At 36.2% G+C, this 72,089-nt stretch overlaps 4 protein-coding genes across 4 annotated transcripts in view; 2 read left to right on the top strand and 2 right to left on the bottom strand.

Moving 5' to 3' along the window:
- Positions 1 to 3,360, bottom strand: part of LOC129741570 (transmembrane protein 145-like) — a 9,158-nt gene extending 5,798 nt beyond the window's left edge. Inside the window, exons 1-4 of the mRNA XM_055733307.1 lie at positions 3,090 to 3,360; positions 2,864 to 3,013; positions 2,255 to 2,799; positions 2,037 to 2,161 (exon numbers count right to left, since the gene is read on the bottom strand). Of these exons, the coding sequence (XP_055589282.1) occupies positions 2,037 to 2,161; positions 2,255 to 2,799; positions 2,864 to 3,013; positions 3,090 to 3,176 (907 nt within the window). The 5' untranslated portion in view covers positions 3,177 to 3,360. The remainder of the gene's footprint in view (positions 1 to 2,036; positions 2,162 to 2,254; positions 2,800 to 2,863; positions 3,014 to 3,089) is intronic.
- Positions 3,361 to 20,867: 17,507 nt separating this feature from the next.
- On the top strand, positions 20,868 to 51,321 carry LOC129741569 (roundabout homolog 2-like). Its single transcript, XM_055733306.1, has 6 exons — positions 20,868 to 22,583; positions 43,342 to 43,528; positions 43,593 to 45,279; positions 45,346 to 45,487; positions 45,851 to 45,902; positions 45,998 to 51,321. Exons 1-6 carry the CDS (start codon positions 22,502 to 22,504, stop codon positions 47,151 to 47,153), a joined length of 3,306 nt encoding a protein of 1,101 aa, XP_055589281.1. The 5' UTR covers positions 20,868 to 22,501; the 3' UTR covers positions 47,154 to 51,321.
- Positions 51,322 to 62,230: 10,909 nt separating this feature from the next.
- On the top strand, positions 62,231 to 64,319 carry LOC129741571 (mitochondrial import receptor subunit TOM20 homolog). The gene is made up of 4 exons (XM_055733308.1): positions 62,231 to 62,505; positions 62,688 to 62,772; positions 63,435 to 63,555; positions 63,624 to 64,319. Exons 1-4 carry the CDS (start codon positions 62,379 to 62,381, stop codon positions 63,747 to 63,749), a joined length of 459 nt encoding a protein of 152 aa, XP_055589283.1. The 5' UTR covers positions 62,231 to 62,378; the 3' UTR covers positions 63,750 to 64,319.
- A 3,386-nt stretch (positions 64,320 to 67,705) lies between these two features.
- Positions 67,706 to 70,491, bottom strand: LOC129745365 (maltase 2-like). Its single transcript, XM_055738391.1, has one exon. It carries the CDS (start codon positions 69,930 to 69,932, stop codon positions 67,992 to 67,994), a length of 1,941 nt encoding a protein of 646 aa, XP_055594366.1. The 5' UTR covers positions 69,933 to 70,491; the 3' UTR covers positions 67,706 to 67,991.
- Positions 70,492 to 72,089: the final 1,598 nt, after the last annotated feature.

Below are 72,089 nucleotides of genomic sequence, written 5' to 3'. Positions count from 1 at the left end.
AAAATTTTGAGCCATTTTGAAAGTCGAGCTTCAGGAAACAGCAAGCGTAATAAAAAATAGCCTTGATTGGAAAAATAGGTTGTTCATAGTATACATTATAGATGGCGCACGGGTTGCTCAAAAATTAAATTCAAGAATTTGTTTAATTATTTATTAACAACAACAGAAAAACGGCAATACGCGACCATTGGATCTCGCACGGTATACATTGATGTTAATCTATATGATGAAATACCTGACATTAATAGAGAACTTGATTTTTCAATAAAAGACTACTAATAGCCAGAACTAAAACCGAGTAACTAATATACCCCTATCAGTGTTTTAAACAACCCCCCTCCCCTTAAATATAAAAGTTTGAAATATTTTATGAAAATTTTGAAAAAATTATCAAATTGTGAAAGATGGGAGTTGTATCACCTTTTGAATTCTTGGTTTAATTGGTTTTCTATAAAAAAAATTACTTGATTTATATAGGTTTTGTGCAATGATATAGTACACAATTTTGTTGCGTATAAGCTTTCGTGCAATTTATTCCAATTTATTGGTTTTTTTCGTTATTTTTTATTATCCCCCCTCGCGATGTTCCAACTCTGAGTGACAAAAGAAGGATTTGAAATTTGTTCCGGCCTAATTTAGTGCATTTAAAATTCTTCGAACTTTTTAAATTTCTAATTCTCAACTTCGTTTTAAAGCAATTTCCGTAAAATTTTGGCGACCTATTTCAGTACGCATGATTTTTAACCATCGAAAAATATTTCAAAATGTTAATTTTATGACGCAAACCGATAGACGCATATCGGAACATTTCCCTCAAGCCATCATTTTGGGTTGTCAAGAGTTTTTTCCCACATGTTTCTGAGCACATTTGGTCTCGGAAATGTACAACTGCAGAGAAGATCATCCCCCTTACTGCAAGTGATTGAACTCGACTATTTTATGACCTTCCTACAATCCACAACCTTTTGCGTATAAGCTTATCTGGAAATTCTAATGAAATATGTAATAGAGATAAAATTTTACCCCTCATTACCAAATCAGAGTTATTTTAGGATCATTTCCAAAAAAAAAAAAAGAAAAACAAAATGTACACACACGCAGACAAATTCGAGAACGCTAAAATGAAATTTCAAAATAGTTTGCCATGTTGAAACTACGTGTTTTGAAACATTCGGAAAAACTTTTTAAGCTATGACACGAATCTGAGGTTGATGAAAACGTCATTACTAATTAAATAATTATCCGTAAATTGTATTTTGGCGCTCGTGTTATGTCCCTAAAAATTGTTGAAAGCAGAAAGGGCCTATTTCAATTCAAGTGGCGATGTTAAGACGTATAACGAAATCATTTGTACAAAGTTTTTCACAAACTGAAGCGAGTCGGGAGGAATTAAACCAGATTCAATCTTGTTTTTGATTTTTTTTAACTTTATCAGATTCAACTATCGATTGCTTTTTATCATTCATTTATGAGTCTATCCAACTGTTTTGTTTATAACTGAAGAAAATCATTCACCAGTTACAAATTTCTGACAAATGAAGGTTCTGTCATTATTTGTTTAAATTGTAGAGAAACTGAATTTTGAGCTGGTATCAGGGAGGAAAAAATTGGAAATGTTTCGGAAATAGAAAACTTTTTTAACTACATTTTTTTATAAAAAATTGGAAATCGATGGAGTACCTAGAAAATTTTGTTAGCATTGCCCTTTGACGAACTTTTTACGTCTTGAGCTTGGTTTGTGATTGCAAGAGCAAATTCTAATTTATTTTATTCAAACAAAAGTTGTTATCAGCTTTCGAAAAAAATGCTCAAAAATCAAACTTTTCATTCAAAATCCCTACCTGTTGCATAATTATTTCTCAAAAAAGATATTTTTAAAATTAAAATTTAATACCTAAAGACCCGAAAAAAACACGTGTCATGTGAGCTGGTAAGGCACCGTTACTTCGTCATTCATAAAAAATCTAACCCAAAGCAGTCGGAAAAACTAATCATAAAGACTCTTTCCAAATAATTCTCAATGGTAACAAACTTACACATTTCATCAGCGGAAAAATGCTCGGACCAAAAGTCCGCCGGCTCACCGTTGGTCATCTTGAAACGATAGAACACATCCAAACCTTTGCTACTGCCACAGTTAGAAATGGCGATGTACCACCACCTGCAAACGAAACAGGACAACAAAACAAACCAAACCAAATTGAATGATTTAATATTCACACGCTACCAGTCAGTCATAAACATCTGGTCGTACCTTTGTCTCGAACTAGTAAATCTACCGAAATTAGAGCAGCTCACAATCAATTTGCTATCATACTTGGCTGATCGTCGAACTCTGGTCGCGTTGTCACTTTCCGGGAAAAGTTCTTCCACAAACACCCGATAGTCGGTGGTGTTTTCCAAATTGTTGTAAGGCACATTGAGCGCTACCAACATCGCGCCATCTGATTGGCCGCCACCATTTGATTCCGACCCATTGCTGGTCTCCATGGTGGAAAAATCGATTTCTGTCATGTTGAAATCAACATCATCGATGGAGACGCTCGAATCGGTTGTGCTTGTTTTGAGGAAATGATCGTACGAAAGTGGATCGTCTTCTCCGGGTGGACTCTGTCCAAGTGGCACATCCGATGATGGCGATGATGATGATGATGATGATGAAGAAGGTCGCCTGGAAAAACCACCAGTGTCCTTGCTATTTTGGGTTACCAATTTGCATCCGGAGTAATGGCTTCGCGGAACTAGAGGCACAATTTGATTATCGAGCACGTTCAGGACGGACAGTTTTTCCGTACAAGTCTGGAAAATATGCGGTTGTTTACCAGGGTTTTTGTTTCGATTCAATTTGGCTACCTACACTTACCTTATCGGTTTTGTATACAGCAGGCCATTGCTTCTTGTCATCGTAGTAGAGCAATAGTTTCAACTCTCCAAAGCGCTTTTCGTACTCTATTTCGTACTGATACTTTCCATGATTTGATAAAAAGCAAAATCTGGCAAGAAATGCCCAGTCCTAATTTTGGAACAAAAAATTTGCGTAATGCGTCAATCTTTTCTCGGTAAAACTCAAGGCTACATTGATTACTTACAGCTGAGGTTTTCAGGTGTCCTTCTACATATTTCGCTTTGATTTCGGTTATTAGTAACAGTAGGCTAAACACGAACACGTTTTTCATGGTATTTTTAATGTACTAAACCCGAATTGTCCATAAAAGTTACGAGTTCAGGGAAAAAAACTCAACTTTGTTAACTTTCTCAACCACCTTAAACGAACTTAGAACTGAAATTTGCTGGCTACCTGGCGTGTGGAGCTAGTTTTGATTTGTTTGTCTCCGTTTCGGCGTAACCGTTGTTAGGGGCACGTTGCATTATTTATCCTTCATCATGTTCACTTCCCTGATTCTATTTCTACTGCATTGGTGGGTGAGCGAGGAACCCCAAATCGAACAAAAACAATGCAAAAGGATACCACCAAACAACACCTGATCGGGGTGGCGGGTGATAGTACTGAATGTTGGACATTGACGGATTCCTAGTTATGTTCTGGATGTTATTTTTAAATGTTATAGGTATATATTATATAAATCATTGAAATGTATTTCAAATATAAATATGAATATAATTTGCCTATTCATCTTTTACTTAGAATGACTACACCCCGGGGAGATGATCGCGTTGTCTCACCCCTTCTTAGAAAAAATTATACTAAGTTCTTGAATTTAAGAAACTCGAAAGTAAGAATTAACACGCAAAATCTAACAGCTTAGGGAGCCCTCTAAAATAAAATCTCGAAGAGTTAAAACTGTTATAAGTTAAGAACCTCTGAGTAACAGTACCTACAATCAGAAACAAGGCAAGGCAGATCATGTCGATTTTTAAACTCCAAAAAAAAACTAAATATTCAGATAAACTTGCTCAAAACTGAGCCAAATTTGAATCTCTCTTGTCCACTTTACAAAGAAAACCTGGGCATATCCGGAAAAATCAGGAAAATCTGGAATGCGTTTTCTCTTAACTATTGAATAAATAATTTAATTTAGGAGCTTTTCTTAGCGACAAACATTTGGTTTTGATTATGCGTTATTTTCTGCACATTAAACAAAATAATTGTTTCTTATCGTTGTAAAAATTTGAAGAAATTACAGTAATTATAAGTTTTTAAACTGATTTTGTAATACAGAAAAGGTAGAATAAAGGGGGAAAAACCATTTTCAATAAGTACGTCTTGCACAATTACAAGGTACCGTAAACTGGGGGAACTTTGATCTGCGGGGTAACTTTGATCAACATAAAATTTTTGCAGATAATCATCATTCACTAAGTATAAAGTTAAAGTATCTGAAAACTGTGTACTACGTTTGAAAGCCTGTAGATTGAGTTACAAATGAGCTTAATTTGGTTTTTATTAGAAGGTTTTTTGTATTACTTAAAATATAGTTTTAAAATCCTAAAATATCTGGTTTTTTTAAGGTTCACAAACAAACATCGCTCCTGATCAAATTTAAGCATGTAGGAGCAAATGGGCTGTTTAATATGAAAGTTCAACTCTTTTCTTGGTTTAGGTTAAGTTTAAGAGTTATTTTTATGGTCATTTGATGATAAGTTTTTGATATTAAAAAATTGGTCATTTTCCATGAAAAAGCCTGTATAGTAAAAATAGCTACAAACCCTATAAAATTGTTGAATTTGAAGAAAAAAATAACATGGGAACAGTACGAGGACTTAGGGAATTGCATGAAGGTAAAATTTTATTTGTTTTTGAGACCAAAAAAAAATTGTGAAATGTTTATAATTTTTGCCCCTAAATGTATGCAGCAACATTGTTCATCTTTCGAGTATATTTGTTTTTGAAAGAAAACGTTGAAAAATTCAATTCAGTCCAAACAAAAAATTATTGTTATCAATGTTTTGAGCATTCTGTGCTGAAAGGCATCAAAACAATAAATTTGAAGATGTTGAGATACGTAAAAACCATAGTGATCAAAGTTACCCCGAAACTTGAAATCTGGTTTTGGAACAAACATTTTATTATAACCACCAATGACGTTTGAATTTACTGCAATCAATGATCATGTTCAATACTCTTCACCTCAGTAAGGGTTTTAAAGCTTTTAGGTATTACGGAAAAGCAACCCCTTCCAAAATATTCAAAAATGAATGAAAAAAGTGATCAAAGTTCCCCCAGTTTACGGTATATATCAGGGGTAAGCAAGCTTTTGACCATTTTTAATTTGAAAAAATAAAATTTAGGTAGTTTGCAGAGCAGAGTTTTTTCAATAATTTATTGTTTTAGTTGGTTTGAAATGTTTAGAAAATAATCTTTTATACAAAAAGGAAACATCATTAGTGTAGAGAACACTAGTAAATGACATAAAATGCAGAGGAAATTTATGTAGGTTAAAAAAGTATTTAGAAAAATCAACAAATATAAGATGAAAGAAATAAATCGAGGAATTAAAAACAGTGAGCCAAGTTTGAATTAAGATGCATGAAAAGTATGGATAACAGAACAGGTACAGTTCGAACGTAACTCACATGTACCGTTAGGAATGAGTATGAGAAAGTGGAAATGAGTGTGGAAAAGAGATGGCAAGAAATAATAACGGCGCTTACTGAAACCGATAGCGAATGGAAAAAATAGTAAAAATGAGATAGAAAATAGATAGCATGAGAGCAAGTTCACTGGTGTTGGGAAAAAGTGGTAGAAATTTGGACACTTACGGCACATTTTGAAAATTTTGCCATGTAAAAACATTTTCAAGATCTGTGGGCCTTCTAGTTTTTTTACAAAACGTGTTGAATTTTCGCATGCTGTGATGCAAAAATTGCAATATTTCTATGACATACAGCTGAAATAGAAACAGTGTTGTAAAAAAATAAAACGCCCCAAGATCTTAAAAACATTTTTGTATAGTAAAATTTTCAAAATGTCAAAATTTCTACCACTTTTTCCCAACACGAGTGAACTTGCTCTGAGGAAAATGTTGTTGATAGTCATAGGAGGCTTTGGAAATAAAAGAGCAGATTTAAGACGTTTTTTTTTTTCACAGAAAGATTTGTTTTTTATAATCGCAAAGAAAATTCTCGATTGAAATAAGTTAAAAAGAATATTCACTACATTGGCGCAATCGGTAATAGGGAACGGTCAATAAGAGTGAATTGTGCATAGCATAAATTTAATTTTAGGGACAGTGAAGTATTGAACTTAGAATAAATTTGTAAAATTGGTTCACATATTATTAATCATATTTGTCAATGTTACAGTTTACATTTTTCATGGTAGAAAATTTTTATGGCTCTAAGGCTGAATCTGTGAATCATGAAAATCTTATGACTATGGTAATGTGGTTGCTAATGTTGGAGTAAAATGACTCATTTTAATCAATGTTTGGCATGATTTGCCTATGAAATTACTGAAAATACCATGGCACATAACACACGACAACAAAATTCACATTTTTCCGAGGTGCAAGGAATCTCAGAAGTGATTCTGACTTATTCGGGGATCTTGAATCCTAATATTCGATTAGTTTTTTTTGTCAGCTCTAGTTGTCGAAATAACTTTCAAAAATAGATAAAAAAAGACATACAATTTGAGAACTTTTTTGACAAAACTATCAAAATACTTATTTGACTCAATGATCAACTTTCCCAAAAAGCGCGAGTAATTTTGAATTCTGAGAAAAAAGTCATGGAAGTTTTTTTAGTTATTTTTTTCTAAACCTACAAAAACAAGAATTTCGACGAAATTTTAAAGTAAAATTAAATTAAACTGAATCATTGATATTTTTAAACCCGTAATTCAAATCGTTGAGCAGTTTTCAACAAAGTTGTTGAATGAATTAAAATCTTTAATATTCAATGACTTTCTTTAATGATAGCAAACAAAGTTGTAATCTTATTTTTTTTAATTACAATTAATTGTAGAATTCAATTTTTTGAAAGCGCTGTATCTCTGATACAAGAATATCTTGGCAATATCTGAGTGCATTATTGAATGAAGGGTAGCAAATTAACTGAAAGTCAGCTTTTGGTATTTATTTATGCAGATTTAACGGTTTATCAGTTATTAAAGATCGATTTTACCTAAAACTGATCAATTTAAAAATTTCCATACGTCATATCACCGAAACTAGAAGCTGATCGCACTGACTTCACTCTTAGAACAAAAATCCCATCATTTTCTGTCTAGTTTTTGTCTAGACGATAGGTGGCAATCGTCGGTATTGCGAACCTTGCAAAATTTGACAAAAAATTTTCTGTAGAAAAAATGGGATAACATTTTATCAAAAGCGATCGATGCGTACTCTAGAATCGATATTGCGTAATGCTGAAAAAATAATCCAACATACGAAATCGAGTATCCAGTCAGTATGGTCAGTGCTAGAAGTGATAGACAAAATCTGTGAAATGTTTTGAATTCAAGACGAGAAAATCTTTCAAAATCAGTTATTGAAACATAGGCACTAGACATGCTGTTCCCTTATGTAATCGTTACAAACTTTTTGGGTTGAACCATATAATTAGAGATATTGTTTTTGTCGAGAAATCAGAATTTTGCTGAATGATGTCGATAAGTAATCTATAATCGTTCACCCAGTCTTTACTATAAAACTTTCCTTATTACCGTCAATAATCAGAACAAAAATATTCCACATCATCATACAATTTTTTAACTTTGCTTGAAACGAAAAATAATGACTAAACTAAACTATACTATATATAAATAATGACTCCTATATTATGTTTTTCTAAGTGACATATCATTTTTCTGTTAAGGAGTCCTACTAAGGACTGCTATTTTATGATAATTAGCAATCTATCATAGAAAAAAAAAAATCGTGAAATAAATTCAATTTGAGATAAGCTTCGCGGGCCGCGGGTTGCTTATCCTTGGTATAGAGCATTAACTTGAAATTTTTACATTAAATATGCAATAACCAAAAACTTACTTAATAATCCACATTCCTGAATTTTTTTTTCTGGGCAATATACGGGTACACTGACTGTATAACCATAAATATTGGTTTGAATAATGCAAAATCAATGTTAGATTTTCGAATAATGTTATTAAAATTTGCGTTAATTTATACACACTACACCCTTTTCCTGAAAACCAATTAAAAAAAAAAAAGAAATAAAGAAAAACTTCGGTGGTTGTTGTAGTTGAAGTTTAGATAAATCTGTAATACTACTTTACTCTACAAACTACACCTCGAAACTTTTCCAACTGATTCAACCGAAGTTTTGTGAGAAACTTCTTTTTTGAAATTATCCTCTACTGAATTATGTTTACTGAATTCAGCCTATCATTTTCCGATCGACCCGTTTCATATTATGTTTATCTGAGTTTTGAGAACTCGAGACCTTTATTTGATGTACCGTCGTGGGGGTAACAATGGGCTAAAAACGAAGTTTTAGAATTATTTTCCCAATAACTCCCGTTATTCAACTCACTAATATGTATTATAAATCGATTCATAGGGGCCCACCGAAAAAAAATGCTCCGGGCCCTTCGATTGCTTATCTTTCCCTGGTCTGGTATGAAGCATTTAAATAATTGTAGAGTAGGGTGAAGTAAAAGTACGACCCTAGTGACTTTAACCGCACTTCTTAAAAATTACAAAGATAGGCGAATGACGGATTGGATAGCTGTAGTGAAAATGCCAATCCGGTATTGAAACGTACTTTTAACCCACCTCTGGGACAAAAGTTCAAAACAGGACAGGGGTGGATATGGGGGGGAGGGGCAAAAGTGAAGCCAAAAACCATGTAAAAAAAAACAAACGTATAGAGAAAATAAACTTACCAAGTCATTTTTTAAAACGGAAGAATAAAACCTGAAAAAAAGTAATAATTAAAAATTTAGTTATATTGTTACAACTTCAATTAAGGGAGGATGAGAAACAGAACACTAAATGTAAAAAATATGGGAATTTACTTTATACTAGCATAATGAATATTAAATATAGTGAAAACTATATTCAAGCTCAAAATACATAATGGGTTACAATAAAACGCACGAGGGTTTATAACATGCAAGTAAAGTATCGAAAGTGATTTAGAAAAACGGATTCAAAAGCCTTGAAGTCGGTTTATAAGTATAAAAATGTCAATTTTTGTTTTAAGAGAATACAATTTATTTTAAACTATAAGGAAACCCAAAAATTCACCCAATGTTGCCCATTTACATTGTATTTCTTTTCTTCTGCAACTCCAGCAAAGCCATGCTGCGCTCGATGTCCTTAACCTTAACTTCAATCGATTTATCGCACATCTGAACCATCTTCCGGCACTTTCTGGCAGCGGCCGTCGAGCTCCTCGTGGTTGGTGGTTTCCGTTGCGGCGTCAGGACCTTCTCCAGCGACTGGAATGTGTGATCGAAATGAGCATCCGATGTACAGTTGTCGCACACCGATTTCTGACAGTGACAGCAGAAGAATTCGGCAATCTCGTTGTGAAAATCGCAACACACTGTATCCTCCGGCAGCGGACTAATCTTGGGTTGATTGCGTGTCAGTTTACCCATTTTGATTCTTGTGTTTTGTATCGTTGTAACAGGATAGTTCGTAGCTGAAGAATGATAATTTGCTAGATCTTACACTCGGCCTTTAAGGATAACCCAGGTATGATGAATCACCCTGAACCAAATCTGTTCGAAATATTCTCAGTACCTGGCAGGTCTTAGCAATGGATTTATTATTTTAGGTTGACCTGATTTAGGTATTTTAAATTCTTATTTTTAAAGACAGCGATAAAATATGTATTCAAAAATGATCTACGTTTATTAACTCTCAAGTTAAAACAATTTTAAAATTCTAATTCAGGTCAAGATATATTGATCCATTAAAAATTTATAAAATTTTCGCAGACTACGACTCATTTGACAATCTCATGCAATGTGACACATCAAAATGAAACCTCAAAATATTTCTAATCAATTTATTTAATTAGTTATTATTTTTTTCTATCAAATAATACGAATTAATTCTATTTTAATCGCTTATTAAATTAACAACTTCACGGAAATTATGAAAAAGTGAATATGAGGTATTGTCTCACATAATTTGCCAAAATACCTCCTAACATTGGCTTGATAACCTCATGTAACGTTACGAGTTTTGCGTCCGTTACATTTTATTGAAAGAGCCAGTACAACACGACATAGAAAAACCATAGCTTTGGGCTGATGTCGACATTGACCCCACTGGCTGTCAAATGAGGACGATCATCAGATTTTCCAGTCACCAACACCACATAACAAACAAATACTAAACGTAACATTCAGACAAGCAGACTAGCTATGAATTTATGCTTTCGTCGTTCATGTTTTTTTATAACGACAGCAGCATGACTTTCGTTGCTTTTAGAGCGTGTCGATTTTCCACTTTTTGTATTCAGTAAAAAGCTGATAGCGTTTTAATTATTGTTGTATTTTGAAATTCTATAGTTGAAAATCTTTCATTTGTTTTTATTTCTTAGCCATTTTCAACATCCTGAATATACTTAAATCTACAAATCCAGGGTTGCTAGCGATTTTTCGTTTTGAAATTCCAAAGTTTTTCCCGGTTTTTCCCAGGTTTTTTCCCGGTTATAAATGATGATTTTCCTATTTATTATACTCGTTTTTTAATATAAAATCATGTTGAATGAAAAAAATCTATGTTAAGGGCCTCAAACTTCTAACTGTAAGATTTGTTGTTTGTTTGTAAAAATGTAAGATTTTATTTTGTATCAGGGTAGAGACCTTAGATTTCGACAGGAGCTTATTTTCGATACAATATTTACATCAGACATATATTTCAGCGTAGGAAACATTAAGCAAAAGTTTTACGTAGGAAGAATTAAAAACTAAACACTTGCGACATAATGCTTCGTTCCTCAGGCCAATTCAAATGAAATATACAATACAATTACTTTTTCTGGTGAAAAAGGGGTGTAACGGTGTAACTCTGCCTAAAAACGTCTCAAACTGCTAAATTATTTGCTATTTGCATAAAATAATTTTATGAAATATGTATATCGAACACTGAATCATTCCGAACTAAAACTAAAACTGGTACAGTAGAACCTGTATAAGCGAGAAACCTCTAAAAGTGAGAGAAAACACCAAGTCTCAAGCTTTTAAAGCACAAAACCTCTTTAAGTGAGAGTGTAAAACATCTATAAGTTAGAGTCGTTTCCCTGACTAGATCAAGGAAATTGAAACTTTATCTATATATATAAAAAGCAATTTCTGTGGGTTTGTTTGTTTGTTTGTTTGTTTGTTGTCCTCTATAGACTCAGCCGTCTTAAGAGCTAGAGAGCTGAAATTTGGCATGTATGTTCATTAGGACCAGGAATGATGAAAAATGTTTTCGGATTTTCGGATGACCCCTTCTGAAGGGGGTCGTCCATACAAGACAAATATTGTTTTCGCGATATTTACGTTATTTTTTGTCGGATTGTGATGAAAATTTGCACATGAGGGTTTTGAGAGATGGCCAATCGATTCCAGGCATTGCATTTTGGGTCAGGGGTCGGCAAAAGGGGTCGTCCATATCGACTGTTTATTGTTTTTGCGATATTAGCGTTATTATACATAAGATTGAGATGAAACTTTGCACATAGTAGTTTTGAATGACGAGCAATCAATTCGAGATGCTAAATGCGGAGTCAGGGGTCGTCCAAAGGGGTCGTCCATATTAACTTCCAATATCTTAGTGATATTGACGTTTTCATACATCGGATTGGGGTGAAAATTTGCACATAGGAGTTATTAGGGACAAACAATAGATTTCACTTATCCAAATTATAGTCAGGGGTCGGCTAAAGGGGTCGTCCATATTAACAATTCACTGTTAATGCGATATTGTAGTTATTATACAACGAATTCAAATGAAAATTGGCACACGAGAGTTTTGAGGGACGGGTAATCGATTACAGGTATTCAATTCAGTGTAAGGGGTCGGCAAAGGGAGTCGTCCTTATTAACCTTTCCATATTTTTGCAATATCGTCGTTATTATACATAAGATTGGGATGAAAATTTGCACACGGCAGTTTTCAGGGACGGGCAATCGATTTCAGATTTTAAATGTTTTGCCACGGGTCGACGAAAGTGATCGCCCACATTAATTAAATTTCCATTGTTTGTGACAATATTGGTGTTATTATGCAATGGATTGCTTAGAAAATTTGCACACTGGAGTTTTGAGGGAAAGGTAATCGATTTCAGAAATCAAAGATTATATAAGAGGTCACCTCAAAGGGTTTATTTTTTGGCAATTATTGCGTTGCTATGCATCGATCGAGTCGAAATTTATACACGGGGAATTTCGCCACGGTCAATTGATTCATGATTTCAAATAAAGTAGCAGACGTCAGAAAAGTGATTATCTAATATTTTTGCGATTATTACTTAACAATGTATTCGGAAGTGCAACTGGAAAATGCTTGGCAATTGAACTACATACAAACTGTTTATAACATATTCCAAGTTTAAAGCGAAACGGAGTTCGTATGGGATCAGCTAGTTGTTTACTAATAATCGAAAATAAGCGTTTATGAGATAAATCTATATCGTGATTGTCAAAAACTACTCATAAATTTAGAAATAATTTTAAAAGTATTTTTGAAATTTCGTTAAAAATTTCAAACATGACAATTTTCCCGGTGAGGTGCCGAAATTCCCGGTTTTTCCCGGTTTCCCGGTGGCACGATGAAATTTCAAAGTTTTTCCCGGTTTTCCCGGTTCGCTAGCAACCCTGCAAATCAAACCTGTTTTTTTTAGCTAATGAAGTAAGTTTGACAGAACTATGACGAAATTTGCTTTGAATTTATGCACATTCAGGCACTTCAATTATTTTATTTTTGTCATTTAAGTCATTAAGATAATTTTCATCATTTACATCATTTTATTAATTTAAATTTAAGAATTTCTGTAATTTGAAGCTTTTGTCATTTTTGTAATTTTTGCAATTTATGCCATTTTTATGATTTTTGTCATTCCCATCATACAGACTCCGTTCGATATTGGCAACACGGTTTACCGTGGTTGAATTAGAAGGAATCTTTCGATTGCTTTGATTAAGATGAAAAAATCCAAAAAATTAAAAACAAATACAAACAAAAGGCTAGAAATGACAAAAACAACTGAAAAATTATGAATAATGACAAAAACAGCGGATAAGACAAAAACAAAAAGATTATAAATAAAACAAGAATAATGCAAAATGCATCAAAAACATGAGAAAAAATATTTAAAAAAAAAATACTAAAAATGATCGGAAATTGACTAAAAACAACGTTTATGATAAAAAAATTGTTATTTTGTAAAAATTGTCAATTTTCGTACTTTTCTGGATATTTTATGTCAGTTTCGTTATTTTTGTCGTTAAAGTCAGTTTCGTAATTATATTAGTTATTTTCGTCATTTGTGTCGTTTTTATCATTTTAAGTCATTTTCATCATCACTTGTCGTTTTCGCCATTTTCTTATTTTTGTCATTCTTGGCGTTTTTGGTTTTGTCGGTTTTATCATATTTTCATATGTGATGAAAGAAATTAGAGAAACATGAACTATCAAAGAACGAAAGAACATAAGCCGTAAATATCATGAAAATTTCGAAAAAGATACAACGGCTCACCGACAGGACTTGAACCTGCAATCTCCGCTTCGGTACAACGGCGCGTTAGCCAATTCCACCACGGTGAACGTGATGGAACCGGCGAACACGAGCAATCGAGCTCTGCCGATCAACTGCTGGACCATCTATCGAAACACCATGTATATCCCGCATGTGATCTTTCCCTCTATTGATCTCTCTTGTTTCTCTAACCCCACCCATCGACTCGGGATTTTAGCCGAGCGAGCACATGGTCGATTGCTTCGGGTTTGCCGCAACTTACGGTCAGATGAAGAAGCAATCAGTGCCGCTCAAGGTTCCGAGCAGACCAGTTACACAGGGAGGTGTTGCTCTGTTGAAATCAATACTGATGTTATGAAATCGCTTGGTACATCTTTGTACCTGAAAATGATCACATTTTCATATGTGATGAAAGAAATTAGAGAAACATGAACTATCAAAGAACGAAAGAACATAAGCCGTAAATATCATGAAAATTTCGAAAAAGATACAACGGCTCACCGACAGGACTTGAACCTGCAATCTCCGCTTCGGTACAACGGCGCGTTAGCCAATTCCACCACGGTGAACGTGATGTTGTCGCTACCAAACGCTGATAAAAATTTAAAACAGAGTTGACAAGAAAGATTTCAAAGATATGAACCCAAAAATAAAATAAAAAATTTATGGTAAAATTTTCCAATAATAACTTAAATGACAAACGAGAGAAACATGCAAAAAAAAAGGGTTAAAATAACAAAATTTATTAACTAAGAGTCATTTTTAACGATTTAGTCATATTTCTCAGTTGAGTCTTTTTGGTTTTTTTAAATTGTTGTTCCTTACCATTTCAATAATTTTTTACCACTTTTGTCATGCCGAAGATGACAATAATTTCAATAAAGGATGTAACGGGTACATCGGAGTAAAGATATTTATTTTATTTAATATACAACGAAAAACATTAAATCTTTTTACATTTAATCTGAAACTGTAAATAACTAGAGCTAACTTAAAAATATTCCCTTATAGTAATATAAACGTGACATCAAAACTTCCAAATTACAAATTCATAGAGCCACCCTTAGCGAACAATCATTAAAAGCAATGACTTTCCTTCTTAACGACACGAGTCTTGGCGAAAGCGTGGCTTAAGCTGCTTACTTTCGAAGATCATCACCACATTCTTGCTTGGCGTCAGTTGAATGACCTCATTCGGGATATTTTCGTACACCTTAGGTTGACGAGAGAAAAAGTTAGGCCCCTGAAAGGAATCTCCGAAGGGGAAGACAAGGCTTATCCGAGCATTCGCGAAAATGGAGTTGATCGTTTAACTTCGTGATTAGATTCCATCGTATCGGGTAGTTCCGGTGCGAAGTTGAGCCAGATCTGGTCCATCGAAAGGCTTTAGAGACTCTCCATTTCATTTACCTTTGGTAATAAGAACAGGCAAGATCGTCTAATTTAGCTCGCGGGTCGATTAGTGTTCTTGGTAATTAAATTTGCAAACCCCCAACTTAGTATTCTTATCGTTAATCAGCTCTCTTTACGTAGCCCATACGGTCTCGAAACGGCATAGGAAAGTTTAGGCTTAGTGCTTGTGGTGCCAAGATTTGCTACATAAAAGGTACGTAGGGTGAAGATAAGGCGAAGCAGAAGGTGAATCGAAATGTGTTTGTTCCGTCGTACAGGGATCCGCAACACCTGCTACACCGTTGCTGGAAACTCGCTTGGTAGCCAACGCAGCACACGGGTTGACACCAACCATCAACCAGCCGAGTTCGCCGACATTCATCAGAACGCGCTCACATTAGTCAGTCCCCGGAGCCAGTGAATCGCAACAACGCAGCGAGGATTTCACTAGCCACGCGACCACCTGCCGGCATCAAAAAGTTCCACACCGCCGGCCGATACCTACTTCCACCGCCCGTCAACCGACATTCATTAGACGGGAAGGCAGTACACAGCACCAGCGACGGTGGAATCATCGAGGCAGAGGTTCCACAAAACCCCGCCAATGCTATAGCGAAACGTGAGTACTCATATATTGCGCAACACTGTACACTATCGATCGATTGTATTTACGGCCCGCAACTTTGATCAATTTATGTTGCGCGTGCCGGAAGATTAATCCGCGACGTTTATTCTGCCGGATTGTCGAATTGGGTCGGACTGGCGAGCCGTTAAAGTAGCCACTTTCCGCCCACGAATGGAAATTCCACAGTAATCGGAAAACTGTAAATGTAAACACTACAAACGAATAGTCACTAAATACCACGCACCTCCATACACGTACCAACAGAAAGCCGAAAGCTCCACTAGGGTAAACGGACACAGTTTGGTCCAAGCACAGACATGTAAACAAACACTACAATTACGACGAATAAAAGGAGTTTTGTATGCACAGCACGTAAAATAATCTCGAGTTCTAAATGATTTTCTAATTGGATATTGGGGAGGGGGAATGCACCTTGTTCGCGGTTTCCTGTTTTTGCTTCCGATCGCTTTCACTGCGGAGATTGGCCGCGAATCCAATCACGATCTTTCTCGTTCTTACCGTACAATGGTGGGAGCTCGCCCGACGATTTGGATCCCTGACTCATTTTGCATCGAACAACGGTCAACCCCCCTTTCACAAATCGCTCTGGGTATTTCTCGTTCTCGGGGCGGCTCGCAAGAGTCGAAGTACGAGATCCTTTACAGATACCTCTCCGCTTCTTTCCCAAATAGGGAACCGAAAAGGAACTCACGACTGAGTCTCATCAGCTGGGCAAAACAAGAAAGGGTGGATGGTCTTCCTTCAGGAAGTGGCGCTTAAGCCATCCGCTAGAAACAGGAAGCGGGTCGAGGCCTCACGTTACAAGGAAATAAAAAAAAAAAAAAACAAAAATTAAAAAAAAAAACCAAACAGACTCCACCTCAATATATGACTAAATCGTTAGAAATTACCCTTGTTGCCAATTTTGTCATTTTTATCATTTCAGTTTAATTTAAAATTTTGTAATTCGGGTTCATTTCGAAATTCTTTTCATTGTTGTGATTTTACATATACAGACCCTGTTCGTTTTTGGCAACATTCGATTTTGGCAACATTCGATTTTGGCAACATCCGATTTTGGCACATGTGCCAAAATCGAACGGTTTTTAGAAACAACATTACAATTTAGTTTTCGTTATAACAGAACCAATTTAAATCAGACAAATACCACTATTACGTTTTTGTGTTCTGAAATGGTGATAAAATGCAACAATAAAAACAAAACTTTTTAAAAAAATTTATTAAGTACTAAAAAATGACAAAAAGATGAAAAATTCAAAAAGTTAAAAAACAAATTCAAACAAAATACTGAAAATGACTAAAAACAACTAAAAAATGATGAAGAACGATAAAAACAGCGAATATGACAAATGAAAACAAACATTATAAACAAAACAAGATAAGTGAAATATGCATCAAAAACATGTTGAAAAAAAATCAAAAATTACTAGAAATGGTCGGAAATTGACTTAAAATAACGTTTTTGATAATAATGTTAGTTATTTTGTAAAAATAACTGATAAAAAAGTGGAGAAAAAAAACCGTTCGATTTTGGCAACATTCGATTTTGGCAACACAAAATGTACGAGCGTGTTGCCAAAATCGAACGGGGTCTGTATTTGATTTTTTGTCAAGGTTTGTCAAAAACGAACTATAAGAATGATTCCAGGTTGGCCAGCGAGTTTCCATTTTTGAATTCCTCGTTTTTTCCGATTGAGATTTTAAGATTTTCCCTATTTAAAAATGCGCTTATAAATACATTTTTATCAGGTTTTTGACCAAAAATGAAGACATTTTTATGAAAATTGAACGTTACGTGTGAGAGGGCTTTAAAATGTTCAGTAATTTAATCTTGAAACTCAAAGTCATGGTAATATGCGAAGTAAATGATTCTAGATGTCCTAATATTACTCAAAAAATTGTACCTTCTTTTTAGTCTACCATCTGTGCTTATTATAAGGGTAAATGCTTTATTTTTTTTATTTGCATGACATCAATATTTTGGATATGAATCCATGATAATACGAAAAAAATCGCTGGTGAGGATACTAAATTTTACTAATGAACTCTTGCCTCTGAATTCTGAAGTTTGAAACATAACTTAAGTAAGTCAACGAAGTGAAGGTGTAAAAAGATAGACAGTTTTTGTGGGCTTCTTGTTTACATTATTCGCTCAAACCGCATCCTTTATTAAATAATAAATGTTAATTTTTAAAGAAAATTTCAAAATTTGGATAGGATTTCCAATTGAAGAATCCGGCGTTCATCAATTAACCAAATAAAATGATGGCATCCTAATATAATTTTGTCCTGCATTTTTTCCTCACATGGATCAACTCCCGATTCTCAAAAGATAAAATTGAGCTGAATTATACAAAAATATAAGATAAGTACCTTGAAGTTATGCCGTTTGTCAGAAATTTGATGTTTGTTTTCTGAATTAATGTGTTGATGTTTTAGACAATTTTAAGTGTTTTAGTACATACAAGCTGACCCGGTGTGCTTTGCTACACCTTCTAAAAATCAATAAATCGTGTCTTTACAATGAGAGCTTTCTTTTCGTTTCTCCTCTGAAAGAAGGAGAAGTCTTGATTAAAAAACCTCTCTTGTAAAAAATGGGTTCTATTGCTTGGAATGTGTTTTTTTATAACCGTAGAATCATTTTTCGTACTTTTTTACTCTCCCTTGTGAAATTAGGTTAAATTTATTTTATGAGCTTTTCAATTTATCAAAACAAACGTATTCCACCTCTCGTATCTTTCTTATCCCGTAAGGGGAACCAAATCATCTTAGAAATGTTTCTTGTATTTAAATACTCTTCCCAATTGGTTACCAACTGCTAGATAAGCACCCGAGTTATAAAAAAATTGTATGGGAGCTTCCCTCCCCCCCGTCCCCCCCCTCCCCCAATCGAATCAGTGAAAGGACAAAGACAAGGACAAGGATAATCAAAGAAAATTTGAAAAATAAGTTCTCAAGTGAAAAAAAATTGTATGAAAATCTTCCTCCTCCTTCCCCTCTTCCCGTTGGAGAGGGGGAGAGGACTCGAAGCATAAAAAAATATTACTCGTACTTAAATATACTTCCATGAAAAATTTGTTTTTTTTTGTTCGATCAGTTCTCGAGTAATGCATAAAACTGTATGGGAGACCTCCTCCCTCCTTCTTATAATACCAGTGGAAGAACAGATGGGTCTTAAACATCGTAGAAACTTGTCTCAAATTTGGTTCTATTTGCTTGATTAGTTCTCGAAATTAGCAAAAAAAAAAATGTATGGGAGCCCCTCCCCATTTTCTATCTCCACATTGGAAGAAGGGAACAGTCTCAAACCATCTTTAAATATTCTTCCTACCCATATACCCTCGCATGCCAAATTTGGCTCCGTTTGCTTGATTAGTTCTCGAATTGTCTGAAAATTTGAATGGAATTTGAATCCCCGCTTCCTATTTCCTCATTGAAAGGAGGGAGGGGTACCAAACCATTTTAGGAACATTTTTCGCATCCAAATACACTCCCATACAACATTTGGTTCCATTTGCATTAGCGGTTCTCGAGTTATACAAACATGTTTATTTTGTTTAAGAGGCCCTCTCTCCCCTTCCAGTGAGAGGGAGGGGTTCCAAACTATTATAAGAACCTCTCCCGGCCTCAGAAGCTTTCGCCTGTCAAGTTCCACGTAAATCGGTTCAGTAGTTTTCGAGTCTATAGGGAACAGACAGACAGAAAGACAGAAATTCGAAGATTTTCGTCATTTATATCATTTCCATCATTTTCATCATTTTTGTCATGGCCATTTGTTTATTTTTTCATTCTTGGCGTTTTTAGTTAAAAAAGATTTCAAAAATATGAGCTCAAAAAAATAATGGTTAATATTTTAATGAAAAAAAAAATGAGAAATTGAGGATTAAAATAAAAAAAGATTATAAAACAAGGGTTATTTCTAACGATTTTGTCATATTTTTTAGATGAGTCATTTTTGTTACTTTTATTTATTAGTTATTTTTTATCTAAGTGTATTTTTGCCATTTTTGTGATTTTCGCAATATTTTGCCATTTTTGTCATGTTTATCATTTTTGTCATTTGAGTTTAATTTAAAATTTTGTGGTTCGAGTTCATTTAAAAATTTTATAATTGTAGTCACTGTTGTGATTTTATGTTTAATGTTTTGTCACGGTTTGTCGAAATACGAACTATGAGAATGTTAAATTTCAATCAAAAACAATTTTCTAACAGAAACAGATCTTGACGTTTCATAAGTATTTGACTTCCAAAGATGCTTTCCGATTTCCCCACTTTCATGAAAAAAGCCTTTTTAAGTAACATTTGTTTTATTTAGTAATCAGCCAATTTTCAACTTTGTCAGGCTTTCTGAGGTCTTTAGAAAATTAAGAAAAACTCAATGAACAGACAAATAGCAATGCGCCGTTTATGACATGTTACGGAACAGAGCAAAAGTTAATCTGGTTATCGTTTATGATCGTTGCCTTTGCATGATCTTTTTGTTTGGATTCGTCAATTCTGAAACCTGACTGCCTGGTGCTGGAAAACCCCTTAGGAAGGGATCCATCCTCGTGCCTTCCCAAAATGTCCAGCATAGGGTGTTAATATTGTGTTGAATCAGCATGATTGTTTGCTATTATTTAGGTAGGTATTTTTGAGTTTTGAATGTTTTGTTACAAATTGGTATAAAAACCGTTTAAACGCCTTATTGGGGTTTAGCATCCAGTTTAAGTATTTGTAAATAAGCACAGTGAATTGTTTTCTGAGAAATATAACAATCTTTAATGAAAACACATTGTTTTAAGTCTAAACAAACTAGATCCAACGTGAACCTATTTTACTTTACTTTAAATTTTCGGTCAACGCCTATACACGCCGCAATTTTATGCTGCGAACCATGTTGACAGTTCCGTTTGTATTGGTCGGCTCTTTGCGCGAATGTTGTGTCTCTGTGCTGCTTTTTCTACACAGTGCCAGTCTGATCCACTGAAATATGGAAACGAAATGTATTATGACACCAACACAGTGACGACAACTTCATAAGGCATGAGGCGGTAGGCACCCTTTTTGACTTTCTGTGATGTCGTTTTCCGATAGGACTGATCCCTACTGAAATATGTAGGTAATACAATACACACGCTTTTCGGTCGGAGTTTTATTGAACGGGGCGGCGCGTCTATGTGTATGTTTTATGCTTCGACGACGACCAAAAACGACGTCGACATCTCTCGGTCGAACTGTAAGCTGCTGCTGCTGCTAGAATAATTTTGACTGCGAAAAAGAAGGGTACCCTCTATGTTGTGGTTTTGGGAGTGTTTTATTGGAAGAATGATTTTTCACATTTTTACACCGGATTTTGGGCCCTCAAAAGTGGACCCCGTTGTTGTGACCCCAAGGATTGATTGATTGCGAATTGTTTCGGGTGGAAAAGCGGGTACTGAAGTGCATTAAAGGGCGAGTGAAAATTCGGTGGAAAAACAATTTTTTTTTCGGTAACACACAATCGAGAGGGCCAACCAATCGGTCGTCGGTTCGGTTTGGTTTGGTGGAAAAACGACGAAATAAGCGAAGGTTTTTCCTCCTTGTTGAAGAGGCTGGCACAAAAGATATAAATTTGATGGGGAGTGCCAGTGTGGAGCAGCGAGGCCTGAAAGGGTCTGTTGACGGGGGGACGAAAAGGGCGAATGTTGTTCGCTGCTGCTGCTGCTAGTTGAGAGTGCCAGATGAAAAGCAGCATATTGTGTTATTGGAGGGTGTCCATTGCCAAGTGATAGTTTTTTGTACGTATGTATCATTTCTCTAATCCGGTTTTCCCTTCAATAATACGGTTGATCAAGGCGCTAGGATGAAAATAGAAGGGAGGAAAAATAAAATAACCATGCCGCTGCCTCTGGTGGAAAACTGAAAGGCTGTATATGGAAAATCGTTTCTAATTTATACACGGGTACATGTGCGACAATAAGTGGAAGTAGAAGGAAGGAAGGAGGAAAGTAGAAGAAGAATCGGAAACAGCATAAGTATAGTGACAGTGGAGTGCAGCCATCCCCAACATACCCCCTTCGTTCGATGAAAACCCCAAAAGTGGCCACCCGTCGTCGTTGTTCGTTGTTGTTCTTGTTGTTGCTGCTGCCGCTGTTGGATTTTCCCGTGTGTTTTTGCTGCACTACTGCTGCTGCTGCTGCTAAATCCCCACCCCTCCCGAGAGACTTAAAGGGGGAGCCCGAGCCCCACGTCCTCGTCCTTCGCCGTTCATTGTGCTCCTTCGTCATTGTGCCATTCGCCGTTTGTGCTGTGCTGTGACTATTTTCCGGGCGTTTCAATCGATCAACTTTTCAACTACCCCACTACCGATACTATTTTTCCGCCTCGTCTAAAGATGACAAATCGGTCGAGGCTGAAAAAACGCCACCAGGATTAGTCTGCAAATGTGCTGTCAGGGGATAGGGAAAAAAATTGTGCCAGTGATTGAAAAGTTTAAGCCGCAAGTCCGGCTGTTCCGTGTGGATGAGGAGGATTATCATTTCCTTTATTCCATTCACACACGCCCACGCATTTGTTTCTAATTCCTGGAAAATGGAGAAGTGAGAAAAAAAGGAAGCATACGGATAAATATTGTCCCTTCACACAAATCTCGTGCTTAGCCACATCACACCGGTCGATCTAAAACGGCACCGAGAGAAGAAAGAATAAAGTGAAAAAAGATAAAGGAAACGTGTTCATTCAAGAAGAAAAAAAAACAACAACCAACATCTTGTGATAGAGGAATAAAACAAAAATTAACACAAGGATTTCAGTGAGGAATACCATCGTCGTCAGCAGAAGGAAAAAAAGAAAACGGAAACCCACAAGAACCAAACATGGATCAATGCTCGAGACTTATGATGTTCACATTAGGCAGTGCGCTAATCCTGAGCTGCTGTTTATATAATCCAGTGGAAGGTAATCATATGCACACAAAAACAGCTAATAAACCGAAAGCAATAGATACTCGAACGTTCAGATTCCAATCTCTAAAGCCTCTTCTAAGCTAAGAAGACGACGACGAGTTTCCGACTCTTCATTAAACTTTAACTAAGCCAATCTTCCGGTAGCAGCTCTCTTCCTTACTCGCTTTCCTGCTTTCGAGGGTATCACTCATGAAAATTCTCCAGCTTTAGACTAACGGCTAAGCTTCGCCCATCTATTTAAAATTGGGAAACTCTCGATCGAAACTGTCGAAAAGCCAGCAATATTTGGAAAGAGCGGGGGGAGCCAACCATCATGAATAAAAAGGGGACCGTCGAGAGGATTAAAACCGAAGAACACGCTCGCACACATTTCATACACACCGCAGCATCCCTCCACGCCCCCTCCCTTACTTTCAATCCACAAGAAATTCCAAATCTCCAAGCATATAGGGCACGAGCCGATACTCGCCAAGCTGCTCTGATGTGTGTCGTCGTCGTCGTCGTCATCCTCGACGTTGTCATCGTCGTTAGTTGTCCAAAGAAAGTTGACGACAAAAATCGATATTTTATCTTGCGTTGTTTTTTTTCTGCTACTGTGATCCAACAACTTCTTTTAGGGAGCTTGCTAGCTGTACACGCCGTTATTGTGCTAGAACATTTAGTCGGAAGAAGATGAATGAGGTGCATTCTTGAATTGCGATTCGGAGGAAGCGATACGCGATTAGACAAATGCCGCCTCAGCTTTTCGGAGAGGGTGAGGGAGTTTCCAGGATAGAAATAAACATTTGATACGTGGAACAAATTATAATAAATTAACGGGACTCTCGAAGTTTTTCTATAATTTTTATGTTGCAGGAATAAACTTCCATTCAAATTTTTCCATTGTTGGCTGATACTTGCCATAATTACAAAACGAATTTTAAACCTTATGTTGGTATCACGTTGGTACACGTGGTCTCAATAGATTCGATTTTTGGTTTCCGATTAACGGCCCATTCAAAGATCTCGTAAAAATTATTGTAAAAAAAATCTTATTTTGCAAAAAGCTAAAAAACGTGACACAATTAGCATGTATAACATGATTGTGGAATCGATAGGGAATAATTGAAAGATTATATTTCAGCCGGACTCGTTCTCTAAAACCCTCTAGAACTGTTTTCATTTCAATTGCCCCGGTTTTCACCAAGATAATTTCATCATGGCGGGAAAATCGGAATAAAAATAGTTGTGGGGAGTTTTAAACAAAGACCAGTTGAATTTTCACCTTTAAACCATTCCCCATAAATTCCACCATGCTAAAAAATGTAGTTTCGTCGCATTTAGCCATGACGAAATAATATTTTTCACGTTCATTTTCACAAGAGCTGTAAATGGGCCTTAATTGGATAAGGTTCCACGAATAAGCTCACTTCCAGTTATTTTAAGGTGCGATCTTCACATGACGAATAATTTTTCTACTGATTACATTTGATATTCCAAAACCGTCAGATTCCAAAAAATCTATAAAACACTTCATGCTAAAGAAAAATGTGAGAACCTTGCAATGGCCAAATCGGAATATTTTTCCAATAAGTGACACTGGAGAGACCCGAAAAATCGGGAATCTTTAAGGCTTTATTAGAACACGGGCTGTTATATGGTTGCTTTGAATCTTCCAAAAATCTTCCGGAAATTGTGGAACGAAATGAACCTCGTTCGATCAATTGACTGACCTCTAAAAAGTGTCGAAAACCAGGAAGGTCTAGAACTCTATTCTACAGGTAGGGATGAATTATAACGAATAATAATTCGTTTGGAAAAGTTTTTTTTTTATATCTAAAACTCATGTACGGTAACCACTCAATTTCAATTCTTCCGAATTCCCGAATTTTCCTGACTTTTTATCGAATATCTCGAGTCTCAGAAACTCGAAATTTAGCTTAATTGTGAAAATTGATTTTTCAAACTATGTTAGGCTTGTAACTTATTCAAGAAGATTTCGGGGTTCAAAATCTAAAAAAAAAACACATTTTTAAAATGATTTTTTAATAGCTTTTGCCATCTTTCAAAGTATAGTTTAATTGTTTTGATCTCTTTTAGCGGTTTTTTATTTTGTTTATAGAGTTTGTAATTATTGTCCAATTTTTTATCCTGTCATTTTATAGTTTTGAGTGTTTTTTGTCAATTTTAGTATTTTATTTGTTTTTAAATTTTATGATTTTGCTAGCGATTTTTTATTATGAAATTCCAATTTTTTTCCCGGTTTATTCCCGGATAATTTAAGATTTTCCCAGTATTGATCTACTTGTTTTTTATTGTGAAATTTGAGATTTGAACAAATTTATGTGTATTTCAGTTAATTTTTCGGTTTAAGAAACTCGGTGTGAAATCATGATGTCTTTCATCAAATTGACAGATATTCATACATTTTTGGAACAAATCCAACGAAATTAGCAAATCGTTGTGGTAAGCAGCCGAATGTGGTAAAATTGTGCTGCTTTACAAAAAAAAAAAAAAAAAAACTCCACAATTTAGCAAGACAAAGTTTGGTTCACTTGATCTTGTTATATTTCAGACCCGAATGACCTCCGAAGGTTAAAAGGCCTTTAATAAATATTATTATTATTGATCTTGATATTTTATTGGTTTTGTGGTTTTTTGAGCTTCTGTGAAAATTTCAGTTTTTCTAGAATTTATACTGAGTTGTAGCAAAAAAACTGTAAAGTTTGTATAGAAACATGTAGAAAATACATCGAAATATAATATCAAATCAGCTTTTTAACTTGAATGGGGATTTGTCTTACAAAACTCAAAATTAGCGATTGCAGGAAAGTATCATTAGCTTTTTCATAAGTTCAGTTATACACTCAGGTTTTTTTTTACGCGGTATTTGGTCCCGCGTAAAAAAAACCCGCGTAAAAAAAAACCGCGTTAATTCGAAAATCCGCGTAAAAAAAACCGCGTTAATTCGAAAATCCGCGTAAAAAAAAACCGCGTTAATTCGAAAATCCGCGTAAAAAAAAACCTCGTTAATTCGAACATCCGCGTAAAAAAACCACGAATTTCGATAATCCACGGAAAAAAACCATTTTAATTAAAAAATTCGAGCAAAAAAGCACGTTACTAAAAAAATGCGAAAGAACCATGATTATTTAAAAATTTGCGTACAATGATAGTTTATTTTTAAGATAAAAAACAAAATCAATTAGATCGTCTGATGTCTCATGTCTCAGGTCTCATGTTCCATGTCTCATGTCTCAGGTCTCATATCTTAGGTCTCATGTCTCATGTCTCAGGTCTCATGTCTCAGGTCTCATGTTTCATGTCTCTGGTCTCACGTCTCATGTCTCAGGTCTCATATCTTAGGTCTCATGTCTCATGTCTCAGGTCTCATATCTCAGGTCTCATGTCTCATGTCTTTTGTCTCAGGTCTCATGTCTTAGGTCTCATGTCTCATGTCTCATGTCTCATGTCTCAGGTCTCATATCTCAGGTCTCATGTCTCATGTCTCAGGTCCCATGTCTCAGGTTTTATGTCTCATGTCTCAGGTCTCAGGTCTCAGGTCTCATGTCTCATATATCAGGTCTCATGTCTCATGTCTCATGTCTCAAGTCTCAGGTCTCATGTCTCAGGTCTCATGTCTCAGGTCTCATGTCTCATGTCTCAGGTCTCATGTCTCAGGTCTCATATCTCAGGTCTCATGTCTCAGGTCTCATGTCTCATGTCTCATGTCTCATGTCTCATGTCTCAGGTCTCAGGTCTCAGGTCTCAGGTCTCAGGTCTCAAGTCTCAGGTCTCAGGACTCAGATATCATGTATCACGTTCTTAGTCTCAGAGCTAAGATTTTCCCAACTACAAAAAGATTCTAAGTGTTTTCCTTTGAAAAAGTCTTAGAATATTTTCTCTCAAAAACCGCGTTAATTCGAAAATCCGCGTAAAAAAAACCGCGTTAATTGGAAAATCCGCGTAAAAAAAGCCGCGTAAAAAAAAAACCGTGTAAAAAAAAACCGCGTAAAAAAAAACCTCAGTGTATTTTGTTGTACAAATTCAAAGACATCTCTTAGAAAAAAATGTTTTTTTTTATACAAAACAATGAATAACTTTAGCAGTGCCCTAGTCATTTGATCTGAAGATTCGTGAAAATATAGAAAATCTTGAAGAAGACAAGGCGGAATTTTAATAGTTTGAATGTGAGATATTATTTTGTATCAGGGACGAGAACTTAGATTTCGATTGGAGCTTGTTTTCGACACAATATTTACATAAGGCTTACATAAATTGAAGCTCAGAAAACTTTAAGCAAAGGTTTAAGGTAGGAAGAATAAAAAACAAAACACTTGCTAAAAGCCTTCGTTCCACAGGCCAATTTAAACGAAAAACACAATATTGGAAAACAATAAAATTTTCTGGCAAAAAAGAGATTCCTTTCGTCAGAAAAATGAAACTCTGCTTATAAACGTCGTCTCATGTAATTTTGTTTGTTTATCTGGCTTTTCCTCCTTGGTTTGTGTTTATTTAAAAAAGGGCCGCGAAGAAATTTACGCCGAGAAACACAGAATTTCGATACTCTATATATTATTAAAAACCTCAGGACCAAATTGTACAAACATATTATCATTGAGTTACTAATCGTTTTGTCGATTATAGTTTAAATTTCTAACATTTGATTTATGCTCGTAAGTGTAGCACACTTGCGGAGAACGAAAAACGAAATATCTCATATTTTGTCCGCAATGGGTTAAAAAGCGACTAAAACTTCGTTTGTTGAAGTCTGTTTCACATAGAATCTGTTCGGATAAAATAGATCATTTCTCCGCATAGAAATAACGTACAACAAAAGTAAAAATGTCATTTTGTAGGGTTTTTATTGCAATTTAAGGGAAAAAAAATGAATAAAAACCAATACTGATGTTATGAAATCGCTTTGGTACATCTTTGTACCTGAAAATAATCACATTTTCGTAGGTGATGGGAAGAATTAAGAAACATAAGCTATCAAAGAACGAAAGAACACAAGCCGTAAATATCATGAATTTTTCGAAAAAGATACAACGGCTCACCGGCAGGACTTGAACCTGCAATCTCCGCTTAAGTACAACGGCGCGTTAGCCAATTTCACCACGGTGAACGTGATGAAACCGGCGAACACGAGCAATCGAGCTCTGCCGATCAACTAAAAAATCTAAAAATCATTCGTCAGCTTTTCGGATGAATTTTTGAACTTTTTTGTGATACCACCCATCTTTTTCTGCACAGTACTGCTGGTAACCTCATTCGCCATCTTGTTCCACCACTTTTCATTTGAGCGGGTTTTTTCATGGTTTTGCCACATTTCTTCAGGTTGCCCTTAACTATTACCCAATATATCTCGATGGGACAAAAATCCGGACAGTTTGATGGATTGATACTTTTTTCAACAAAATCGATCTTGTTCTCCTTATACCACGTAACGACATCCCGGCTGTAGTGGCAGTTTGTCAGGTTCGGCCAGAACTTCACGGGACCTTTTTGGGACCGAATGAAAGGCAAAACCCTCTTCTGGAGACATTCATCTTTGTAAACATTTACATTCATTGTGTCCCCAGTGATGAAAATCTTAGTCTTCTTCCCACAACTACAGATCCCTTGCCAAATCATCAACTTACGAGCAAATTTATCTGCGAAAACAAACTTGAATCTATCCGCAACATTCCCTTTACGCTTCGCAAGGTAAAATTTGTTAACGGGTATTTGTCCAAAAGCTATTTTGACGTAAGTTTCGTCGTCCATCAAAATGCATACGTTGTACTTGGTCAACACTTTCTCGTACAACTTCCTTGCCCTGGTTGTGGCAACCAGGTTTTGTTTCAGCGTCCTGTTGGGGTGTTTGCTTGCATGATACGACGTCAAGCCTTCTCGCAAACAAATTCGTTGAGCTGTACCGTGGCTCGTCTTGAACTTTTTCGCCAAATCACGCAAGGAGATTCCAGGATTATTGTTAATTACCTTTGCTCGCAGCTTCCGGTCTTATGTTCCACTTTTATGCCTGGTTTGTTTTGCTCGATCCACCGTAAGAGTCTCCCGGTAATGTTGCAGCACTGAATTTACAGTGGATTTTGGATATTTCAGGAATTTCGCGATCTTTACCCCTGACCACGTTGGTTTCTCTACGTGAGTGTGCAGAATTTTCTCTCGCCTTTCGCGTTCCATCGTCGATAACTTTTGACTGACTGCTTCAATCTTGATGAAATTTTCACCACTAAGTAAACAAACCATCCGGATCAAAACACTGTCAATAGACTCGCGATGTGACAACTAGAGGCGCTGCAGTAAATGAAAAGATACGACCAGATTCTTTGTGAAACAGACTTTAACTAATGAACGAAAATATGTATTTATGAGGAAAATCTATATCGAGACTGCGGAAAACTTGAAATATACTCGATTTTTATTTTTATTTGAAATTCTGTAATAAACATGAAAATTGTTCCGGTGATGTGTCGAAATTCCAGGTTTTTCCGGTTTCCCGGTGATGTGATGAAGTTCCAAAGTTTTTCCCGGTAATCCCGGTTCCCTAGAAACCCTGTTCATGCCATTTTCATTATTTTTTATTATTGTTGTTATATTCGAACAACATTAAAGGCCGAATATATACGAGAATATTAGAAAGTTTTATTTCAGCAAACTATTAGTTTTTGGCACACGTGGAGTTAGAGGGCCCTGTAATATATAGAAATTTTACTTTCTCCAAAACACAATTAGACATTTTTCGAAGTTTGACGGCTTGTAACGGTTTCAAGGAAGATTCTCAGGAAGATTATTTCTTCTGGAAAAGTTGATGAACTCAGAAAATATGTAATGCGTAGGTATTTTCTTAGAAGCAATCAGAAAGGCTAGACAAAAAATTCCTCATTAAGTTTATACTAATGATTAAAATCTCACCTGATTGTGAGTTAAGAACTAATTTGGACAACATAGGTACCTGGTGGTATAATTCCTGTATGAGCTTTCTCAAAGCGCTTAAAGAGGTTTTCATAATCGGCCCTTGAAAATCTTCCAACGCGAAAGCGAATTGCGAAAACGCCAAGATCTGGTGTTATTTTGCAAACAAAATTTGTCTAGAAAACTATTTCTGGAACCATAATGTAGAAAATTAATTTTAGTTATTTCTGTTATTCGCATTGTTGTCATTCTGGAAATTTGTGTAATTTCAATATATATTTTTCTTCAACCGGTCTGCACAACACTTGTATTATTTTTTTTTCTAATATAAATAAAATATGATTTAACATTCTGTGAGGTTTCTGGTAATTTTGCTGTGACCAATGTTTCTTTGTCATTTGCTGTCAAAAAAAAAAAAAAAAAAACAAAACATACTCATGGCAAACAGCTGTAGTAAAATTTGCATATTTAATTGAAAGTAGATGACTTTAAACATCTACTAAAATATATCAATGAAAAAAGTATACATATATAATCACAAAGTTTAATTTGAGAAGTTAATAAAAATTTAAAAAGTTCACGTTTTGTGTTAAGAGCAGATTGTGAGTCATTTCAAAAGCCAAATCTTGTTTAATATCAAACAGTCGGTTATTCAAAAACTCCCAAATAGCCGACCTTCGGTAACAAATAACAAAATAAAAATTCAATAACACCAGATTTCGACTTTTTATTTGAATTTGACTTTGGATTTGAATAATTTGACATCGAAATATTTCATATTGAGGTATTTTTACATAAAACAATCGTTCATCAAAGTTCTAATTATAAATTGAAGAACAAATTAATAAAGAGAAAAAAAAGTCTAGAAATTTAAAGTTTTCATTGAATCACAGCAGCAGTGTTAAAATTGTATCTGAAGATTAAGCAAAAATTTATATTCATTGAAAAAAAATTAAAATTGTTTTCGAACACTAAATCTAAAAGAAATTTATTTTTTTTATTTTATTTAGAAAATAGTCTGATTAACCCCGGGCAAATCCGGGAAGTTTTAAACAATGTTTAGTCATCCTAACCAGATTTTACTTATATCGAATTCCTTATTGGATTAAAGCGATACTTGGCAGCACTCTCCTGTACGATCTACAGTGAAGGATACATGGATACATCTAAGATGTTTTACTGAAACCATAAGATTTTGATGATTGTGTAGCCTTTTAAACATTTCTTTTAGATATTTTATAAAATATCAAAAATCATTCGAAAATTTTGACAAATCTGTTTTTTTTATAATTTTTTATATTGAATTTTCAACCTATTCGACTTAATGCTTAGCTCAACTATTTGGTGAGCCGAATATTCGGCTTAACGGTTTTTGGGCGGTATTCGGTACACTTCCAGTTTTTATGTTATTCATATGATGAGAGGATTTGAAAAAAAAACTTCGGACAAGGATGCTTTCCTAAGTTTATTATCCGATTTAGAATTCATAAGTGAAGCAATTTAAAAAGAGTGAAAAAAATCTCAAAAGTTATGCCTATAGTAACACAAGTCCCATGATACCGAGAATCTAGAGCAGAACCTCATCTCGTAAATCGTGTGGATAATCGTTCCCTATCCGTAAAGTGTCCCACTTGAAAAGTGTTTTCGGAGACACTGCACTCTGTTTACCCCCGAAGCACCGAGCCATCATCACCGACCAAAAAACCAAAGAAAGACCACAACAGAGACGCCTACTCGGTGTGATACGGAACCATCAGGGGGTTCCGAATATTTAGACACACTGGAAACCAAAAAAAAAACCTACTTTCGAAGGCCATATATATGTAGCACGTACGTTGATGGAGAGATCCATCCAGACTCTCCATATTTAGTATCCAACTGAAACTATTAACCAGTCAGCCGGCCAGCCACCCAAGGGATGGCCTCGTCGTGGGGGCATGGCCACTTGCTTGCTGGCCCAAGGCACCCGGGTTTTTGGTCACTGCCAGCCAAAGGACTCCCTTTGTCGTCGTCTTTGATGCCATATTAGAAAAAGTCTTGGCAGAGTAACAAATTTTGAAACAGACCAAATGAAAAAAAAATATACAGAAGAGTGATAGCCAAAAACAGAACACACTTGGCGTAGGTGGTAGGAAATCCTCCCGAGGCAGTGGTTCTTAGAGTATGTTTTATTATATTTTAAACTGAAAAAAATTTGGTAGGTGTATATTACTTAGCTTAAACCCAGTGTCATACACTTCTTGATTTATTGTTTTTACTTTTGATATAGAAAAACACATTTAAATCATTTTGGAACAATTTGGCGTCCTTAATTTGATTTTTTTTTTGTAGACCTGTGTTATTGTAGATGAGGATAGCAAGTGATTATTCATTTTGAAATTTCAATATCATATATGGTTAAAATTAACATTATTATCACTTTGAATTAACTGATAACTGATTATAAGAAGGATAATAAAATTTGGAAATTTTTAATTTTTAACATTTCTATCCTACGAAGTTTAAACTTTATAATAAATTTGCGCCAAACATTCAATGCAAAACGAATAGTAATCGTATTTATTCTTAGTTCAGAAATCTCAAGAACTTGGGATATTTTGTATGTTTGGCAACCTTTTGTCAGAGAAATATCATGTAATGTCTAGATACTTTCATCACTTGGATTTAAAATCGATGCATATGCTTAATCACTAATTTCCGTAAAGATGGTTGGAAGAATCTAAACCATAGGAGGCCAACATTTTCAACAGGCGGACCAAATTTCGGTAATGAGAATTGCTAGTGGGCCACCGAACAAATTTTTCTTTACTATTAAAAGCAATCTAACGTTCCTGGGCTACCTATAGTATGAACTTTTTAAAGAAGTTTTTTTTTTGACTTGTTTCGAATACAAATCACGTTTGTTTAGCAGACAAATTTTCGAGATTAAATAAAGATTTTCAATAAATCTTCCTCACTTGTTCCAAAAATTTGAAAAAAAAATTAAACGCATTTTTTACATAACGATTAAAGCATGAATCATCTTAAATCTGGACGCATTAAATCTTGGAGCTCTGTGAACGAAATAAAAATGTTTTGTAGTCAAAATGTAGGTTTTTTATTGCAACTTAAAGGAAAAATAATAAAAAAAATATTCCGATGTGGTTGTGATGAAATTTCGAACTTTTCTTCGAATACCACTCATCATAGTTTGGACACCCTGTTCGCTGACCTCAGCGGCGGTTTTGTTCCACCATCTCTTCATCTCTGTTGCATCCCGAGTCGTTCTACCATTTTTCAATTGGCAGTTGGGCAGTTGGGTGAGTAGATGTCTTTTTCGTCCTTTTCCACTTCGTTGTCCCGCCCGATACCACTGTAGTACCTCTTTGCTATAGTGGCAGCTTGCCAAATCTCGCCAAAACTAAACTGGTCTTTTGTGAGATCTAATGTACGGAAGAATACGATTTCTCAGGCACTCCTCCTTGTACATATTGGAGTTCAAGGTCTTGTTTGTCACAAAAACCGGGGTTTTTCGTCCGCAGCTGCAAATACCTTGCCAGATCAAACACTTTCTGGCAAACTTATCGGCAAAAACGAATTTTAACTTGCCAGGGACATCACCCCGCTCTACAAAATTTTTGGCCAGGAAGCAATCCATCTTCACGTTTGTTTCATCATCCATGAGGATGCATCCGTTGTTCTTCGTAAGAACCTTGTTGTGTTCATGCATGCTGTCAAACTCGAAGTCGTGTTTTTCGATTCAACGAAAATGGAGGTGAATTAACGAAGTCGAAAAAACAAATTCTTTCCACACACCTGGAATTTTCTGACCTGTCGCACTGGCAGTTGGGAAAAATATTGAACATTCACCATTCAACCGTCTCCAGATTGTTGAAGCGGTTCCAGGAGCGGTTGACGTTGGACCACGGCAAAGGAGCTGGAAGAAAACCGGGACCGGAGAATAAAAAGACGGAGGGAAATGTGAAGCGGACGATTAAAGCAAATCCCAACGTCTCAAGCCGTGATTTGGCTAAAAAGATCGGCATGTCGCAGAGCTACGTCCAGAATGCAAAGAAGAAAGCTGGACTACATACATACAAGGTACAGAACTTCCCAAATCGCGATGAGTGGCAACAATCGAAGGCTAACACTCGGGCACGGAAGCTCTACGAGAAGATGCTGACAAAATATGGCTGCTGTGTGATGGACGACGAAACGTGTATAAAAGCCGATTTTAAGCAAATTTCGGGGTTGGAGTTTTTCACCGGCAAGAGCAAGTTCGATGTGGACGACAAATTTAAGAAGAAGAAAATGCCGAAGTTCGCCTCCAAATATCTCGTTTGGCAGGCCATTTGTCTTGCGGACTGAGGAGTGAGCCTTTCGTGACAAAGGGCACAGTAAATGGCGAGATCTACAAATCTGAGTGCCTCGAGAAGCGCCTTTTGCCGTTCTAACAGCAGCACGACGAAGCTCCGCTATTTTGGCCAGATTTGGCATCATGCCACTATTCTTAAAGTGTCCAGGAGTGGTATGAGGCCAATTCTGTCCATTTTGTTCCAGAGGACATGAACCAAGTTTTCCGGAATCACAGAAAAATCTGTATTTTCACAGAATTTTGAGCAAATTTTCAACACAGAATCTGTGTCACAGAACACAGAATTTTGAAATTTTCACAGATTTCAGAGAATTTTTGAATTTTCAATGGATTTCAATGGATAATAATTTTTTTTTGGACAATATCAAGTTTAGATTTATTACTTGAAATTAGAAACGTATGATAAGAAATTTCAACTATTGATTGGTCTTTCTGCAATCCTAATTGCCTTCTTACCCAGTTTTCAGCTACCAGAATTTCTTACTAAATCGAGCTAACCAAGTACTTACAGCAATAATTAACCAACGTATTCCACCGATACATCGCCTCACTTCTGAAATAAACAAATACTGGAACGTAAATCCGCCAAAAATCGATTGGACAATCAAACAACATTTTGAAACAGGTGGCAATAAAAGATCTGCAGTTGCTATGTTTGCCAATCTAAAAGCCACGAAATACCAATTCAGAAGAGAAGTTTACACACGGTTCACTAACAAGAGGAAAAGTAGGTTTTGGTATTTACAACCCAACGGAAGAAAGCGTGTTCAAAAACCTACCGGAAAAATTATCAATCTTTTCGGCGGAAGCTGTAGCTATTAATATAGCAATCGAACGAGCTAATTCTTCCACGGTTATATACACGGATTCCGCCAGTGTGTTATCTGCCTTGGAATCTGGAACAAAACATCCGACCATCCTAAACATACCGCACAACAAAAATCTTCAGAACATCACATTGGTCTGGATTCCAAGTCACGTGGGTATTTCTGGTAATGAAGAAGCTGATCGACTTGCAAACCTAGGTAGAGATGGAGCGGACGCGCTGAAATGGATGAAGATGGAACTGAAAATGCAACACGAACGGAACTGGCGAAACCAGCAGAATATTAAACTTAAAGAGGTAAAACTAACAACGGAGAAATGGAATGATGTGCAAAACAAGAGAGAGAGCAGAAGGTCCTTACCCGATTAAGGAACGGCCACACATGGATAACGCATAAACATCTGATAGAGGAAACTGAAACACCAGTATGTGAAACCTGTGATACCGAGCTGACAGTGAAACATATTATATTAGAATGCCGAAAATTCGATAAACAGAGCCGAGATCTACTACCAGAAGATAAACTGGAGAACAACCGAGAAAAGGAAAAACAAGTGATTCGTTTTTTAAAACAGTGTGATCTATTTAATGTAATTTAAATTACCACTTTTCTTGAGGGTGAAAACGGCAGGTTAATCCCTCGTTAAATAAAGCGTACAAAAAAAAAGAAACGTATGATAAAATTGGTAAAATCAATTACCATTTTGCCCAACTAAAATGTGAAAAAGACCCAATTTATAATAAATTTTTTATGAAATTCAATAAAATAGCATCACAGAATTTTTGAGTAAAATCACAGAAAGTCAGAATTTTTTTTTTCTCAAAAACACAGAATTTTTTTTTCGGCAACCTTGATTTGAACCTGTCAAACCGTCCGGAACTGTGCCCGGAGGAGCAGTACTGGGCAATAATATAGCGGGAACTTTGGAAGAGCAAGAAGACATTCAAAGACGAGAAGAACATGTTAGGAAAATAGAAAAAAAAAACACTGAAAAACAGGTACCGGATGACACTGTTAACACTTTGATGGAGGACATCGAGCGAAAATGCGTTCAATTTTGCACTCAAGGCTCCATCGACTATTTTTTCTTTTGATTTTTGAAGTAAATGTATGTGTAAAACTACCCTGAAATTTTGGTTTGATTCTAAACATTATAAGAAAATTGGCATGACATTTTCGGTGTCGCAATAATTTCGTGTTCGCCCTTTACATTCTGCTTCAATGTCCGGTTTGGTTGCTTTACTGGACCGATAAAATCGTATTCCTTCGCACAGACGAATCCCTCTGACGCGTCATGACGGTGCACCGGTCGGCATTGAATTTCTTGGCGATGTCATAGTCTGACTGCCCTGGGTTTGCCTTGATCGTTCTCAACACCTTCAAATGCAGTTTCCGATCTTCAGTTCCACTATGACGCTTGGTATGAACCTGCTGATCGATAGTATGCATCTCACGGAAACGTTTGAGAACGCTGGGCACGGTCGATTTGACCCTTTTCAACGATTTCGCGATTTTTGACCACGTCAGGTTTTTGACGTGAGTGTCCAAAATTAATTTTCGTTTCGCAGCTTCCATCACGTTTAACTTTTTTTAAACAAAACGAATTGTAATAAAATTTACAGCACTGATAGAGGAAACATTCCAAAACAAAGAACTATCAAAACATTCCAGATCCGACTACTAGGAGCGCTATGGTATAATGTACTGTGCGTCCAGATTTAAGATGAATGCTTTAATAACTTTTTTCTCCCAGGGTAGATTTTTATTGTCCCATGTTCACTTTATCTTGTCTTGTAAAAACCTTTCGAACCGTATATTGCCCATCTGTGTATACCGGGAAACCAAGTTTCACATTTTCCCAATTTCATTTGAAATTATTTTGGAAATATTTCAGAAATTTCACGATATATTTCTAACCCAATGATTTTTTTTCCGATCAAGTGATGAAATTTCATTTTTTTCTTAATTTTTTGGGATGATGCAAAATTCAATTTTTCCGTGTTCTAGGTTTTTTTCTCAGTTTGCAAGCAACCCTGATTTTTTTCCTAAACTTTTTTTTTCTTTTTCTAAGTGTGTTTAAAACCAGGGTCATTCTTCCCTACATAACTTTTTCCCTGGGCACCACTGATCGAGAGCATATATCATAAATTTCGGCACCATTTTCGGCTGTGCATTGGCCACTTTCACGGATCCTCATGTGCCACACCATACACAAACCCTTGGCTGGCCTGGCACCCACCATAGACGGTTAGTTGGTCCTCTTGAATGCATCCATCTGCGCTCTGCTGTTGGTCCATCTCATACGAGTGGGATGCATGCAATCTCTCGCTGGCTGTTTGAACAAATGGCAGCTGATGCTGGCTGGATGCTCCCATAGAGTGTGTTCTAGTAGGGACTGGTTCTGATGTTGATGATGATGCTGATGGTGATGCAGATGGCTGGCTGGCTGACTGACTGACACTATATTCGTTCATTCGCTCGCCTAAAATGTGTGGGACTCTGCTCTTGAACCGCCGCCGAGGAATGGTGACGTAGTTTGTTGAACCAGGCGAGGATACTCTCGAAGCTGTCCAAAACCGAACGAATGGTTCATGTTTCTGACGAATGATCGTTTGCTCTATGCTTGCTTACGTACACAACAAATTGCTCTTGATGTAGGTATGCTTTCTCTCTGTCTCATTGCATTGCATTGGAGTGTCCCGTCCTTGGGCTGGTTTCGATGGAACGTTCTATGTTTATGATATGATGAGGAAATTTCAATATTTTGAGTGCTTGAAACCGGTCTATTATTGCCAAGTGCTTGCGGTGGATGGCGGTATGGATCTGACAATAAATAGTTACACATACTCGCACACACAGGCGGCATTCTCAGGCACGGCAGTACAAAACAATTTGTGGTTTTGGGAATATTTATGACATGTGAATTTGTTTTTATATTCATACAACACCAGTTCGAGTAAACACATTCATTACACCGGATATTTACATAAGGTTCATTGACAACATTTTCAAACTGTACTGTTTTCCCATTTGAGGTTATCTTGTTGCTTGGCGAATGATAACTTCTAATAAAACTGGTTTCGTTAGGCGGTACCACTTTTACCAACATTGAATAAAACGAACTGAACAAACAAGATTAAATATAAAAGAAAGGGCCGGAACCGTGCAGTCGTATTTTCCTTAATAAACATGTTTAAGCAATATTTTAAGACTTCAAAATGATGAGCAAAAGCCTTTTTAGGAAAAACAAACATAATACTCGTAACTTTACACGTTATACCTTATTTTCACGGTCGCCATGAAATCCCATTTTTATCACTTTTTTCCAGACACAGTCAAAAAATGGAACATCAATGTATTAAAATTTTAGGCACGTGATTCAAGCCTGCATAAATAGCAATCATTAAAGAAAAAATCACTCAAATTTGAATCATGTGGAGTAGCCCGGTCGGATTCAATAAACACAGATTGCCGGAAGTTCTCCCTTACGGGCCGAAAAAATCTGGGCTTTTTAATTTGAAATTCGGGCATTCTATTTTCAACTTTTTAAACTAAAATTCGGGCAATATCCTGGAAAATTTGACAATTATTCAAAAAAAAACAAAAGCATTTAAATCATTATATTTACGTCGAAAAACATAACCGGATTTTTAATCGTATTTCAGGCTCCCCATCGCTTATGTTAATTTTAATAAATCTAGCTTGGAAAATTTCATTTTTTGGCGAAAAAATTTAAAATAATTATTATACAATTTTAATTTTTTGTTTGATTTTACAAAAAAAAATGTGAATGAATTCGGACAAATCAGGATTCCTTCCAACAAAATTTGGCAACCACACCGGGCCGAAGCTTTCCCAATTCTTTTTTTATTAAATTCCCGGCAAGTCCGGATGAAACCGGGTAACCTGGCTGCTTATTTGAGTTGAACTTACAATTTTTAGAAAGCTTGAAATTTCGAAAAAAAGATAATTCTAAAAATAAATCCAATATTCAAAAGTAAAAGTAAAAGATTATAATTTTGCGGTTCAAATCGGATTTATGCAAACTCGATCCTTGTTAAAGATTTTAGTTTGAAAGTTGGTTCTTGAAAAAACTGCTTTATTTATATTGCTGAACAATACGTGAAAACATATGAAATTCCCTACAATATTTTTAAGAGAAGATACATGTTCAGGTACCATCAATTACATTTAATCAAAAATCCATTCCTGTGGATGTTATTTTTAAATAAGTTTTTCATAAAACAAAACTTGCAAAATGCTGGATTGTGTCAACGAACTGACTTTGGTTAAATTTTAAAATCGAACTAACAATCAGAATAATTAGCCTGCAATTTAAATTCCTTACCGAAAAAGTCTTCTTGATAATTTTATTTTGATTGTGGAACTCATTTTAGAGCTGAATCTGAATCTTGAACCTGAATTCAAAATTTGAATTTTCATAAAAATAAAAAATTTGATGAATCTGTATTGCCATTTTGAAGCTTTTTTATGTTAGTATTTTGCATAAAAATAAAGTTCATGAACTTCAAATTCGAATATGCTTAGCTTAGCTTACCTTAGCTTGATTGACTCATGAACTTCAAATTCGAATATGCAAGAAAAACTTAGAATGGTTTTGTTTCATATTCAAATTTTTTTAAAATAAATTTAAAAAATACATTTGCGTTTCGAAAATCATGAATCAATTTTTGAAGGAAATTTGAAATCAAATTCAAACAACGATTTGAAACACAGTTTTTCATTTCAATTTTTAATGATGATTGAAAATCAAGAATCCTTAACTGGATACATAATCTGGAACATATTCCAGTGGAATATGAAAACACAAAAAAAAATTTGGATGGAACCAGAATCTCTGAATCGAGTTTAATCTTATTTAAACTTTAGTATTCAGAAATGAATTACTATCAATCAGTGAGAAAATTTTAAAAAACTCTAGCTGAATTCTTAACCTGGGATTAGTTTTCGAGGTATGACATCAGTTCTGAGTCATGATTTTTCCTATCGAATAACCTTACTCCATTATCAAAATATGATTAGGAATTACAAATTTGAAGTGTAGAGTAGAGAGCCTCGCTTGTTATTAATTGACCCTTATGGGTCAATCAACTCTAAACAATCCATTATTGAAATATTTCAGAGAAAAATTGTATTCACTTTCTTAGCCAAACATATTTTATTGAACAGTTGAACTATCGAAGCTCATCTCAACTAAAAAAGGGAACATTAAACATTCTGCTCCTTAGTTTTTCAAACATCTGACACAATTCAATTTTTTAAATTTCAGACTATAATTTCTATAACATTTTTTTTTGTATTTTCTTTATAAGAATTAATTAATTTAATATGTTCATTGACACGTGCTTTATAAGAAACGCCTCATACCTTGAGGCTTTAAGGAGCCAAACTCGTTTTGTATGTTTACAATTGTTTGCATAGATCTAGATCGTCATTTTTGAAGAGGACAGCAGGATGGCCAGCGAATTGTCATTTTCAAATTCCCGGTTTTCCTATCGACATTTTATTTTTTTCCAGTTTTAACATACCTATATCGATACTATCAACCATCGATTATGTACCAAAAACATGTCAGTTTTTTTAAAATCCATGTGAAATTGTGCAATGACTTCTATTTATCAGTGAAACAATCTTGTGGTTCAAATGGTATGCAAATAATCAAAAATACAGAGATATTTGCTTTATATCTGAAGTAGAAAATGAAGTACCATCATGCTGGGAATAAAAAAGAAAAAATAATTTTAGATAGTTTAAGTTCAATTTACCTTTATTCAAACCTTTAATCTCTTCTTAACAAAATATTCAAATTCTTCTTTACAACATTATTTAATAAATGTTTTGTTAACTAACTGAACTCTTTTAATAAGCTTTAGAAAAAAAAACAAGCACACATGTTCTTATCTAATACAGATGTACAAAATTGAAATTTGACAATTTTTCTCTAACGGCTCTTGTTTATATTTTTTCAAGAATACTAGAGAATGTATTTAAAATATTCAAATTAAAGTTTTTAAACACATAATCAACTGTTTCGAAGACCTCTAAATACGCGAGAATTTCAGCTTCTCAGAAAACAAGTTATAAAATTTTTATTTTTGTTACTTTTCTCCATTCGGTAAAATATAAGAATTTTAAAGAAATTTTAAATGCATTGCTAATCAAAATCTATGATTTGCCAAATTTCGCGGTCTTCAACAAAGTTGTTCAATAAAATAAAATAAGTAATTTCGAAAGATCCAAGCCTTTTCCGGTGATGAAATAATTGTTTTACAGAATAGCTAGCAATGAGTTGTCATAATCTTATTTTATTAACATAAAAATGGTGATTTATGAATTTTCAAACGATATTTTACCAAAACATGAGACTATAACCACCAAATATAATGTTCTTAGGTGTATTTATTCGTTGAACTTTTTAAAATAGCTTATTCTGTCCTCATACTCGATTCTAACTTTTAAACACAGATTTTGAATTTAGATTCTGACTACGAATTTGTATAATATTGTGGTCAATAAATGTCAATACTGAATTTAAAATTTAATTACTAATCAATTAACATTTAATTAATATTTTATTTATATTTTTAAAAACCGTACTAGATACAGAATTTTTTATATTGATTTCTATTCCAGAAACATTCAGATTAAATGTCAGAATTTTGAATCACAACATGAATTATATCTTCTAAATTTAATTTTTCAATTATGAGTCCGACTTCTGATTCAGAAACTTTAATCTTGAATTTCAACCTGAATTTTTAATCTGCATTCAGGGTTTAAATATTAAATATCATGCGAAGTTTGAATTTTTAATTCAAATGTCCAATATTAAAACTGAATCTAAAATAACAAATTTCAATTTGAGTTTTTTATTCTTCATACGATTTTATTATTTGGAAGTGTGATTCATTGAAGTGCGAATTCGAATATGACTAATAATTTTTCAAATTTATTCAAAAATCGCTCATTAGGGATCTAAATGATGCAAAAACATTCAACTTCTTGTATGTTCATCAAATAAGAACGAACAACGGTCATTAAAATCTTTTGAAGAATGGTTTACTCTTGAGCAAGAAAAGAATTTTTTTTTGATTTTTTCCGGTTTTGATTTCAAATTCCCGGTTATTTTCCGGGTTTTTCGATGCTACTTTCAATTCTTGATTTTCACGATTTTCCCAGCTCGCTGGCCACCCTGGGACAGGAAACAGATATAGAAATAAGAAAATGAAAAAAATTATAGACGAAGATCAGTAGTTTTTAGAAAAGGGTATATTTCGAACATGTAATCAATATCAATGTCTATTTCTATAACATTCTAGGTATATCTTATTCTAATTTGAGATTCTGAGAACTGTATCTAATTTTTCATATATTTTTAAAAAAATGTGTAGTTAGAACACGCAGAGCGATTGAGTTGGAATTGAAAAGTATAACCTAAGAATTTTTCAAAGAATAAATTCATTTTTAATTCTTTCTTCAAAATTTATGTTTCAAAAATCATCAGAGATGTACCGATTCGAAAAAAAAATTTGAATAGTAGATGTTCCTAGGTCCTATCAATACCTTTTATGTGAACAAACCACGAACCTTACTTGTACATTAAGAAAAACGAAGGTAGAAAAAAAAGAAGGTAGATAACCTACCAAAAAAAAAATCCAAAACATAATCTTTCAACTTTCTGCGTCTTCGAATGCTGGTTATCCATCCCTGGCAAACAAATGTTTATCGGATTTAAAAATTTTGTTTTGGAATGATTTTTACTTTTCCCAGGAAATATTTAGCTTCTACCCATTTTGACAAAAAATGAAGCTTACGAAAATTGAAAAGATATTTTATGTCAAGCTTAACTAATGAATATGAAAATTTTTCCTATTCCTTACTAATTTCCATACAAAATTAAATTGAGTATTGAACGTTACTTTAGGGATCGATTTGGTTGGTCTCATATTTCACAATGAGGCATGGGATCCAAAAGTCAATTTTTCCGCGTCTAATGGCGACCCTGAGTACTGGAGCATTTATTTTCAGAAAAAAATTCGATAGCTTAAAAACAAAATTGGTAGCACATGGTTTTTTGCTTCAACTGTCAAGAAAGGAACACAGGCTTTCTTAAGTGGAAAATCTTTCAAAATTGAAAAAAAAAATCAAAATCGTCAGAAAATTAAGCACTTCAAACTGAACCGTAATTATTTTCCCCCGAAACTAGGACACAGAAATAGTTCAAGTTGGCTCGAACAACATCCATCCAGGGCAGCTCAGATGTAGAACAAAAACGTTGATCTACGAATTAAAACACGCAAATATTTAATCTAGCTTCATTATGCGACCCGAAGCATGAAGTCTGTCCAGCCTGTGCCTATGCACACATATAGTAGATGGCCCACAACACGACCAGCTAGTCTATGTCTATTCGAGTGGTTCATAAATTATAAGGAAGTGGAAATTTGTGACGACGACGACGACTGTGAAAGCCAGCTTCCAGCTGCCCCAAGAATGTGTTTTGTTTGTGTTGTTTGTCAAATAAATGATACCTGCATCTCATCCCCCCTGGACAAGGAGTTTCTTCTTTTTTTGGTCCTAATAAGTGTCTTTTGATAATAAAACTCCCTACTAATTAATTATTTTTTCGTTCTATTTACCTTCGACAGCTCAACTGCGGCCACGCATACTGGAACACCCGGCAGATGCGGTGGCGGCCAAAGAAGAACCCCTAACCCTGAATTGCAAAGCCGCCGGTCGACCGCCGCCGGAAATAACCTGGTATCACAATGGGTCCCCGCTGGGTCCTTCAGATCGGCGGGTTATCCTACCCGAAGGATCCTTGTTCTTCCTGAAGTAAGAATTTTCTTTCGAATTTGTAAGCATGGATCTAATTTTTGGGTTTATTTATAATCAACAGAGTCATGCAGAATAAGCGTGAGCAGGATGCCGGCGTCTACCATTGTGAGGCGCAGAATTCTGCAGGAGTGGCCGTTAGTAGAAACGCGACGCTTCAGATAGCGATGCTCAAGGATGACTTTCGGGCAATTCCAAAGGACACAGTTGCCCTAGTGGGGGGTCCAGTGATACTCAACTGTACGCCACCTAGAGGGATTCCGGAACCATCAGTCCTATGGTTGAAGGACGGTAAGCTGCTCGATATAAGTGGCAAGCGCCTGTCGATGGTTGATTCGGGTAGCCTCATGATCTCGGAAATACAACCGAATGATACGGGGAAGTACGAATGTTCAGCTCAAAGCATGGCTGGAACAAAAACGACGCCACCTGCTCATTTGAAAGTTTTAGCTCCTCCAACGATCGTTAAAAGTCCTCACGATACAGAAGTGCTGGAGGGCGAAGGGTTCGATCTTCCATGCGAATTGGCAGGCGATCCTAAGCCAGTTGTTACGTGGCGTAAGGAAAGTGGACGTCTTCCGGATGGCAGGTCCCGAAAACTATTGGACAATACTTTGCGAATAGAAGATGCCCGGCAGGATGATGAGGGCAAGTATATTTGCGAAGGTCACAATGAGGGCGGGAATGTTACGATCTCAGTCTATCTGTACGTCTACGAGGCCCCAACATTTATGGAAGCTCCAGTAGACGTAGTCATCAGGGAAGGAGAAGGCATTACATTGCCATGTCGAGCCAAAGGTCGACCAACGGTTCGAATATTCTGGGATCGAATCGATAAGACCCATATAGATAACAGTGGAAACAAATCGATAACGGCCCAAGCACAAGTTGCGCACAAACCGGCGGAGAAATCGAAAAGAAGTGTTTCGTTCAAGCCACACGATAGCCACATCCGATCGTTTGCTCCGGAACCGATCAGCAATTGGTCGATCAAGATCGAACCTGTCTCCGAGAAACAACTCTTCCACGTGGCAGCTTCCCGAACGCATTTATTACGCAACAAACGCGAATCGGTTGAATCAACCATCGAAATGGAAGCGATCTCCAGTACCATTCCGTCGATGCTCAGCAACAGTATTATCCACTTTGAAGATAATGGTGGACTTACGCTTAAGGCCGTGAGTAAAGCAGACGAAGGTTGGTACGCTTGTGCAGCTATTAACGAAGCCGGAAGTATTGTTAAAAAGATATTCATTAAAGTACTCGATAAGGACGAATCTCTCGAGGCGAGAAAGGAGCAAATTCATACTTACGATCAGAGTCGATGGGTTAGCGAGCAGTTTATAGTTCTGAACAATGTGTTCACGATATCGGCTAGCTCGATCGGAATCTCCTGGGATGTTACGGATAGTGCGACAAAAATGCCACTTCGAATGTACTATCGAGTGGCCCACGAGCCAATGGTAAACTTCATCTACAATTCCACTTTCGAAAGTCAAGTGACCACAAGCAATCTGAAAGAGTTCACCCTCAACGATCTGCGACCGTTCACCGAGTACGAAATTTTCGCTAGCATTCCTGAAGGTTTATCTGGATCGGTGTCCAACATTAGACGCGGAAGAACCCTCGATGGACCGCCATCTGCTCCTCCAACGGAAGTGAGAGTTGGAGTAATAAATACAACCGCTGCATTCGTACGCTGGTCTCCACCACCGGTAAACCTACTCAACGGGGAACTCACTGGTTATAAGGTTTGTCTCATCACTCAGTTGATCACCATCAGTGGAATAACTAATTAAGTTTTGCTTTCAATACAGATTCAAATCAAGTCCAATACCACCAACAAGGTGCTGGGGCAGATGGTTCTGAACTCGACTACCCAATCGGTGGTCATTAATAGCTTGACACCGGGAGCAACCTACATTGCCAAAGTGGCAAGTCTGACGGCTGGTGGAATAGGTTTGTATGAATGTTTTTTTTTTGTCTTTGAGCGATGGGTTTCAGCAACGAACTCGTTCGTTCGCATTGCAAGTTTTCCACCTGTTCGGCGAACTACGCTTGGTCTACTAATGTATAGGGTTAGATTCAACTCTCTCTGTATCTACCACTTCATAGTAGTTGACCCGCGCTGAACAAAAATTTGGTATGTGATGAAAATGCTTCTAAATAAAATTCTACTCACTCATTTTTACCATTCTATCTGACTATAAATTTCATAATTATGAAAAAATCTTACCGGTAGCTTTCGGCGATAAGGCCGATACTGATTAGCAAACATAAGTAACGGTGAATCAATTCTTCATCATTTTTTTTATCTTGTAGGTCCTTACAGTTTGCCAACTCCACTTCACATGGATCCTCAAAATATAGTTAGGTTAGTTGACGGAAACTTTTGTAAAAACTTAACATAAGTTAAAAGTTGATGCACAAGTTAATAAACGAGATTCTAACATGTTATTTTCATCGTAGGTCCGACCCCACTCCAAGCTATTGGATGTCTTCCTGGATGTCTGGGACGGCGTTAGTGATTTTATGCGTGGGTCTGATTGGTGGCGCAGTCTTTGCCATCTTTTGGACAGTTAGGAAGAAGCAAAGCGTGAAGGCATCCTACCCGGGACCATCGGTAACGACGATTATCCCAGATAAGCAGCATACACTGTGGCTGCATGGAAATACGCTTGTGAAGCCTTCCCATTCGCTAGATCCTCCAAGTACTTCAGAGTATGCGGAGCTAACGAACAACACCCAACAGATGAAGAGCAACAATTGCATTCCGCCAGAACCTTACGCCACAGTAACGTTACAGCGCGGAGGAACGATATCGGAGGAGTCTTGCATGAAGTGCGCCAACAGTCCAGTCTCGAGTGAGTACAACGCTCCGATGCGGGAGCCAATCAACATATCAGACGTACTGCCACCGCCCCCAGATCATCCCTATGGCACATATCGCCCACCGACTAGCATGACGATCCGGACCAATCCAGCTGCCCTGTCGCCACAAATGATGCGCAAAAACCACCCGCCTCCACCCATGCCGAATCGGTGGGACACCATGCCGCCGCCAATCCCAAGCTTCCCCCAAAACTGGATCCGCCCAAGGCATATGAACCCGGCGTTGACCATGAACAATGCCGAAATGTACACGGAAAACGACTACGAAAGTGGATCGGTGCTCTACGAGCAGTGCTATCGACCGGATCAGATGCCCCCGGTCATGCCTCCGCCCAATGGACATCATTTTTTCGGTCGTGGCGGTGAACCAACGGAAGAGTTCTACCGCCACATGAACATGGAATTCTCCGAGGATATGTGCTTCGAGCCAGCCAGTCCACCAGCCCCCTGTCCGGAAACTCCGCTCAACAGTAAGTACATGTCCGGGGGAGGGGCCGGATCGCTCGACAGTCCAGTCATATCCCGCAAAATAGGCGGCGGCATGAACACGGCCTCCCGGGGACACCTGCCAAACAGCGCGTCCAGCAATAGTAACAACTATAGCAGCCAACACAGCACCGGTCAAAGTTCCGAAAGTGACAGCGACAACCGGTGGGCTCCGGCCCGAACAAAACGTAGCCGAAGTAGGTCCAAGAGTAGTGATAGAAAATACAATCGGACGCTTATCCGATAAGGTCCGCTAAGCGCTATACTGTAACTCTAGCTTAAGCTCTATTATACATACATACACAAGTATATAAACCAGTAAGTAAGTAGGCCACAAATTTCATCTTTCTTCAAACAAACAAGAAAAGTAACTAAAGCGACAGTACTAAACAACAAATCCAACCGCAAAATCTATCTTTCTTCTTAGCATCATAACCTTTAATCTTAAACAAAAACAAAAAAGAACACACAAACAAACATACAAATCTATTGGAATCAACTCTCACTCAACTACTCATTTCAACCAAATGCATCATAACCGAAACCAATACGAAAAAAAAATGCCATTTTACGTTTCGCTGAAGTTGTTCTCGCGGTGCAAGATGTGGTACGGAGATTGAAGAAGAGGGATCATTTGACAGGCAAATACGAGGCTTATAGTTAAAGTAGATTATATTGATTTTAGTGGACGCACAATAGAGATAAGTTGTTAATTTGCTTTAGGATTTCTCTACTCTCTCCTCATAAGTCCATGAACTTTTCTAGTCTTTATCATGACGTTGTACAAAATGAAAAAAAACTGCTTTTATTTTGATAAATGAAAAAAAATGTATTTTTTTATTGGATGCTAGAAATGTTGAGGAATTTTGAAGGATTCATGATCGAAGAAAGCTAATAACAGGATGAGAATTTACAGGATTCAATATGGTCGTAATTTAACTGTTGAAGAGACTTCTTGATGAATAAGGTGTACATTGAAACACCATTTCTCTTAAAAATTTCCTTGCTGATCTACTTGTGTGAATTGTGAACGGCTCTGTTATTTGGATCATATTATGTCGGATGGGTTTTTTCGAAATTAAACAATTTTCGAACATGTCAAAAACAGGTCCTAGACATTCCCGCCTTTTTCCAAACCAAACCTCTTGTGAGGTCGATTGATTAGGACGTAGCTTCTCAACAGAAGCATGAGCCACTTGGAGAATCTGCGGAAGTTCTGGAACAACCGTACCAGAAAACATGATCTAAAACAAATCTTTGAGTTTCCGGATTTCACTCAAATCATTTCAGAATGATCGATCGGGAAATGATTGATTTACATTCCAAGTTGGCCTCTTTAGTAAAGAGCCTTTACTCGAAATGATCGATGATTATTGCCCGTATGTTTTGAACTTTTTTTCCAACTATATTTGTTTTGCACGTACACAACAATCGTTCAATCAATATCTGTTTCAAACAAAATCGAAGTGGCAAATCTAGTTATAGGTTATCTTTGATCAACTCTTTTTCAAGCCTCCAATTAGCTGTATAGTTTGAATCATAATATAGCCCATTGTTTTGTAAATATTATAAAATCAACAGCTTTCGGTCCTCTTCAATCGATCACAATCTTCCATTGGCGAGAGCACCACGTTTCGTAAATTATCCAACACGTAGTCAAACTGTAGCAGATCATCAGTCGATAAATATAAAACAAAGTAAGACTCAGAAAAAAAAACAAACAAAAAATGCTTAACCAATGGTATCGCAAAAGGTTCATCAAATGTACCGAAACGTCCGATAGGCAGCAGATGCAAGTAATGCTAATAGGAAACAAACAAAAAAGCCATACAACCAATAGCTGACTTGTGCCATAATACATTGTGTAATCTGCAGTAATCTCGTACTAGTAGGATGGATGAAGAGAAGAAAAACAATTCCAATCAAACGCAATAGAGAAGCGATAATAGAGAGCAGAGAAAAAAAACTATTGAAACAAGAAAATACAAACACGCAAACACTGACAGGTAAAGGAAAAGGCAGTGGAACAAAGAAAAGTGGTGCAGTTAAATAGTTGTTTATAGATGAGAGACACTGAAATCCCTAAATTAAAAACAAAAAAAAAACAAACAAGGTGTAAAAAGATGATAACCATATTTATTTTGCAAATGCAATAAGTTGATTATGCATATAAGCCAAAAGAAAAGTAAAATAATGTAATCGTAAGAGAGCAAGAGAGAAAGTATTGTGTTCTCATTTGTCGCGTTTTGTTTCCTTTCATTTTGTTAGATACGATATCGAAAAGCGGTTCAGGTTGAGCTGATACATGAGTTCCAGGATTTTGATGTTTATACCACAAGTGACAAAATGCAAAGCGATTATGCAAGTGCGACATGCAACAACAACAAAAAATAAAGAGATAACTTAAACCACAGTCGAAATTTAGACACACAAAACAAAATCAAAACATATGACACAAATGACGCAAAAATATCAACTGTGATAAAATAACTAAAATAAAAAATAACAAAAATCCAAACAAATTGAGAAAATAAACATTAAAAAAAACATACAAACTCGTCAGATGGATAGAAATCCGAGAAAAACTAATGAAGGCAGAAGCACACATACATTCACTGAAGAAATACACAAAACATAACCATCTGCATGAAGCAAAACAACAAAAACTCAGACATGAATTGGAAAACAAAATGAAACGAGTTGTTTGTTGGTTCCGAAAACTCTAAACTCGCTTTGTGCATGTTGTTTGTTTTCGATAGGAAGACGGAAAAAAAACAAAAATTGACAAGCTGATGGTTAAATTGCGATCATGTGTAGTAGGTTTAAAACGACAAAAAAAAACTTTGCATTATAATTAATTAATTAATTAATTTATTGCCTTAAACAGTAGCTATTACGATACACTAACAAGAGAGAATCGGAGGACAAAATATATGTATTAAACGCAATAATCCAAGCATAATCAACTTATTAATTAAAGCATACCGCAACATTACGTATAAGGATAGAATGAAAGAGATATGAAAACCATGAGAAGACTTATTTTACATTATTATTAGTCGACATCATTAGCGATATTAAAATATTAGATGATAAACAACAAAACAAGAAAACAAAACAATACAAAACAAGCATAACACAAGAAAAAATTCAATTCTACTATCCACTAAGAACAAAAAAAAAACAACCAAAATCAACTATTTATATATACTCTCGCAGTAGTAGCAAAATACAAAACGAAAGCCATTTCCTTATTACTCAACAAAACAACTCATTGAACTTCATCGCCGAACACTCACCAATCATCTCTTAACTCACGCATACAACACTAGCTCACCCCCATACATGCATAAATAAATTCATAAAGGCGAAAACACGTAGCAGCCATCTTTCTCTCTTACGAAAAAAAATATATCATACAAAACTAGCGCGTTCTAAAGTGTCATTTAGCGGAACCAAGGTTAATGAAAAGATTACTAAAAAAAAAACACCCTACATGCAAAACACAAATCACGGTAATCGATGATCATCGCCAAGACGAACGGAACCAAATAACAAAACAATAAATTTGCACACTTTTCTTATTTCTCTGAAAAGAACAATACACTGTTGATGATATGATGAGAGCAAAACAAAAACATGCAAAATTCACCAAAGATAACCTAACTTTACTTGCTATATACGGAAACGTAGTTCGGAATAATGCCGTTTTTGTTTTTCGCATTTCCGCTTTGGTCACAAAAAAGGTCAACCAAAGAACTTTTAGAAAGCAAAACTAAAAACGTAGAAAAATCGTTTCGGAGAATCTAAAACTTGTAAACGAAAATAAACATTAAAAACAAAAAACGTTGGCTGTACTTTTTTTAAGTTCTCGTTCCAAATTCCAGCCGGAACATTTCTAAGCAATCCCGTAAAAGAATTCAAGGATAAACACACTCACACACATTATTAAAAATCTTGAAAATGCAAAAACAAAAAAGAAGAAAATACACGCGCGTATGTATCTCGAAGCCATATTATTCGCATTTTTCGCTTAAAACGCTATCTCTATAATAAAACAAAACAAAAAAAACGTATATACATAGTAAACTCTTAAGCCAGTAAAACACACAAAAGGACGGAGGAAAGTGGTTGGAGCAAGAATAAAAACAAGTTTAGATAAGTAGAGAAACGGAAACAAAACAAAACAGCAACAACAAAAGAAAAAAAATACTTGGGAGAAAACAGAAGAAAACTACAAAAAATTAACACGCTAGAGAGTTTTTGGCCATATTTTACTTTTAATTTTGTGTTTGAAAAATTTTAGAAACTAGTTTTTAAAAACGGGAATAAAATATTGAAAAAAGTGAAGAGAAAACCGGAGAAAAAAAGAAGGAAAATAAAAATGAGCAGGTTAGCAGTTTTCCATTGATAAATTGATCTGTTTTTCAATCACATTGAAAGAAATTGTCATGTAGCGTTATGTACGGAGGTGATCGCTCTTTATGCCACTTCCTCTATTTTGAATTAGAATTTCACTAAGAAGTTTTTTTAAAATTCTTATTAAAAATTATTCCCTAGTGTACCAGTTTCATAAGAAATATTGATAAAAAAAATCGAATACCTACTTTAGTCTTGTTTATCTTATTTGGTCATGTTTTATTTCTTTTCTAGTACTATCTTCTTTTATTCTGTTACTAGCTGCCCCGGTGTGCTTTGCTACACCTTCCAAAAATAATTGAAATTGGTGGTACCTAGTTTTTAAAGTTTTCATTTATTTGCACAAAATTTTAAATTCAATTAAAAAATCATTAAAATGTTTCTTCAAAATAAAATTGCAACTGTTTTCATTTTGGAAACTTGTTTTTTCTTTAAATCCGTGTTTGAATCCTTTTTATAACTCTGGATTTCTTGGCTCCGATTATATGGAATCTTTGCTGTCCCTTTTTAATGAGGAAACGGTCCCAACTATCAAAGAAACATTTTTTGTTACCAAATAACGTCACGGGACACTTATTTTACCTATTCGTTCTCTAATTATTAAATAAATTGTGAAAGAGACCCCTTCCCCATTCCTTTAACCCTACACAGCAAAAAAAATTGTAACGATGAACGATGTAATTTCTGGAAATGATGTAGTTTTAGGGATTTCTGTTGCAATGTTACATCAAAACGATGTACACAATGCGAACACGTCGTGTGATGTAATATCACAACTTTGCATGTGATATCTCATCAAGTAGTCAATGTTTTCCTCAATTGACGTCTAAAATTTTATTCATTTCCAAAAGCTTGAAACGGATTACGGAACTCAGCAGTATTTGTTTGGCTTGTAAGTACTACCAAAATCAAGTAAATTTCTAAGCAAAACTATTCCTTAAGTTTCGTTGCATTATTTCTCATTTTTAGGGAATTTGTCCCATCCAAATCAGCAGTAGAAGATTTTAAGATTTGAAACACCCGGATGATAAGGGGAGTATTTTATTTTATTCATCTGTCCTGTGATTTTTTTTATTTATAGCTTGATAATGATGTGCTCCGGATTGCAAAAAACGGAGTGACTTAAACCAGTCGATTTGGAAACAAAACTTGGGAAGATAAGTGATGATCGTTCCAGCATAAAGTCTGAATCCGAAAATTGTGATGATTCAACGTATTGCCTCATATTCCGGCAACTCTAGCATGGAAGACCTACTTCAAGATGCTGCAAAGAAAATGTTGATTAAAATTTAATACAGTTAAGCTTGGGGCTTTGTATAGGATAAGTAATTTGAACAAATATAAACTTAACACATCAACTCAAAATAAATATTTAGTTGCTTCAAAGTTTTTGGCACAGTTTGTTTTTTATTTGAATTTCGACAACCCTTTTTGACTTGATAAAAACCCCTAATCGAATGCTGAATAAATAAATGTATGATAAAATCTAGGGAAAATGTTAAATGAAAGGGCTTAGAACATTATTCTCACACCCTGATTTGTCTACTACGTCACATTTATGGAGTAGCTGATACATAAAAAAAATGTAATATTAGGTAGCATTTGCGACTCAAGTTATGTGCACGTTTTCGATGTAATATCGCAACACTTTTTTTGCTGTGTAATGGAACAACACTTCTTGCACGGAAAAAAATTGAGTGCTCATCCCAAAAACGCTGTCATGATAATTTTACCATTTCAGCGCTATAGTATTTTCAACCACGAAAAGTTTAACATCGATTTTGTGAAAATGCGCATGAAACAATATTGAAATTACTATGTACCTGGTAATTTTCGATAACTCTCAATGTTTGTTGTCGAAAATACTATGGTCATGATAATTTCATCATAATTTCTATCACAACTACCGTCCGCATAGTAATTTTGACATTGTGGCACCAATTCATATCAACAAAATACTACGCACATCGTACTTTTGAGAACAAAACATATTTGACTCAAAAACATAAGTGCGTATGATAATTTTACTATGGTAAACATTCTTGTTGTTTACACTAATTCAGGATCATTAATCATCAAACCCGTTTGTAAAAAAAACTAATTTTGAGCTGCATTATAGTTACATAACTTTGAAAATCATTCCAGAGCATCGGGAGAACACACTAACATTGACCGACGTGTGTCGCAAGTGTGAATTTTCATGTTTCAAATAATGTCATAATGCATGCATGCAAATAAACAAACAAACATACATAGTAATTTTACTATTTAAATCAAGCTCCTCGCTCCTCCTAATCTTTATCATAACACATACTAGTTCCATCATGAAACATATTAATTTTACTAGGGACGAAGTAAAACAATGCATCATTTCATTGACAATTTCACTAAAACGCAGTCGAATTTACTATGCGCAGCCAAATTGAGCACATGGTAAAATAGCTATGCGTAAGGTATTATAAACAACAAAACATATTTGACTCAAAAATATGGTCGCCTGTTGTTCGTTTAAACCACGGATTTAGTAATTTTACTATGCTTTTTTTTGTGTGTGTATATACAAATACGATCCCATGTCATATACACGGAAAAAAACTGCATGGGTTTTTCAAAAACAGAGTCATGTTAATTTTGCTATATCCATCATTTAGTATTTTCAACCATGATTTAGTATTTTTCACCAAAAATCTGGGCGATAATACTACGAGATTGTATTTTTACTATGCGAGCTTTGACAGCTCATAGTAATTTCCTCGTGTCTTAATTACCATGCGCATGATATTCTGATATTACACAATTCGTGTTCTTCAAATTACTATGCCCATGGTAATGTTGAAACACCGTCATTTGTGTTGTCGAAAATGCCATATGCTCATTATAATTCATAGTAATTTTACTTTGTGCTCCGTTCGAGTGTTTGTTTTTATTTCGGGTCAGCCGTTCGCGAGGAACACGGACAAAAATGTTGCGCGGGTACGTCGATGTTAGGGGATATTCTGTTGCAACTAATCAGGTGACCGGCGCACTTAGAGTGAGGAATAGAATCAGCCCGTTTGTCAGATCGGGAAACGCATTCCCTCAGGTGAGTAAATTATGTTTTTTTTTTGTTTCTTCTAATTACCTGTATGGAATATGATAACAGACCTGTTTTTCTATTTTCTCTAATCAATGTTTTTTTCATCTTTCTTTTCTTCTAATGCAAGCTGTTCCATTCGACGTAACCCGAATTCCCCGGCCGTGGGGACCTCCCTTCCGACCAGCCGCTGAAGATTAACGGGAGAATATCCTTGCCGACTTTCTGGATCGTTGGTCTCAAGATGACTTCCAAAACATCCAAATCGATTCCAGCGTAAGTAGATAAATTACAAAGTATGATCTGCTCATTAATTGATTTTATAAAATACTAGCTGATCCCGTACGAACTTCGTTTCGCTTTAAATCATTGGTACGTCAAAATGAGTTAAGAAAATGAATTCGAAACATTCTTTCAACAATTTTGGGGAAAAAATTCAACAGTGTTTCAAGTCGCTACTGATACTTTTACTTGAAATTCAAATTAAACGGTTGATTGGCTTTTTATTAAAATTTATGTGAGAGTGTTTTCTTCTCGATCGGTTGCAAAATCTAGACATTATGGCAGAAACATGTACTATTTGTTTATATGCACGACTCTTTTGCTTGACCTTCACACTTAAATTGGTATCAATTAACTGCCTCCAACAAAATTATTGCACAAAATACTGAACTTTCAATGAAACCCTCTTTTTCTGTCCCATGGCCCGAAATTCGATAATTGAAACCAATTTTACGTTCCTCAAAACTCCCTTTTGCCATATTTTCTTTTCAATTTATATGTAAAATAACGTCAGGAACTTGAAAACAGTGAATATAGACGACCCTTTCGCCGACCCTTGACACGGAACATGCTACCTGGAGTCAATTGCTCATAGTTTATAATCCTCATCTGAACATTTTCATCTCAATCCGATGCATGATCACGACAATCTCACGAAAACAGTGAGCAACTAACATGGACGGCCTTGTTTTGACCACGATTCAAAACTTGACACCTGAAATCAATTATCTTTTCTGTTAACCTCCCATGTGTCAATTTTCATTACAATTCTATGCTCAATCAAGAGAATATCGTAAAATCAGTGAACAGATAATAACCCCTTTTGCCGACCCCTGAGTCAAGATTTGAAACCTGAAAGCAAAAGAACGTCCCTCAAAACTCCTATGCGGAAATTTTCATCTCAATCCAATGTAGAATAACGTCAAAATCGCAAAAACATTAAAGTTGGGTATGGACGACTCCTTCAGCCAACTTCTGATCCGTAATTCGAAACTTGAAATCGATTGGTGGTCCCTCAAAACACTCATGTGCTAATTTTCATCACAATACGATCTATAATAATGCCAATATAGCAAAAACATTAATCAGTGGATATGGACGACCCCTTTGGCCGACCCCTGACCCTAAATTTGATAACTGTAATCGATTCTTCGTCTCTCAAAACACTCATGTGCAAATTTTCATCACAATCTGGTGTATAATAACGCCAATATCGCAAAAACATTAATCAGTGAATATGGACGACCCCTTTGGCCGACCCCTGACCCTAAATTTGATAACTGTAATCGATTGCTCGTCTCTCAAAACACTCATGTGCAAATTTTCATCACAATCCGACGGAAAATACCGTCAATAACGTTAAAACAATATTTGTCTTGTATGGACGACCCCCTTCAGAAGGGGTCGTCCAAAAATCTAAAAACATTTTTCATCATTCCTGGTCCTAATGAGCATCCATGCCAAATTTCAGATCTCTAGCTCTTAAGACGGCTGAGTCTATAGAGGACAAACAAACAAACAAACAAACAAACAAACATACAGATAATTGCTTTTTATATATATAGATTTTTTTCAGAGCACGGCAATGAATTGCAAAGTTTAAAGCGGACCAATGTATCGAGCTTTAAACAGAGTGAAGAGTTGTGATCGTCGTTATATAAGAATAAAAATGTAATTCGTTGCAAAATAAATTATTTATAGATCTCGAAAAAATCATAAAGAGTGTTGTTTCTATCCTGCTGCAATATGGTTGTACCATGGTGCATGGTAATGTCAAATCAAGCAACTGTATTCATTTTTATCATAACACATGCCAGCTTAATTATGAAACATATCAATTTTACCATGCATGATGTAAAAAATACTCATGATTTCATTGACACTTTTACTATGAACGTAGTCGAAATTACTATGCGCAGCCAAAATTAACACAAAGTAAAATTACTATGTGCATGGTAATATCAAGAACAAAACATTATTGACTCAAAAATATGGTTGCGTGTTGTTCATTTAAACCACGGATTTAGTAATTTTACTATGATTTTTTTGTGTGAGTATGGCTTCATTCTCAATAAGTTCTCTAGTTATTCAAAGAATGGGTGACCCCCCTCCCCCCCCCCCCTTTATATCTCTTTTCTGACGAGAGAAGGGGGTCTCAACACATCGAAGAAACATTGCCCGTACGCAAATATGCTCCCATGCAAGTTTGGTTCCATTTTCTCGATAAGGTATCGAAATATAAAAAAAATCATCACTTTTTATTGTTCCACTGAATGGAGGGAGGGATGTTAAATCAACGCAAAAATTGCAATTTCTTGCCAAATTTAGTTTTTATTTTCCTTATTAGTTGTCGAGTTATGCTATAAAATTTGAATCGGAGCCCCTCTTCCTACCATTCCCATACCTGGAAGGAGGGTATCATGTTCAAACATTCCGTGAATTCAAATACACTTCCATGTCAAATTATGTTCCATTTACTCGATTAAATGAGTGTTCCCATGTCATATTTGGTTTGTTAGATGAGTTCTTGGTTCATGCAAAACAATCGTATGTAAGCTCCTGCTCTCACTAACTGTAAATTGAAGGAGAAAAACCAAATAACCAAATAACCATTTACGTATCCAAATTCTTTCCCATGCCAAAGTTGTTTCCGTTTGCTCAATTTGTTCTCGAGTTTTACGAAAAAATGTAAAGGAGCCCCCTTCTCTCCTTCCTATCACTCTACTGGAAGGACGCAGTAGTACCAACTATTCACAGAAACAATCTTTGTGCTCAAATACCCTTCAAAGCCAAATTTTGTTCCATTTGCTGGGTAAGTTCCCGAGTGATGTAAAACATTGTATGAGAGCACCCTCTCCTAAGATTTTTCGACTGGAAGAACGGAGGATTCTCAAAAAATCATAGACACATTTCTCGTAATCAAATACCTTCCCACGCCAAATTTGGTTTCATTTGCTTGATAAGTTTCCCAGTAATGCTGAAAATTGTAAAGGAACCCCCTCCCCACTTTCTATCTCCTCACTGGAAGGAGAGAGGGGTACCAAATGTTCATAGAACTATTTATCGTATTGCGGTTACTGGGAAAATTTCTAATCGCGCGACGGTAGGCTTCCGTGCGGTAGGCTAGCCGGAGCAGTAAACACAGTTAAAAAATTCACTCTTACTCACTAATTTCATTGAAAAGTTAAGAAGTAAATTCTTGAATCAATCTTCAAATCATTATTTTGCAAGAGAGGACAAAACATGAAGTCATCGGAATGAAATATTATTATTTTTAGTATTCATTGAGATTGAATTAATTGCGGGCGTTAAAATTCCAGACAAAACAAAAAACAATCTACATTATTGAAAACACATTTTTCCATAGCCTGAGAATTAACGAATTTGGCATGACGAAGATTTTTGATGCGATAAATGCGTCTTTGATACTTTATATGCTGGTCGAATTCAATTATGTTGTCGTTAAAATGTAACAAATCGTATATGAGAAGTTAAAAAAAGAAGTTGTGTGCGGTGAATAATCTATTATAGGAAATCTGACGGTTTTCTACACCGCTTTTCAGTTAAACTTTATACGGATAACTCCGACTGCAAAACATAGCACGAAATCCAACATTCAATGAATGATCGCTACCGTGTCGTCGAACTCTAAACTTATTTAAACAACTACAGGTTTTCCTTTTTTTTTGTGAATTTGTCCGTTAATTGACCCCATAGCAAACAGGTTTTTTATTATTCATTTTTCCGTGATTTTGATTGCTGATTGACCAAGCTCAAGGCAAACACAATTTTTTGTTTTATAAACAATAGATAATCCGATAATAATATTTGGTATACATGTTTGTTTGACAACTTTTTATTAAATCAACCTTCAATGTTTTCCGCTTGTTCATCCGATTTAATTTCAGTCGATAAATAATCCTTATGTAGAACAATGCTCATTTTTTTTTCTTGAATACTGTAATTTTTTTTACAGTGGTACCCTACGGGAGCCCAAATCAGCTATCGCAGAAATAGAAAAAAAGAGTGGATCAGCAATACCCAAATACCCTTCCAAGTCAAATTTGGTTTCATTTGCTCGAATAGTTTTCAAGTTAGGCAATACAAATGGTATGAAAGCCCCCCTCCTTCCTTTCTGTATCTCCACTGGAAGGAGGGAGGGGTCTGAAATAGTCATAGAACCATTTCTCGTATTCTACTACCCTCCCATGCCAAATTTGGTTCCATCAGCTTGATTTGTTCTCCAGTTATGTAGAAAAATATATGGCAAGCCCCTTCCCCCCTTTCTATCTCCCCACTGGAAGGAGGGAGGGGTACCAAATATTCTTAGAAACATTCCTCGTCATTGATGTCGTCGTGGTCGTTCATGGTGTAAAACAGTTTAATGTCATCAGCATAGTAAAGTTTGGGACCGTCGAGAAGGGACAACACGTCGTTGAAATAAATGAGGATAATTATAGGTCCTAGATGGCTGCCTTGGGGCACACCGAAGGTGGCAGGGAGTTGCCTGGAAAAGGTGTCACCCGTTCGAACAATTAATTTACGGTCTGTTAAGTAACTGCGGAACCAGCCAAGTAGAATACCACAGAGCCCTAAGCGTTCAAGTTGGCCGATGGCAATTTCATGGTTCACCTTGTCGAATGCAGCGGACAGATCGGTGTAGATAGCATCAGCTTGAGATTTGTCAGCAAAACATTCATGCACAAAAGAAGTGAATGTTAGCAAGTTATTTGTAGAGCGTTTGGGCATGAATCCGTGCTGATCATTGGAGATGTCAGGTGTCAGGTTTCAAAGCTATAATAACACTCCATTTTGAGACTTCGACGGCGCACCGCAAGGTTTCACACCAGTTTCATTCTGCTACTGGGTGTTAAAAAAGCGAGCCAGGAGCCAAATTTAAATACCGACCAGCTCCTGATTTGACAGGTGCTAAAGTACCTAGGGAAAATTTACAAAAGAAAATAGCAACTAATAACCAACGATCCAATCCAGTGAAAAACCTGGCAACCCCAACTCGTGTTTCATTTAACTGTCAAACGGTTTAGAACTGCGTCAAATTGGATCCAAATCTCATCAATTTTGGAGCAATAGGAAAAAGGGTAAACAAAAGGGTTTAAATTTTCGATGAATTTAAAACTCATTTTACTACTGCTTTTTACTTCAGAGATCTCTTAAAAAGTAAGTAGAATCAACTTATAGGCCTTCTAGTGTTTCAAATATTTTTTGAAAAAATATTATTAGCTACTAAGCGATAAATTGAGTTTCAAAAACTGGTGTTTTTCTTGCGATTGAAAACACACCTAAGTATTTTAAAAGTTTTTGAATTAAAAAGTGATATTTTCACAAGAACATTCATTAAAAAAAAAATGTTGGAGATATTTGTAAGCTAAATTTACGAAAGTTCTGTTTCGGAAAGCATTCTAACAAGAAAAAAACCTGGTTGAAAAAACTTGAATTTTATCCTGTTTCCTGTTAACCTAAGTAACAAATTTGATGGTTTTTCTGGAATCAAAGGAGTGTTTGAGTTGTTTTTTGTACTGGAAGAAGATTCAAATGATTTAGATTTTTTATAGATTCATTTACGAGTGATATTTCATTTATGAAAAATTCATTTCTGGAATGTCTGCTCTTATGTGAAAGCTGTTAGCACATTTTTGGAATTTTTTTTTTTTAAATCGAATGTATTTCCGTCGGCGTGTCTTGCAAGTACCTTTTCATGACAAAATTTTGCCCAAGAATTATTAAAAAATAATATTAGGAGCTAATTCCCTTTTAATTATATGCCTGTTCCCAAAAGTTTCCCAAATTCTCTAAACTCTTGTATGGAGCACTTTGTAGCGCTACTGTTTGGTTAAGAGCACCTATATCCGTGGTCCAAACAGCTGGTTTAGACCCAAATTCCGACCCGAGCAACCGCACTGGTGATCCATTATACCAGTTTCAACTCAACTTTTTTTTAGAGCTGGTATAAGGATTGATCCAAAACTGATGAGATTAACCGTTTGACAGTTAATGGAACACGAATGCAGTTGCCAGTTTTTTCATTGGATCGGATCTAATTTCTTTGGTTCAATTCTTGTATAAATTAGACCCAAGAATAGACCACGAATACAGATGCTCTAAGAGCACCTGTATCCGTGATCCAAACAGCCGGTTTAGACCCAAATTGTGACCCGAGCAACCGCACTGGTGATCTATTATACCAGTTTCAACCCAACCTTTTTAGAGCTGGTATAAGGATTGATCCAAAACTGATGAGATTTGGATCCAATTTGACGCAGTTCTAAACCGTTTGACAGTTAATGGAACACGAGTGCAGTTGCCAGTATTTTCATTGGATCGGATCTAATTTCTTTGGTTCAATTCTTGTATAAATTAGACCCAAGAATAGACCACGAATACAGATGCCCTAAAGCTGAGACAAATTGGATCCAAATCTCATCAACTTTGGAGCAATCCTTATACCAGTTCTAGAAAAAAATTGAGATAAAACTGGTATAATGGAACACTGATGCGGTTGCTTGGGTCGGAATTTGGGTCTAAACCGGCTGTTTTTACCACGGATACAGGTGCTCTTACTGTAAAATGGTTTAGATTTGCATAAAATTGGATCCAAATCTGCTCGGTTTTGAACCAATCATTATACCAGTTCTAAAAAAAAAAAGTTGCTTTGAAACTGGTATAATGGACCACCAGTTTGCTTTGGTCGAAATCGGGCTCTAAACCGGCTGTTTGAACCACGTATACAGATGCTCAAAGAACAGTCAAATGAAAACTTACCGATTTTCCTTACTGCGTTGCATCGAAGAATTTTCTTTTTTCATTCGAATGCTGTTTAAAGGCAGCCTCTGTTTGCCAATGGCCAGTGCGGAGGCCATTTTTCTTTCCGGGTTAATTTTGCAACACTTGGACCGTTCCCGGTTTATTTCACATATTTCCACTCGCGTTCACGAAGCACTGAAGAATTATCGACCGAATTAACAATTTTTCAACACAACCTTTAAAAGGTGATCGCGAAACACGGACATTTCCCATGATTGGCACAACTTTTTCAGTTTAAAAAAAATTGAAAAATAATTGCTTGGATTGGAACACTATAAATACACTCAATCCGAAACCGTTTTTATCTCTGCATTTGTAAGGATTCTGTTTCGACGACCTCTACTGTTTTGCTGGCAGTTCGTTTACGCGCCCCAAGTCGGCCCTGTTTTTCTGTTCTGAGAGAGCAAATAAACCAATAAACAAAAAGCCATGCACTTGAAAGAGATGGCTTGCGTTCTGAAAAGTCAACACGGACGGATCGGCTGGCAATCAGTGAGGCCTGTTTGCTTGTTAGAAGAAACGATTTTTTAAAATAAATTTTTACAGAGATTTTTTGAATCCCAATCCAACCCCTTTCAAATTAAAGAAAAAAAAATGTAATTAATACCACCGACATCAATTCAAGAATTCATTCATCATGAATCTGAACAATTTTGTGGAAAACAAATTTATGATTAATTTGAATTTTGAATACTTCTTTCAAGGTAGCACATGGTGCCAGCACTGCCCACAGCAGAAAGACCAAATCGAAGCGTGCGGTGCGTACCACATGCGAGTGAAACGAGGGTTGTGTATTGGGGTCTCTCGTTCGGAACGATTGTTCGGAAAATTGCTGATTTACCTTGAAGAGTGATACGTTCCGGGTGGCCCAACAGAATGGACATCAGCAGAACAACCATCGGGATTGCCGCCGGAGTGGCCGGAACTCTGTTCCTGGGATACTGCCTGTACTTTGACCAGAAACGCCGCAAAGATCCCGACTTCAAGAAGAAACTACGTGAAAGTGAGTATGCTGCTGCTGTTGGGCGGGGGGAACTTCTATCTGGGGCCATGCGAAAAAAAGAGATGGCACACACAAATAAGTCCATGATGGAAAATTGGAGCTTTCTAACATGGATTTTACTTTCCAAAATTTCGTGAACCGGAATGTTGTTCCTTAGTAAAATTTATCTTTTCATGTTTTAGGGAGGAAAGCCAAAAAGGCAGCCGCGGCTGCTAGTGGCCCCAGGTCAACGATGCCAGACATGACGGCCCACGAAGAGGTGCAAAGGTGAGCTTGTTAGATCACCAGTCTTTTTTTTTATAAGCGAAGGGGGGTGGCGGGCGGCAAAAGAGACATGGTGCTTCCATCGATTTTCTTTCCCCTGGCCTTAGAACTTTGCCGGAAGGGTAACAAACGGGGAAGTTTGTGTTCTGTTGCCGTAGTATTTTTTTTTTATTTTGGAAGGTTTATGTAATCGTCTCACTGATAGTGATAAAACGATGAATCCATTTTTCATGTTATAAAAACAACTTGTTTTGTTACAAACTTTAACAAGTAGAATTTTTGTAACAGTTAAAAATGTTGAACCTTGTTTATCATGTTTTCGTTCACATTTCCCTTGTGTTGAACTTACCGAGAATCAATGTTATTAAAACAAGCAGACTTTATGACTTCGATATGATGCTACAGATCAATATTTAACATCCATAGTCTACTGTACATTTCACATCTTGTAGTCTGTTTTGTATCTTTTTTCTGAGCTTAGTTCACCCGATTCCAAATTCTTAAATCAGTTATCTTTTATTTATTAAAATTCGAATGTTGATACTTTATAGTAGCTTAAAATCAACTGGGCAACTCCAAGAAAAACGATGCTCCTATCAATACTCACCTCCTATGAACCACACGTACAATAAATAAAATTAATCCAACTAACCATTTCTTCACAGATTCTTCCTGCAAGAAATTCAGATGGGAGAGGCTCTGATCTCTTCTGGTGACATTGAAAACGGCGTAGAACATCTGGCCAATGCAGTGATCGTGTGTGGCCAACCAGCACAGCTTTTGCAAGTGAGTTTTCTCCTTAAAGGCTTTAGGAAGCATTAATTCTACTCCACAAATTTATTTCTCCGCTCTAGGTCCTCCAGCAAAGTCTGCCAGCCCAGGTGTTTACACTGCTAATCAGTCGCATGCGACAACATGGCAATCCCAACGGCGAGAGCGAGCGGGCCAAGCTGCAGGACATGAACGACGATTTGGAATAATACGGGATCGGAATCAACCCCCCGAATGATTCACCTGCAAAAAGAATTCAAACAACTAAGCGCAGTACCAAAATAACTACTAAATATTCGAGTAATCCCGTTAAAATCCTCCTGCCAATGTGCGCGCACGCTCGCTCCAGGGAATAGTTTGTGAGAGTGGTCTTGATTGTCTTATTTTTTTTTGTCGATTTTCCAAAAACTATCCTTTTGATTCAGTTCACTCTTAGGTATTTTTATGAAACCAATTTAAACTTGGTAAATTGCTATGTAACATCTATAATTTTGTTCGATTTGCATCTCGTCGTAGAGATAGTTTGGCTTATTGATATACCGACAAATGCAACATTCTCACACGTTGCTTTCACCTCGGGGTTTGTGCGTAATTAATCTCGTCAAGTAGTAAAACAGCAATAAATCAGTTTAGTTATAAACTTTAGCGGAGCCAATCTGTTGTTTAATCATCAACCGGATGCTAACAGGAATCCTGTCATGGTAGAACAAATACTGAAAACCTAGTTGTTGAATTTAAATATTTTGAGAAACAAAATAAAGAATAGCTTTTAAATTGAACGACAATCGGGCACCACTCGTTAATGACGTTAGAGAAAGTCCTGTCTGTTATAGAATTAAAAAAAAAACCGGAGATAAAGCCCTCAAGCACCAAGATGCTCGGATGCTACAGTTACTCAAAAGATGGTGTAGTGAGGTGAGTAAATCGTTTATTTTCACTATTTTTTGTTTAAACAAATGTCATCATAACAAAATTAAAGACAATAAATTTACTTACAATTAATTTACATAATTAGGTTCGTTAAAACTACTGTAACTTTTTACCCAAATGATCACATTTTCAAAGGTGATGGGAAGTATTAGAGAAACATGAGATATGAAAGAAAGAAATAGCATAAGCCGTAACTATCATAAATGTCTCGAAAAAGATACATCGGCTCACCGGCAGGACTTGAACTCATTTTCAAAGTACGAAGATGTACCAAGGAGAATTCAAAACATTAGATTAGACTCTAATGATGTTTTTTGTTCAAATTTGCTACAGAGGGTGAATCAACTACATATAGATCTATTATTTAACGAAATTTGAAATATCTCAAATTTTATGAACTGACATACAGCGGTTTAAAAAAAACATCGGACGCTTTCGAATTTACCTTTCAAAGTACCATATCTCAGAATCGCATCGAAGTAAAAAGTTATGGAAGTTCTGTTGTTGAAAACACATTGCTTCGATACGACACATCTTAAGTTCAAAGTTGAAGTGATGTACGCATGCATCTCATTTCTATAGAATTATGAACGGTATTGTCTTGGAAATTACTTTTAATACCTGGAATTTAACCACCCTCAAATTGCTCCAGCCGAAAAATAACGCCTCGAGATGTTGCGTATCTTAAACATTTTCTTAGAAAAAGAAGTGAGAACAAAATTTGAATAGGATTAAAGTTTCCAATTTTTCATATTTGTCATAAATAAATGAGCTTAATTAAAAAAAAAATTGAAATCCATTAGTGCACACTGAAGATGATTCATACTTAGTACGGTTACTAATCGAAGGCATCGGTCCCAATCGCAATCATAAAAACAACAAAGCGCGATGATTTACTTTATAGACGACAGTCATCGACGAAGGTGGAGGAATGCTTCCTTTCCCTTCTTTGGCTGAGGGAATTTGTCGTCAGTCGTCACTCGTAACCCAACGCGAGGTCAAACTCGATCACAAGTACGGGTAAGTGAGTGTCGCGTTTAATCAGTGGTGTAACGGTGGTAGAGCTGTTTAAACACTTCCGTTTGTATGGGAAATTTAAAAATGCTAACGTTTTTAACATACTTATTTGAGCATGTTTTATGATTCATGAGTAGAATGAATGCTTTGGCCGCATTGAATATTCCTGATGAATTTAATTTGAATGGCAAACTTCTCAACCGATTGTTACTTTCAATCACATGTCTCAGCTACACTACTGTAGGCATTAGATCATACAGTGTGTTTGCAATTCAGTTCGAACTTGGAAAGATTCTAGATACGGGACACTGTTGACTCTAGTGATTAAAAAAAAAACACACATAGACACCTAACACCTTCCGAGTAGCTAGGTTGTTGATCAGCTTTCTGTTCTAACATTCAAATCATGTCATTGTTCGCGGATAAAAAGTTAAGAATGTATATTGTAGGTGTATGTAACTATGAACAGCGATGCTTGTTTTTTTTTATGAATTTTTGTTGTCCCCCGTCGCCATATTCGTTCTCTTATTTGAATTTTAGTTGTATAGAACTTAAAAGATTATGGTAACAGAGGCATTACATGCCAGTTAGTATTTGAATCCGTAAACGATAAGGAAACTTTACTCTCGTGTTTAATAAAGCAGACACAGCAATAAATTCTGATTCATCTTTGTTATCCGCAACCATATCAGCCATAAGCACGTCAGGTTGAGCAAATTTAATATTTAATTAAGTAACAACTTTGTAATAAGAATTAAAGAAGCGTCTACTGGAAAGAAGCGAGAGGAATATTTTGGGTCAAGCCACGTCACGCGTCGCGCAGGATACGGTCGAGAGGCCATATATAAGGAATAGTTCTCTGACTGGAAGTTTCGTAACGTGAATATCGGAACAAGGAACCCTGATTTCCATTATTTAACAGTTTATTTTTGTAAAGGGCGCTAATCAAAGCAGTGATCTCAATTATCTGCTTCAACGATGTTTGCAGATGTCAGAATTCTTCAAAAAATCATATATGAGTTTTGAATCAAAACGAAGCTTTTTAGACCCCAGAGTATGAGAAATTCAAAAATGACCTCGAATCAGTCTACTGTTATATGTAGTTCCATTTTGAATGTTATTCTTCTCATCGTTGATCATGATTGCTTTGGCCGACAAATGATTATAAAACCTCATGGTTTACATTTATACCGTGATAAAACCTCATTCGGGAGCTAGTCTCGTTCTTTCTGGTTTGAGACGGTGAGCGTTTCCAGACGTCTTTTGTTTAGTGAAGACGAGAGAAAAAGGATTTTAGAGGGAAAGTGTTTTAGTTTTAAGTGTAAGTTTAGTTCTGACGATTTGACCGATTGGTTAAGTTTAAAGAGTGAGAATTCTTTTTGTTCAATGCGTCCGGGAACGTGACAAATAGTGAACAATTTAATTGTAAGATTAGTGACTTATGCAGCTCTGATTTTATTTCTCTCTTCTTTTTTTTTCTCCTGTAGGATACAGTGGCGATCGAAGAAGGGGAACAAAAATAAGTTGCAGAATTTTCGCAACCGGAAATTCCGTTCAGTGGTGGAAACTGGAAGCGTGAGAGGACTGAATGGATTGAGGAGGTATTGAGAACACCGGAAATGAGCCATTTCTAAAATGGTGCAGCCGTGGAAGTGAAACCTGGAACCCTGTTGAGACAGTAGAAGTTTTACGGGTGGATCGATTAACAGTTTCCTTGACGTAGCGGGTGTTGAACGCCAGAAAAACTTGGAGCAATCGAATCAAAGTGAACGTCATTTAAATCGACAGTGAAAGGTGGTTCAAGGTTTGATTGGTGAGTAATGTTTTGTTCTTTTGAAATTTTAGAATTACATTTCCATCTTGACATTTCTATGTTCTCGGAAATTCTTTTACGAACTATGCGGAACGTTTAGGCTACTTTTTTACCTTTAACAAGACACCAGAGGAGCAAAAAAATTCCTTCATTTTCTGTCAAGCGATTCCCAAAGAATTTAAATTGTCGTATTGTTGATAAAGAGCTAGCAGAGATGCCTCCGTCCATTGATCGAACTAGTCTGCTTTAGCAAATTCCCGCGGATTCCGGTGATATTACATTAATTTATGCAAAATTATACATTTGAGTTTTATTCGAAGCAGTCTCACTTTATATTTAGATGAGGTAGTTTTATAAATATCTGAACAGTAGATACAACGCTCCAAAGTTCATCAAAAATTTCATATAACTCGTTTAAAACCGGAAACTCATAGCGATGCATATTATTTTATTAGTTTATTTCGTGTTACTGGCAATCTCAAGGTAAAAATCCTTAGGTAGCGAATTGTGAATCGACCCTGTTTACTTATAGAGAACTTCACGATCCGACATCAAGAAGGCTACCGGCAGCTAGTCGATTTAACGCCCATTGCAACCGTTGAGAAGAAATGCTTGAATTTCGCACGCGCAATCTACAGTTAAAGCACCGAACCTCTCTCATAACGACATCACTTAAACAACCATAGACGAATCATATAGAGCGACGGGCTACCAGAGGCTTCATTTCACGCTGCGAATCCAGCCCGTTTGTTCTTGCTCGGCAACAGCAGTAGCACAGACCCATTCCTAGTCCAAATGATATCAACGCAATGATGGCCATTTCCGCAATGAGGGGCAAACCCAGGTCGGGAACCTGGATGCCCAACAGCGGAATCCGTCGGTCTTGCCGGAGACTGTCCTGCAGCACCAAAGAATCGAATGACCCAATGATAAGCCTTTCTCGTTCAACCGTATCACCTACTTTGAACGAAGATGTTGATGAAGCTGCCGTCACTTTCAGTTCATTCGAAAGTCTGGGAAACACTGATAGATCCACGGTTTGTTCTTGGGGTCCCAGGTTTATAACTGTAACGAAGGTGTCTTCACCGGAAAGTTCTCTTACGAAAGTTAGCACCCAATCATTGTAAGGAATAAGCTGAATGGAACCTTTCCTAAAGGTAACATGTTTCCTCAACTGGACCAAATCCCGGTACAGTTTGTAATGACTTGTTGAAGCAGTTTTCTGTTTTTCTAGATTCAATTCTATATAGTTAGGATTCACAGGAAGCCAAGTACTCGCTGCCGTCGAAAATCCTGCATTTGAAGTCCCATCCCATTGAAACGGAGTTCTTTCGGGATCCCTCGAAAAATCTATAAACACATTTTGAGAACTATTTTGGGCCCCAACGATGTTTTTGTAATCAACCATTCCTATTTCCTCGCCATAGTAAGTCACCGCGATGCCAGGGAGTGTCATCAGCATCATATTTATGGCATCGATCCGTTCTACTCCATATCTTGAACCGACCCGTGACTGATCATGGTTTCCGATTACCCAATTGGCTTCCTTGTCCCTCGGCATATATGTTAACCATTTTTCGATGGTATAAGCAAAATCCTGAGCGGTTGAATCCTGGTTTAGGTCCGTTATCAGCAGAAAATTGAACGGCATGTGGGAACCTTGTCGAGAACCGTCGCCGGAACCGTAGTACTTCATGGTAAATGTAATGTTGGCGTAGGCTTCAGTCATCATTATTCTAGTTTCACCACCATTCTCAACTTGCCATTGGTCCAGGACTTCTCGCCACTGGTACACCATGTCGTAGCATTCCATTAAATCTTTGGTGTAATAATGATACGTGAACGCGTACGACAGCGGGTCTTTCTCCGTGCCCGTTTCCGGTTCATCGCGAAAATCTTCCACCTCGAACAGATGGTTGACGGCATCGATCCGGAAGCCGGCCACTCCTTTGGCTAACCAAAATCGCATCACCTGCTTCATGCGCTCTACCACGGCCGGGTTGCGAAAGTTCAGATCCGGCTGCTGTCGGGTGAACTGATGCAGATAAAATTGCCCCCGCTGTGGGTGGAACGTCCAGGCCGACCCATAGAAGACGGATTGCCAGTTATTCGGTGGCAGCGGATCACCCCCGGCCGGATTCTTTCGCCCATCGTGCCACACGTAGAAGTCTTTGTATTCCGGATCCCGAGCCACCGATTTCTGGAACCACTCGCACTGGTCGCTGCTGTGATTGGGTACAAAATCTAACACAATCTTAATCCCCAGCCGGTTGGCCTCGTTCATCATGGCTTCAAAATCGGCCATTGTTCCGTACTCCGGCTGTATCTCAGTGTAATCCTGTATGTCGTAACCGAAATCAACCATCGGCGATCGGAAGATGGGCGATAGCCAGGTGGCTTCTACACCCGCATCGGCCAGGTGCTGCAGCTTCCCCGTTATGCCCCGCAAATCTCCGATCCCATCCCCATCGCTGTCCATGAACGATCTAGGATAAATCTGATAAAAGACCGTGTCTTGCCACCAATTCCGTTTCTGTTCGCTGGCCACACAGAAGCCAATTGCTAGGACCGCAAACCAAACCCAGCCCATTCCGGACCGTACACAGTTTTGGAACCGAAGATAATTTTTCATTCCTAATACTCTTCAGGCTCGAAGCTATTCGCCGAAATAGCTGAACACCGGCTCTGGCCCGGTCTGGTCAGTCTATTCGGATCTCGATATATTGTCTGCACGTGCACTGTAAGGTGGATTTATTTTTTGCTGTTGTTGTTGTTGTTGCAGTGATAAGAACCAAGCGGGAGGCCCGGATCTAAATATAGAGAGTGCTTCTTCACTGAATGAATGTGAAGACGAATTTGATGCTGCTTGTTTTACTTGCTCTCTTGCAGCTGGTTGAGTTGAAAAAAAAATTACTCCCTTTAACCTTTTAACACCGTCAATATTTTAATGAAACTGATTTTCTCTTAGTCTTAACTACTTTTATGATTTGAAAAATGCAATGACACTGCAGAAATAAAAACTATCTCAATGAATCAAAATGCACTACGTTTTGCTCACTGATCAAAAAGTTCAAAACCGGCACTCGGCACGACTTTGTTATGACTTTCAAACAGCTGACTTTAGCCTCTTTTTTAGACTTTGGAAACATCCACCCACCCGAACACTTTGTGTTGTCAAAATCGAATCGTAATAAAAACATGTTTTTATGACAGCGTTTTTTTTACTTTTTAAAACAAATTGTTGTTTTTTCACAATAGTCACTTGGTTATTGAACGGTAGTTTTTATATTTTTTTATATTATTTATTGTTTATGTCTTAATTCGTTTTGTTTTATTTTGTTGTTCCTAATCCTTTTCAGTTGTCTCCCGTTTTATCTTTATTTTCCTTGTTAGGTATATCTGGTTCTTTTTTTCTCTTGTGTGATCTTATTTTATCTGGTTGTATCGTGTTAAATTTTCATAACTTCGCTTACCCAGTATGTAAATTTTTGCTGTTGATCTTCTTTTAATGTTTTTTTTTAAATTTTATATTAATTTTTAATTTTTTATTTTATTAAATGTAATAAAAACAATTGTAAAACAAAAAACCAATTTGGCTCATGAAAACTGAGCCTCTCTGCGCCTTTCGGTCAGTATAAAAAAATGACAATCTGAAAGTTTGAAAAGAATCGGTCAATTAGAAAAAAAAATACAGCGTTTTTCTGTAACGCAATTTGATGTGGGACACCGTTTAAAATAGTTTTAAGTTTCATTCCCAAACAAAAGTTCCGGAGGAATTTGGTTTTGATTTTTTTACACAAAATCCGAACAAATAAAGCAGAATCCAGTGATTATTCGAAAAAAAAATCTAAAAAAGTGACCAACTCCAAATACCTCAAATTTTCATTATTACGACAACATTCGAATCGTTTCAAAAACTACCAAAAAATAACTTAGATAAAGATAGCTTTAGAAAACAAATAAAGAGTACAAACAAGCAGAATACAAATTCAAGAAAGAACTTAAAAAAGAAATTATGAATTATTGAAAAGAGATACTAGATAAAATTAACGAGGACACCCCAGTCAATGAGATGTGGAAAATAGTAAAGGCTACCGAAGGAAACATAAAACAAAAAGGAAACCTAGAACTTATTACAAACGAAACATTAGCAAATAGCTTTATGGACATTAATTTAAAAAAAAAATACAAGCATAGAAAAGTTCCAATCAAATAACTATGAAACGAATGAAGAAAAGTACGCGGGAAATATCCCCATAGCGAACATGATTAATAGTATTAAAAAAAAGAAAGATCGATCTGCAGCAGGAGAAACCAAACTATCTTATTACCTTCTTAAAAGAATAAATAAAGAATTACTTATTAAAATATTAGAAATCACCAACATAGTTTGGATGACAGGAGAAATTCCGACAGAGTGGCTGAAGATTAAAATTATCCCAATCCATAAGCTGAATAAAGATAAAACGCTCAGCTCCTCATATAGACCAATTGCACTAATCAACACGAATCTTAAAATCATAAATTCAGAAATCAAAAACAGAATAGAAAATTTCATTAGAAAAAATAACCATATGCCCAAATTCTCTTACGGGTTCAGAGCAGGTTTCTCATCCATCGATTGCATAAATCACCTAAACTCAATCATTATGGATGCTAAAAGAGGAAAATTAAAAACAATATCAGCATTTTTAGACTTGTCCAAAGCCTTCGACTCTGTTGAAACTTTGAAACAAATAAATTACTTGAAATCTTAGACGAAATTACTTACCAAAATAACACTTTGGTT

Source organism: Uranotaenia lowii, chromosome 2 (genome assembly GCF_029784155.1).
Source record: "Uranotaenia lowii strain MFRU-FL chromosome 2, ASM2978415v1, whole genome shotgun sequence".
Classification (NCBI taxonomy): Eukaryota; Metazoa; Arthropoda; class Insecta; order Diptera; family Culicidae; genus Uranotaenia; species Uranotaenia lowii.
Note: the sequence above shows the minus strand (reverse complement) of the source record. Positions and strands in the feature narration are given on the sequence as shown.

Bases quoted from the DNA above. Each gene is read 5' to 3' on its own strand.
- LOC129741569 (XM_055733306.1), top strand. From the start codon at position 22,502: ATGGATCAATGCTCGAGACTTATGATGTTCACATTAGGCAGTGCGCTA. The intron at 43,529-43,592 runs GTAAGAATTTTC...TATAATCAACAG, and splicing joins GGATCCTTGTTCTTCCTGAA to AGTCATGCAGAATAAGCGTG. The intron at 45,488-45,850 runs GTTTGTATGAAT...TTTATCTTGTAG, and splicing joins TCTGACGGCTGGTGGAATAG to GTCCTTACAGTTTGCCAACT.
- LOC129741571 (XM_055733308.1), top strand. From the start codon at position 62,379: ATGGACATCAGCAGAACAACCATCGGGATTGCCGCCGGAGTGGCCGGA. The intron at 62,506-62,687 runs GTGAGTATGCTG...TTCATGTTTTAG, and splicing joins CAAGAAGAAACTACGTGAAA to GGAGGAAAGCCAAAAAGGCA. The intron at 63,556-63,623 runs GTGAGTTTTCTC...TCTCCGCTCTAG, and splicing joins AACCAGCACAGCTTTTGCAA to GTCCTCCAGCAAAGTCTGCC.
- LOC129745365 (XM_055738391.1), bottom strand. From the start codon at position 69,932: ATGAAAAATTATCTTCGGTTCCAAAACTGTGTACGGTCCGGAATGGGC.